Genomic DNA, 60948 nt, shown 5'->3' with positions numbered 1-60948 from the left:
ACACTTCTGATGAAGATTCGATGTTTGATTGAGATTCCTACTTTGACATCTTGTAATTTCTAACGCATGCAGATTCTGGACTTAAAATATGTATTTTCTTTCTTCACTCGAAGCACACTATACACTGATATATATAAATAATATATACAGCATATGGCCCAATTCGGGACACAGTTCTTTAAGCTATTATCTTATCCACATCTTATCAGTCGTCGTGGACGCAAAGGGACGCCAAGTTGTGTCAACCCTAATAATTGCTTGGAGCAATGCTAAGCCGAGCGGAGCAGAGTTTGGCCGAAGTCAGGAGTTTCGTACCCCTGCTTACTGACTCCGCTGTCCCTCCGTCTGTCACCAGGCTGTAACTCATGAACCGTGATACCTAAGTCATAGATGATTAAATTGCCGTTTTGTGCGTATAAATGGTACGGAACTCTTCGTGCACTTGGCCGGTTTTTTGATAATTGCCGGCATTGGCTTAGAGTATTTCTCAGTATGTATAACATTCATTTTGAATAGAGTTGTTTTGATTTTGTTTAATATTTTATAAATACATATATAGTTAGGTTTCCCTTGTATTGGTGTGGTGAAAATTCTGTTTTTCACTCGGTGGCAAAACTCGTGCCTTGAAACCCTCGTAACGCTTAAGATTCCATTTTTCGAACCATTTGCTACGCTCGTGGTTCAATTTTGGGATATTTCGCTTCCTCGCGTATCAATATTATTATTAACACGAGAGGTTAAACAATTGTGCCCCCTTGTAAAACAAATATTATAACTATGTACTGGGGGAGGAGAAGGATATTACCTATATAGTTGGTCAAGCAGATCTTGTCAGTAGAAAAAGGCGGCAATTTGTAAAATGTAGGCGCGAAGGGATATAGTGTCATAGAAAATTTGAATTTCGCGCTTTTTTCTGCTGACAAGATTTGCTTGACCATCTATAGTTAGGAATTATGTTTGAGATGAGCGATATTACGTTCGAAGGAGTAGACGGTAAGTAAGTAAGTACGAGAGTAGCTCTAGGTAAAATGTACTTAATCTGAAATGCGTCACCCGGCAACTAATTTCAAATCGATGGATTAAAAAGATTAACAGAATCTAACGTACTTATTAATGTTTATCTATTAATATTTTTAAATTATGATAAGGGAGTAGTACTTCATTAGCCCCTGGGCTTTTCGTTAAGACTTACATATCAGTAGTTGGCGTTTGTTTAATAGCTAAAAATGGATTTAGATTCGAAAAACAAGGTAACCAATAGCTCTTAATTTGGGAGAAAGTCAGTTGTTATCTCTGTACAGAATAATAATCACTTATCAAGTCGTGGATCAATTATGTTGTTAATTTATAGGTGGTTACTACGGCAGAACCAAAAGATCTTAGTGCAGCACTTCAGGCAGTTATCAAAGATGTGGGAGAGATGGGAATTTACCAGCGACTTCTCTTCGTAGGGATGCTGCCCTTCGGGTTTTTATGGGCATTTGTGTACATGAGCCACTTGTTCATCACGGCCACGCCCCACGAGCACTGGTGCCGGGTCCCTGAACTCGATGGCCTAGGATGGGAACTAAGGTAGATACTGATACCTGCCTTCAGCTGCATTATGTATATCACTAATGAATAATATAAATTTACCCTTATATTAATATTGTGAAATATTCAACACGTTCGGTTCGGTGGTTGGTTTTAACAGGTTTCCCAACGGGCTTAAGTAAACACACTTCGCGGTTCGCGTCGTAACGGAAAGTGCAGTTTGTTTGTAAATATTTTCAGCAGTCGCGGCTGAAAAGTATTGTCAGTTCTGCGCTGTGGTGCATGGGTTAGGAACGAACCTACAAATAAATACGAATATCCGTATTCGCCGAATAACTCACCCATCCGAGCGTCATAACTCGTAAACAATATTACCTAACTAATTAGGTATTAGATTTTACAGCGCTTTTTATTCATGTTTGATATCCCTAATATTCCTTAATATTCTTTATATAAATAATTATAAATATGTATCACTAAACCTGACCTTTTTAGGGTTCCGTAGCCAAATAAATGTCAAAAAACGGAACCCTTATGGATTCGTCATATCTGTTTGTCTGTCCGTCCGTATGTCACAGCCACTTTTTTCCGAAACTATAAGCACTATTATACTGTTGAAACTTGGTAAGTAGATGTATTCTGTGAACCGCATTAAGATTTTTACACAAAAATAGAAAAAAACAATACATTTTTAGGGTTCCCCATAATACTTAGAACTGACTCTCAAAAAAATTTTTTTTCATCAAACCCATATATGTGGGTTATCTATGGATAGGTCTTCAAAAATGATATTGAGTTTTCTAATATCATTTTCTTCCAAAGCCCCCTCCAGACTATCCGCGTGAATCGCGGGCGAAGCCGCGAACGCGAGTGTGGAGTCCAGAACGCAGACCTGCGAAATCGACTCCACACTCGCGTTCGCGGCTTCGCCCGCGATTCACGCGCATAGTCTGGAGGGGGCTTAAACTGAATAGTTTGCGCGAGTGACACTTCCAAAGTGGTAAAATGTGTGCCCCCCCCTGTAACTTCTAAAATAAGAGTATGATAATTTTTAAGAAAAAAAAGCGACTTCCATGGGGGCCGATATAGTAGATGGTACACTATGTAGAAAAGGAGGTAAAACCACCCACTTTTCTACTAGCATTTCGATTCTGTATAATGGCTCCTCTAGAGGATGGGCCAACGCCGCCCACTCCAAGGGACGCAGCCATGCGGTAGAATGAGATAGCAATATCACTTGCTCCCTCTAACGCATAAATGCGTCCCTTGGAGTGGCCGGCGTTGGCCCATCGTGAAGAGGAGCCATGAGGGTCGTAGTTCTAGCCTAACCTAACCCACTCCTCAGACAGCCATTTGGTTCTGTGCGGATCGCAGTTCGAACCGGATCCGGGTCCGAACCGGATCCGGGTATGAGTCCGAGTCCGGGTCCCAGTCCAAGTCAAAATCGAAATTCGTAATCACCAAACGTGTACCATGCGTCATTGAAGAGTTATGTTCTGGTCATCATCAGCAGTTCCACTTCATCAAATACGACAGTTTTTAATGTAAATGCTTGATTTTATGATGAAAATACAAAAAAATCTATACGTATGCCTTTAATATTTGAGGAGTTCCCTCGATTCCTTATGGATCCCATCATCAGAACTCGAGCTTGACAAAAATGTGGCTTAAAAACTTAACTTGCTTAACGAACATAACGAAAAGGAAAAATCGCCAAACGTGAACTATGCGTCGTTGAAGAGTTCTGTTCTGATCATCATCAGCAGTTCCACTTCATCAAATGCAACAGTTTTTAATGAAAATGCTTGATTTTCTGATGTAAATACAAAAATCTCTATACGCATGCCTTTAAGATTTGAGGAGTTCCATTGATTCCTCATGGATCCCATCATCAGAACTCGAGCTTGACAAAAATGTGGCTTAAAAACTTAACTTGCTTAACAAACATAACGAAGAGGACAAATCGCCAACCGTGAACTATGCGTCGTTAAAGAGTTCCGTTCTGATCATCATCAGCAGTTCCACTTCATCAAATGTCACTTTTTTGGGTGTATATGCTTGATTTGTTGATAAAAACCCAAAAATCACTTTATGTATGCCTTTAAGATTTGAGGAGTTCCCTCGATTCCTCATGGATCCCATCATCAGAACTGGGTTTTGACAAAAACGGGACCAATCTGTACATTCAATCAAAAAAAGAATTTTCAAAATCGATCTAGTAATGACGGAGATATGGAGTAACAAACATAAAAAAAAATAAAAAAAATAAAAAAAACATACAACCGAATTGATAACCTCCTTCTTTGAGATTTGGAAGTCGGTTAATAAAACTAAAAATAATATATGATGTAGGTACATTACCATGCAAACTTCCACCGAAAATTGATTTGAACGAGATCTAGTAAGTAGTTTTTTTTAATACGTCATAAATCGTAAACCGCAATTTTATTACCTATGTTACTTGCTGCTACGGAACCCTTCATTGGCGAGTCCGACTCGCACTTGGCCGCTTTTTTGATGAATGAATTGAATTTGATAATATTGTTTGTCAAGCAGATCTTGTCAGTAGAAAAGGCGGCAATTTTGAAAAATGTAGGCGCGAAGGGATATTGTCTCAAAGAAAATTTTAATTTCGCGCCTTTTTCTACTGACAAGATTTGCTTGACCATAGATAGACTTTTTGTTGTACATATATAATATTTAAGCCGTTTCAAAAAGTGTGACTAATGTAGCCTGCCTAATGGAAAAGAAAACTCATATATGCAATTTAGCCGTGTTCTTCAAACATTCGAGTCCTTAATATTATAACATTATACAGGGTGTTTGGTACATCGTTTGCCAAATTAAAACCAATTATGCCTAGAAAAACAAAATTGGCTATGTTGTTTTTTACTACTACGCAAGTAAAAATTTGAAATTTACAAAAAACTGTCAAAGAAGTGAAAAAGCTTTTTTGCACCAAATTAAAAATTTCAAATCGGTGGGTATCAGCGGTGGGTAGGTAAATACTTAGGGGTCATCCATTAATTACATCACACGTTTAGGGGGAGGGAGGGGTCAAGAAAATGTGACATAGGGGAGGGGGGAGACACAAACTTTGTGAAGTCACTTTAACTTCGTCAGTAACCGAAAATTTATTTAAATTATTTTATTCGCTGTAGATTTAAATAACATGTTTTTAAAACGATAATCGTTTTTATTCGTTTAATTTTCTTCCCTAAGCAGTTTTGGGTTATAAAATTACTAATATTTATATCGTCAAAAATATTTTGATAAAATATTTATAATAAAAGTAAGTACCTAAACTTAATTCGATTTGGCGATTTCGTAGGAAAAACGTGACGTCACGTTAGGGGGGAGGGGTTTGCCAAATGTGACCAAGTGTGACAAGGAGGGGGGAGGGGTCAAAAAACCTAGAAATTCGTGTGACGTAATTAATGGATGACCCCTTAGGTTCTTATTCGATATTCGGTATATTTTCGATAGAATTTGAGAATTTGGTAGCCCGGAGATTGAAAATAAATAGGTAACTAAGTAGGTAGGTACATCATATTTTTTAATCTGTACATATATATGCCTCCAGAATACGTAAAAGTTAGTAGTGTTGGTCAGGCGAAATCTGTCGATCCCGGCGAGCGCGGCGGGCGTGTTCGAGCGCTGCGTCGTGTTCGTGGCCAACTGGACCGAGGTGCTGGAGACGATGCTGCCGCCCGCGCCCGGCTCGCACACCATCCCCTGCCAGAATGGGTGGGAGTTCCTCTTCGATGACATACCATATTCTACCGTCTCTACTGAGGTATGTCGGTATGTGCCATTCAGATCCTCTTGCTTTTAGTAGGTAGGTATAGGTACTCTCAAGCTAAAGATCTGGGCTCCGTCCGGGGCTAGCAAAAACCAACTGCTCTCTTGTTGCACATTGTGTAATGTAAAGAAGGTATATGTATAGTCGCCATCAGATATATCGGAGCGGCCAAGGCGTTCACAATATCTGAACAAGAGCTCTAACGCCTTGACAACAGAGGCGTGTTCAGATATTTGTGAGCGCATTGGCCGCTCTGATATATCTGATGGTGACTGTACCTACTTAGCTCTAGCTGAGTGAGTAGGGTATGACAGTTAATTACTTAACATTTTTTTTGGTGTCTGGGTTAGGTACTTACTGATTTTCCTGCTTGTAATTTAAGACAAATGAATATCTCGAAAAACATCACTGTTTGATGTACCTTAGTCTATTACAACTGTACAGGTACAGATCGCGCGAGGCTTTTGGCGATCGGAGCCCGGGAAGCTGGTTACTGGCTACATGCCCATCCTTCACTGGTATCTTCCTTCCATCCAATACTGGTACTTTCTTGGATCCGACTTCCCTTAGACTGGCGACTGGTTTGCGACTCAGGGTTCCGGTGTGTACGCCACACATAATGCTCTTGTGGCACGGACGAGGACCGACGTGGGACACCATGGATTTTATCTTTTCAAAAAAGTGCAGGGGGCCGATTTTTGAAATTCGACCGCTCGATTTCATGTATTTCGCTCAATAATATCTCCACTACTAGGCATTTAAATTCTACTAATAGAATTGAAAACGAGTGGTCAATACCACTAGATTCCAAATTTTTATCGCTAGTATTTCAAAAATGTGTATATCGCTGTTTTCCACCGACTTCCGAGTGACGAAATCGAGCGATCGAATTTCAAAAATCGCCCCCCAGGCCGATTTTGAGACATGCCTCGCTTAATGACATAATCCGTCGGTCTCTTGCCACCTCCTATCAATGTGCCTGCTCTTCTTGAGCCGACTGGCATTATCACGGATGATGGCAGGAGGCCCGATGGGGTATCCTTAGTTCCTTGTAATTTGGAGCCGATGTTAGTGTGGGATACTACCTGCGTAGACACCACGTAGACGCACTGGCCCACCCACCCACCTCCAACGGACTAATGTAAAAGCTGGACGAGCGGCGGAAAGCGCCTAAATTTTAAAACGTAACAAATATACCTACTTACGAGACTCGGTAGAGTTTACCATTTTGTACCATTTGGAGTTGAAACTCTAGATCCATGGGGCCCCAGCGCGCACAAGTTGTTCGCAGAAATCGCGAAGCGTCTGGTTGACGTAACTGGCGGCTACCTCGCACAATGTATCAGCATTGCGATACAGCGAGGAAATGCCGCCAGCATTCTTGGTACAGGTACAGCTTTTTTTTAGATTTAAGCTAGTTATAAATGTTTTTTTTTATAATAACTATTAATCTATTGCAAAATACATAGGTACCTATAGCATGTAATAAAACTGTGTTGGTTTCTAATAGGCTACCTTTATGTATGCTATTGCCTAATATTGTTGTTGTCTGTGATGAAAATCATGAATTGTGTTTACAGCGCGAGTGGGTGTGCAGCCGAGCGGCGCTGGTGCCGTGGTCCCAGACCATCAGCATTCTGGGGTCCATGCTGGGCGGAATACTCCTCGGATACTTCGCCGACAGATTCGGACGGATACCAGCGTTGCTCGGTGATTATTTGTAACAATATACCCTTTACGATTAGAAATAGTCTACTTTAAAATTTTACTTTACGGTTAGCTATTTACTATCAGATACTTAAAATGATGCATAGCAGCCAAGGGCACAGTTTAATTAATAAGTATGCCAAGGGTGCTTTGTTCAGATATTTGCAACGCTGTTCCGATCTACGATATATTTGATGGCGACATAATGGTAACCGTCAAGAAAATTTTAGTTATAAATGAAAATGAATCATTTCTAAAGGGATGTATGTAGGTAGGTAAGGATGTAAGATGATTAGTTGATGCACCAACACCTACCTGAAGGCGTGAGGGTGACTTCTACGTGAAGTTGTTGCGAGCGGAGAGCGGAGTCTATATAGTATTTTAGGGTTACGCTCCCTTAAGCTCATTTCCGGCTGTCGGTCAGCTAGTTCCAGACATTTTTATATGTATAGAGAGTAGATGTAGACAGTTGAAATCTCCTCCGAGTGTATTTTATGATTTTTATGTTGTGTTTACTTATGTATTACCTCTTTTGGAGAAGGGAATTCGGGATTTTTTTTTATGATATAGGATGCTGACGAGCAGACGAATCGCCTGATGGAAAGCGATTACCGTCGTCCATAAATACCTGCGACACCAGAGGTGTTGTAAGGGCGTTCCCGGCATTTAAAATGGGCGTACGCTGTTTTCTTGAAGGTTTGAAAGTCGGTTTCTATATAAGTATGTACTTACTTACATTTATTAAATTACGTAGGTTTGTTGCATTATCTTTCCAAATTTCTAATAGAATGTTTACACGTGTTACAGTGTCTAACGTTCTCGGCTGTGTCGGCGGCGTGGCCATGACCTTTACTACCGGTTTCTGGGATTTCTCCGTGTGCCGCTTCCTGGTTGGAATGTCTTGTGACGGCTGTTTTCTATTTATATATATCCTCGGTAAGAAAGGAGAATAAAAGTTGACTCACGCTAGACCGGGCCGGAGCTTCCGGCGCGTCGTTTTCTATGGAAAGCACCACGTGATCACTGATCAGCCGTCATATAAAATGACATGTCGGACGCGTCGGCCCGGTTTAGCGTGAGCAAGCGTGAGTCATCCTTTAAAGTCTTTAAACGAATGTCATTTGCAAGACATGTGAGATATTGGTGCCTATAGGTATACAGGGTGTTACTGACCATGGGGCTTTAAATTCAGGGCTCGATTCTGCTCGCTAAACTGAGCTACTTTTATTATGGCACCAACCCCGAAAGCCCGAAAAAATTTTTTACTTTTTCATACATTTTGGCTGATGAAATGTCGACGTTTTCTATTGAAAAGCCAAAATATTTGGGTTGGTCCCATAGTAAAAGTAACTCAGTTTAGCGAGTAAAATCAAGCCCTAGAATTAAAGCCCCATGGTCAGACACATACTGTAATACTCCTCAGTTTAATTACCATGCCTAATGAATTGTACGATGTACTTATGTAAGTGTACCTATTTAGCATAGGTACCTAATTTTATGAGTACGAGTACGTGTTACGACAGTTTAATGTGCGAGTCGAACCATAAATCTGACACGTTCGTGTACATAGTGAGATCATGGATAAATTGGACAACAAATCTAAATACTTAAATAGTTATTTGTTTTACAAGGGGGCAAAGTTGTTGTTTAACCGCTCGTGCTAATATTGATACCTGAGCAAGCGAAAGATTCCAAAATTGAACCATGAGCGTAGCGAGTGGTTCGAAAAATGGAATCTTGAGCGTTGCGAGGGTTTCAAAGCACGAGGGTTAAACAAAATTTGCCCCGAGTGAAACACAAAATTTTTCACCACACCAACCCGAAGAAAATATTAAATGTAAAATATCAAACAAAATCAAACCAAATCAAATCCAAATGAATGTTATCAAAGATTTTTCATCCAAAATCATCATTTAAAAGTCAATTCTACCAGCAAACATAAGAAAACTACAAAAAAATTGCATTTGATTACTTTGCCTCACATGTGAATAAAACGCAACCCAAGTTTTTTAAGTGCAAAGTAAGGCTTTCCGAGATGGTGTGGTGAAAAAAAAAATAAACACGTTTAGTACTTACTTACACTGCCGGCTTTGCTCCTATCGCTAATCGCGCTATCTTTATCTCAATGTAATACAATCGTGACGTAATACAGAGCTATTCATCAGAGTACCGTGGTACGAAACTTACAAGCTAGTTAATAAATCCATTATGCTCTATACATATACACAAAAACAAAACAGACGGGGCGGGGAACTTTGTTTTATAAGTTGTAGTGATAGTCTGAAATATATAAGTCCTTATATCAAAGAACCGCCCCTCAGCTTAGTGATTTCTAGTGTCCGACCGAAGGTTCGGTTTCGGTTTCGGTTTCGGCCAGTTTCGGCCAAAAAATCATGTTTCGGCCGTAGTTTCGGTTTCGGCCAAAATACGGCCGAACCTTTCGGCCGGGCCGAAACTTACGAAATGGTACTTCGGACAAAGACCAAAAGTTGGGGAATAAGTAGGACAACAATATTAATATCTAGGTACATATACTGATTCATGTATAGGTGGTATGGGTACCTACATAATTTAATTGGTTTATTATAAAACACCATTCCACTAGTGAGGGCGCCACTGGACGGTCGACTCAGTCTTAAGAGGCTGTCAATACCTATAACGCGCACACTGTCTAATTGTATCGGAGTGAATGAGATAGCACTGTCGCACGTAGCCGTTGGCCGAGTATCCGCTCGGCCCGAGTCGAACGATGTCTTTTTCGCTCTTATTCAATCACTTATTCAGTCATTTTCCTATCTACCTCTAATGACAAATTTTAAGCGAGGCTAAAGGTTACGCTCAACTAGTGCTGCAAAGTTGATTTTCTCAATAGTTAATATTTTGCGAGGCTGAACAGCTGACTATTGATTAAAACGAAGAAAAAACCCTTAAAAGTGCCCCCAGTGCAGTTTTTCATACGAATGCTTAGCCTCACTTTTTACCTCAATTTACCATTGGTTTGCGTTCCACATGTCCTCTACTTCAGCTTAGCCTTTGGCCTCGCTGCGCCATGCTCAGCCTGCGGTCTCGCTTTTTAATACAATGGACATTGGTTGGAGTCTGTGCTCAACTACTTATTTTGAAGCCTGAAGCACGGCTTTGACTTCGCATGAAAGTTCGCCTCACTGGGGCACTTCGGACTTTTAGGCCCAGGTGAAGATCGGTACCCGGCCTTGCGATATTATTAACAAAAAATTTCGCGCTCGCTGCGCTCGCGTTTTTGGTTGACACTGTAATCACTGTATCTACATGTTAGCTTGACTGGTGAATGAATAGAGTTACACCAAGAAAATTCTGCAATGTTTTTGATAGCATACGCAGTGCAACTAGTGCAAATGTTATTTATACGTCTTATTTCATAGAAGTTTTGACGTTTAAAATAACACTTGCATTGCGTGTGTTATCAAAATCGTTGCAGAATTATCTTGGTCTAACTGTAGTAATTTTCTTAAAAAACTGCTTAAGTAACATAAATTTCAAGGACATTGGGTGTTGACAGTCCCATAATATGTGTGTAAAAGCGGTTTTATGACATTTTTTCAACGATTCTAACAAGTCTACAAAAGTTTCGGTTTCGGTTTCGGTTTCGGCCGAAACTAGAGCCAAAGCCGAACATTCGGTTTCGGTTTCGGTTTCGGCAAAAAAACATGTTTCGGTCGGACACTAGTGATTTCCTTTTTGTAGGTACCTACCTATCCCAAAAAGTAGGAGCAAGGGTTGGTTAGATATAACTTTTATTATTGATTGATTATGTTTACAGGGCACGTGGAGGGCAAAGATGTATGTATCTAGACTATAATAATATACTCGTAATAATATAAGTTTTTATACTTCGTTAGTTTACTTCTTTGATTAGTCACGATTACAATGATGACTAAAAATAATAACGAGTTAATTTTTTTGATGATTGACCATGATTCACCTTTATTCAGTAGGTATTTAGAGTCATTTTAGAGGTCACAGTTGTGTTGTGTTAATTGTAACTCGAGTACCAATTGCGCTTCTTGTAGGTTTCTTATGTAAGGTTTACTAGGGTAATTCCGAATGTCGAAAACTGTCGGATAATTCCGAAAGAGACTTTTATTATGATGGAATTAAGGGTGATTTTCATCTGAATTTCGGAATTATCCGACATTCGGTATTACCCGAATACACCTTACCACTTATGTACAGTCAGCAGCAATAATTGCTAAGCGGGTGAGGTGTTCAAAATGATCATGCGATCAAGATCTCGATCAAGATCAAGAGCACGACAAGGTAATTTTGAACACCTCGCCCGCATAGTAACTTCTGCTGCTGACTGTACGTACAATAAAGCTAACCCCCATACCCAGACTGTTCTGTAAGAAAACTTAGAAATTACTGATATTGCAGTTGATATAGTTTTGTCTCAGGAAACTGAGACATTTCCGCCATTCGAAACCCATTGGGCATATTTTGCGTACTCTAACTAACCCATTCAGCTCCAGAAAGCCTAGCAATGCTTTGAGCTTGCTTAGTGCTCGTGTAAGTTGCTCGGAGACAGCTAGGTGTTTCACCCTGGCTACTTAATGCTCTTATGCGTACCTTATCCCGAATTTAGTTAGTGGTAAATTGGGAATACCTACAAAGATGTAGGTATCACCGGAATTCTACCGGTGGCTGTGCGTATTACTTTCTCTGCGTCAATAATTCCTATCCTATGTTCTATATTTGCATCGTTTTTGATAGTTTGAAAGTACAGTATGTTGTCCGTTATTTTATTGCAGCGTTGGAGTACGTTGGCGTAAAGCATCGGTCGTGGGTTGCCAACATGTCGATTGCGCTGTACTTCGGCGGCGGCTGCGTGGCGCTGCCCTGGCTGGCGCTGTGGTTCAGCGACTGGAGGACCTTCATCCTGGTCACCTCGCTGCCCATGCTGGTTGCGCTGGTTACACCCTTCCTGGTTCCGGAGAGTGTCGGGTAAGACCGTCTACCATATACAGAGTGGTCACGAGGAACCCGAAAGATTTTAACCATGGGCATTTCCGAGGCCAAAAGAAGTAATTAGATACGCAATACATTCACCCACTATATTTTTTTTCTGTTTTGGCTTCCGAAATTATTTGTAGATAAAAACTAAATATATTAGTAAAACTATCACTAAAATGAATTTGTAAGGTAAGATAAGCTCGACATGCTAATGCCCAAGGGATCATCCATTAATTACGACACACGGATTTCTAGGTTTTTTGACCCTCTTGGCTGCTTGCTCCTTGTCACACTTGGTCACATTTTGCAAATCCCTCCCCACCTGGAGTGACGTCACATTTTAGGCAATTTTGTTTTCAGCGAAATCGGCAATACTAACTCGGCATTATTTTTTTAAGTAAATTTTTTTTTGGTAAAAGACATATTAGTAATTTTATAACACAAAACCAATTAGGAACGAAAATTGCCTACTTCCAAAACCTCATTATTTAAATGTACAGCGAATAAAAAAATATAAATTAATTTTCGGTTACTGAATAGTGATGAAGTGTTAAAATGACGTCACAATGTTTGTGACTCCCCCCTCCCCCATGTCACAACATGTTACATTTTCTTGACCCCCTCCAACCCCCTAAACGTGTGACGTAATTAATATGGATGACCCCAAAGGATGACACCTTGCTGTCACATCTATTGACAATGACTTAAGTTTCAAGATGACATGTAACATGTACAAGATGACATGATGACCGCGTCGAGCACCAGTACGTTTACCTTACTTACTTTTTAGGGTTCCGTACCTCAAAACATAAAATAGGTCTTTACTTATAAATGACAGGAAAATCTATTAGAAATATGTAGTCAAGCGTGAGTGGGACTAATTACTTAGTTTTTGATCCGACCCCTATAGGTTTTTTTAAAGGCAATTCACTCACGTTTCACATATAAAAAATACATTGTTAAAAATTGAGGAATACTTAGAACGCGGGTCCGACTGGCACTTGACCGGTTTTTTATTTAGTAAAGCCTATTAGTTTTTGCACATTTTTATATCTAAGAATCAATAAGTATTTAAACCAGGCGTCATAGTGTTTTTAGTTTTGTCAGAGGTAGATTTTTCTCCCAGCCGCATGGACTAAATAACTAAACCCCAGCCAGCAACATCGCCACCACAAAAGCGTTTAGCACTAAGTACAGGATGTTTTTTTCCAATTGGTTTATATTTACCCTCAAACTAGGCGAATTCTAGAGACAATGAAGTCTTATAATATGATCAAGAATACATACACTTCGGGTTCCCCTCCCCGTGATCACTTTGTATAGGCAGTACCAACAGTAGGTACTTACTTTGAGTATTAGTTACTTTGTTAGTTTAGTTTTCGTAGGTATTTCAATATTCAGCATTATTTTCAGGTGGCTGGTATCCAAAGGGCGAGTTGATGAAGCTGTAAAAGTAGTTCATAAATTTGAAAGGGTCAACAGAACTAAAATTTCCCAAGAGGTTCTCGATGAATTTATAGTAAGTAACTTTTTCGGTAGATATATAGCTACCTACTCATAGCCATTCCTAGACATACTCCCAGTTCCAGTCCCAGACCAAATCCGACAGCCCTGCAGTCTGCAGTCGCTGCCAGTCTCAGTCGGAGCACGCTCAATCAGAGTTGATAAAGAAACCATACTCGTAGTTGGCTGAATGCAACTATCTCCCATTGGTATACTAATTAAAGACCACGCTTTGAAATGCCACTATCATTTCAAAGTTATTTGTAACTACAAACCCATAATCAAAATTATATGTCTGTTATAATTTATTGTAGAGCTACATTGACCAATGATAATGTCTAAATTTTGTTTCAGGCTGCCGCCAAATCATTCACTCAGCAAGATGAAAGTTTGTTAGTGATATTTAAAACCAAAGGTTTGCGAAAAACTGTATTGTTTCTGGTGATCGCATTCATGTCCTGCGCCTTGGTGTTCGATGGCCTGATCAGGATGTCGGAGCATCTTGGGGTGGACTTCTTCATAGCGTTCACGTTGACGGGCGCTACAGAAGTCCCTTCGATTGCTTTAGTGGTTCTGCTAATAGACAGGTTTGTTGGAGAATGGGGACTACGTTTGTATGGCCAAGCGGTCGTCCCTTATATAGGTACTTACCGAAGCATGGCGTTCCTTAGTGTCAGAGGCCAAGATCCACTTCGGGTCGCTGCGCCACGGCAGTAAGTAAGTAAGTAAGGTACTTACCGGGGACTACCAGTAGGTACCACCATAGTGGCCTCCTCTGTTGGTAGTAAGTAAGATTAAAGCTGGCACTGGGACATACCTACTTACGTTACCTTCGTGCATACTTCGTCAGCACTGTAAGGGGTTTTCGTAACTAGTGTGTAAACGGTGTTTTTATTAAATTTCGTTAATTTCGGTCGGGGCATGGCTAAGTACATTTAAGGAAACTAAATGGCATACTTAGTATGTAATTGCTGCACATAGCGTTGTTGTAACACAGCCAGTGTATACGAGTATACTCGTATATTGTGTATATTTAACTCAACCAAACAATTGAAAACTATGACATTAAATATCATTTCGAACATCGATCGTCCGAGGTAGTATGTGTGGGAAGCCAGTGTTGCTCGAAGGAGATACATACATACTTGCGTTTAGGGTGAGACCTTAGTTTTTGAAGGCAGTGTGAGCCGCGGACACAGTTATTCATTTACAATCAATTAATCAGGCGGTCTAGCATAAGTTGCGTTCTCGCTTGCGCGTGCGAGTCCTTAATTGAAGTCGCGCTAGATGTATGGTGTCGCACGCGAAAACGAAACCATGCTAGACCGACTGTTAGTACATTTTCGTATTAGTTGATCTAGCTTTAAATATTAAGGATAAGAATATTCTTAGCGAACTCATGTAACGTATCCTATTATTTACAGGTTTGGACGTCGGAAAATAGTCTCATTGCCCTTGATTATAGGAGGAGTCGTTGCTTTTGTAGGCGCTTTTGTGCCCCGAGGTAGGTGACGTAATAACTTAAGAACATGCACAAAACTATTCTAAAGAAACGTTAATGAATTGTCGTTTTTTATGCTACCAGTTTAACAATGACATCTAATTTGGTTTATACAGGGCGTCCCACGGCGATGCCACATGGAGGGAAAGTACCTTAAATATCATAGATAGCATATTTTGCTGAAAGAAGACTTCATTTTATTTTTAAAACTTAGTAAAGTTGCATTCATACTTTTTTAATTTTTTTTGAAAAAATGTATGGAAAAAAATTATCGCGTCTTTGGAGGAAAAGTACCTTAATTATTGTAAATGAACATCTTACTGAAAGAAGACATTATTTCGATTTAAAAAAACAAGTTGAATTGCATTTTAAATAATTTCATGGTTAAACCGGGAATCGAACCCGCTACACGAGAAAAAAAAATACCTTGTACCAAAAAAATAATTCTCACATTGAAGCCTTTCGATCGGTATGACAAAGCTACAAGGTATTTTTTTTTTCTCGTGTAGCGGGTTCGATTCCCGGTTTAACCATGAAATTATTTAAAATACAATTCAACTTGTTTTTTTAAATCGAAATAATGTCTTCTTTCAGTAAGATGTTTATTTACAATAATTAAGGTACTTTTCCTCCAATGACGCGATAATTTTTTTCCATACATTTTTTTTCGAAAAAAATTAAAAAAGTATGAATGCAATTTAACTAAGTTTTAAAAATAAAATGAGTCTTCTTTCAGCAAAATATGCTATCTATGATATTTAAGGTACTTTCCTTCCATGTGGCATCGCCGTGGGACGCCCTGTATTTGCTAGCTTCCTTTCTTGTACCAATGATGTTTGTGTATGCGCGACAGATTTGGTTATGTTGACTTATTTATATGTCTTATGATGACAACTAGCTACTTAATCCTTAAAAATTTAAGCTCTTTTAAAATTTTCTTATAAGTATCACAAAAATATTGGGTATTCTTATCTACATGTTAATTAGGTATGGCTACAGATATGTTTTGGTATCATAAATAATAATCTAAAACATCATTCATGAAGCAGTTAATATTATTAAGCATAATAACGAAATCTTCTAAGATATTAATATTAATAAATTAATATTAATACTATATATTACTATACCTGACGTCCTAATTTACGAATAGGCTTCTTTGCTATATTTACAACGTTAGTTAACTTCGTGAACAAATGGTAAGACCCCTAGGACGTGTAAAGTTGTGAAAAATATTCGCAATGAGAGCTAAATGGCGAGCAGTTTATTAAGCATGACGATAAAAATGAGCTAAGAACTTTAATAAATATTTTGTGCGGTAGGGGTCGCGTCTGTGGTGATGGCAGTGGGTGCGCGGTTCCTGGGCAACATGGCGTACAGCGCCGTGATCCAGTGGACGCCCGAGCTCATGCCCACCAGCGTGCGCGCCTCGGGCGCCTCCTTCGTGCACGTCAGCGGGTTCGCCGCCGCCATGCTGGCACCCTTCCTCGTTTATTCCGTATGTGATTTAGGCGGTTATCACACCGGTGGTGATAGGGTGTAAAATAAACGCGACCCGTCTCGTTCACAAAACTTCTCAGCGTCCAGTTGCGGTGCCAGGCGCCGGTGAACAATTTTGTGTTTCACTAGGTGGCAAAATTGGTTTAACCCTCAAGCCCTCGTGCCTTGAAACCCTCGCAACGCTCACGATTCCATTTTTGGTACCACTCGCTACGCTCGTGGTTCAATTTTGGAATCTTTCGTTTGGTCGGCATTTGCTATAAAACAAATATACAGGGTGATTTCTGGGTCGTGATCCAGAACCACTTTTTCTGACTCTGTAAATGATCCACATTATCATATGGTAGTATTTAATTAAAAGATAATTACTTTAATTATTCTTATTTTTCAAGTAAAATTAATGTTATCCTAAGTAATTATGGTCACCCTATGACTTTTGACATACGCTGTATGGAAAGCGACAAGACGTCACATTGAGTAGGGTCACCAAATTGTATGCAAAAATGTTTTTTCCTACTTGTTATCTGAAAAAAAATCATCATTATTGGTGATAAACAATAATTAACAACATCATTAGGCTCATCTTTGGATTCTGTATGATATCTGGCTCTCTTGCTCCACGACCCCGAAATCACCCTGTATAGCTGTTTCATAATTGATTTGACGTTTCTTGCTGGGGCAACTTCATACGTGTGCTTGCTACTTAATTCGGTGCAGAGTAAGCTAGCTTAAACTGCAGGGTAGCCCAAAATAATGTTGACAAATATTTTTTTGTAATATTTTTCTTACTTACATGTCTTTTATAAAAAAAATCAAAAATTGAATTACTGTAATTTAACTAAAACCAAACATATTATTTTCCAAACATTCTCCTTTAACGTTTAACAATATTTATGCCTCAGTAAACAAAAATTGTCAACTTATTTTTGGGTCATCCTATATTTATGTTGTAAACAACATCTGCGACCTCATTACACCATCAATTAATTTTAATATTCGTGCGACTCATGAGCAGAACCACACTCGTACTCGTAGCGTGCTTGCTTACCAACTATTATTGACTGCAGTAGGTAAGTCTTGTCATATGCAATGAGTGATTTATCATTCGTATCAAGAATTGGAAGGAATAAACTGTTATATTTATCTGCAATTCGCATAGTCAAGGATTCACCTAATAGTGGTTCGTAATGGATGTTTTGAATGCAGGAGCGCGTGTGGGGGGAACTGCCGCTGGTGCTGGTGGGCGCGACGGCAGTGGCGGGCGGCGCCGTGGCCCTGCTGCTGCCAGAGACCGCGGGCCAGCCGCTGCCGCAGACCCTGGACGACTACGAGCGCATCGCCGACGCACGCCGCCGCCGGTAGCACGCCCGCGCCGCGCCGACCAGCCTCACGCAACTACGAATACATTCAACTGTGGAAATATTTTACTTACTTATTTGTTTTATACAAGTTGTTTCGTAACTAATGGATTATGCGTTCGATACTATACACCCTTCCCAAGAGCGCTTATTCTACAAATTATAATGCTTCCCTCCCAAATCCGAAACAAATATACAGTCGGCATCGTCGGTATTTAAATTGTACAAAATCACATTTTTTACATAGGAACGTAGTCGGTGGACACGATCGTATCCCAGGAACTTGAAGCGCTCAAAGAGGCTAGGGTGGGGAAGAGGGTATGAATAGTGAAAAGGAAAAAGAAACTAGAAACTGCTTTGAAAAGGAAAGATAACGCATGTCTCTACGGCGGCTGATATGTAACCATACAAGTTAATAACGAAGTGACGAATGATAAATATGTTCTGGGAAAACTAAAAATATTTCATAAACAAACGTTTTGTAGACGCTTAATCTTGATGAGAAGTTCCTCATTCGCGACGTCCTCGCAGTCCCGGAGAGGAAGCAGAAGATCACGGTAAGGATGACTTTCGTATTAAACGGAAGGAAAATAGGCCAATGAAAATTGCCAGTCACTTCTTGGCTTATCGATGACTGATCGATGCTACCCGCAGCGTATGTCTGTATATCTGCAGATCGTCTGCATATAAATACCAGAGGTTGAGTGATGATACTGTTGATGAATATAGAGAATAGTAATGGGAATAGCACTCCGCCTTGAGGAATACCGCGCGGTGGCCGTGCTGAAAGTCAGGCTGAAACGTATTGAATAAGTAGTTGGTGTTTGACTGAGGTATGACGTCAGGTAAGTATTGGAGGAATAGGGCGAAATTGAGAGAGAGAGAGAGAGAGAGAGAGATAAGGAGTTATGGGACTTTTAGCACTGGGATAACACGAGTCACCGTTTAAATAATTATTTCGCTTATTATTTAATTTTTTATTAGCAAGTGTGATGAAAAGCATTGTGCTTAACTCCGGGGGTACGAATATTGCAATCTCGAGTCTTTAATTCACTCCAGCCTGCGGCTGTCTTGAATCTACAGGCTCTCGTCTACTATATTTCACTTACCCCATGCACTCGTTGCACAATGTAAGGTAAAAGTACGCTTCACCGAATGCTTAAGACCTAGACTTACGTTTCTTTTTTTAATTAGTTCTGGTATTTGCATACGAATATGTTCAATACTGAAATTGAAACTTAGATAAATTTGTCCTCATTTAAACATAACTATAAATTACTGAAATGATTGGACGTATATTAAAAATATTTTTAAAATAATTTCTTCCAGTTTCCTTGATTGTACCATTTACCGAACTAAGAAACGTGATTTGCACATTATACCGAATAGGGAGGCCGCATTACCGAACTAGGAAATAATTGTATGAAAATATGGTGTTGAGTGGTGCCCAAACTTTAGTAGTTCAGTATTAAATCCCTACTATACTTTGTTTTTTAGCATTAGAAAGGTGGTAAGCGATCTTGACGTGTCTTTTTTATTGAAAAATAAGTCATCCCAAATAGGTAGGTATGCAACAATTATCAAACATGTACGTATATGTATAAAAAAATTTGGCTGTTTTACAATACAATACAAATACAAATACAAATGCGTTTATTTCATTACTTTTTACATAAGTTCTTAGGTATAGTGTATAAGGGTTAGGTAGGTAATTAGTCCATCTTAGGTATAAGGAGTAAGTAGGTAAGTATTAATCTAAACATTGTGCAACAAATTGTGTAAGTAATGAAAAAGGTGCGGGTACAGCTTGCTGAATTTAAACCCGCCCTTGGTCAGCTAATTGGAATGGTATTAAGATTACATAATATTTAAATTATGAAATTCACATAAAAAACAAAACATTAGTATTTGACAATAGTTTCCTTACGGGGTATTTAATACAGAAACAGTATTTAATAGCATATGTTTCGTGTGGTTAGTATTTACCTAAAAGTTAACTTTATGAACGCAACCCTCACGGGACTGGTCACGTGTATATTCTCAAACTCTTTTTGATTATTCATGATGTTTGATGTTTTATCTCTTTTTGATGTTTTATGCATTTTGTCTCGTCCATTTTCTAGGGAAGGTTAAATAACAAAAGTTTGAAGTTTAAAAAGTCAAGTTTAAATCGCCCCATGACGACGAGATGACGACGACGACGAGATGAATCTAAAAAAAATGGTGGACGTCTAGGTTTGGACCATTCTGTATAAAATATTATTGCTTTATTATTTTATTATCAGATTGAGTTTTTTTGTCCACATTCCGAGACTATTATCAGGCGTCCAATAAGTATGTCTAAAGTTTGAGAAGGGCTGGCATTGAAATAATGGTCACAAAAAATAAACATATAAATATAGACCTAGTCGTTATAATAATAAGGATGATATTCTAATGAACGTCGAATAGAAACATGGTCAACGCAAACGTGAGTTCGGTAGCAGAGACCATGGGTACCATTCACCGAACAGCCGTTCGGTGAACGAAACATGGAAAATATGTGGAACCTATTTCGCGAACAGATTTTGAAAATAGTATTTAAATCGTAATCAATATGGTATAACTACAAATCTATCAATTAATTTAATACTTGAATCCATTACTAAACCGTACCTGTATAAAGTTCTCGCTAATACTAGCGTAAAATATCTAAAATTATTGTTTGATAATAGTCTTGCCAAAAACCTTATTTTGATGCCAAAAAGTCGTAAAACATGAACATTTCAAACGCAGTTTTATAATAATCTATATAGGTTATTGTTGTTCGGCAATTGCTCATAAAATTACAAATACATTAATTTATTTGTGAAATTAGGTAGTTAATCTAAATAGTTCGTAATCAACCACTAGAAAAATAATTTCAAAAACATACGCTTTTCCTGATTCCGGACGCTGTTCGATAATACCTTCCAATCAAATTGTCGGTGTACTCATCACCGAACTCACATTAAGCTTAATTTCTGATAATATGACTGCACTAAATTAATTAAATTTACTAAAATACACAAACTAATTAGGTAATCACACTGTAAAATCATACTTTGAAACACAGAAATAAATTTAAAAGGTTTTATGGCCTTAAGAAATATACGCAACTTCTTAACGATTTCTTTAAGGTTGCCCATACAAAGTGGCAATCGGCAGCGACGACCTGTTTCGATCAATTGCCACGTCCCAACTGCGGCACAAATTGGCTGACTCTGAGGCCTAATGGAAGGGACAGGTATTTAACTCGTGAAAAAAAAATACGCAAGTAAATATCAGCTGTATGTAATCGACTTATAGCCTAAAATAGAAGAAATTCGGTGATACGGACGGATTCAGAGCGTTCGGTGAAGCGTACTTTTACCTTACTACGAGCATTTCCGTCACCAGCGCCGATGCAAAGAGGAAAGTTCCAATTAAGTACATGAAAGATCACATTCAAGTTTCTTTTGGTGAAATGTTTTAGGTACACAATTTTCAATCGTGGCTGAAGGCTAGATGGGCAGACACGTTGCTTAGGCAACCTGTCTAAAAATGACTTCATAACTAGGTACATATACGAATATATAAATACGCAAAATGTTACAAGTCAATTTTATTAGAACTTCAAAACAACCTAAGTATACCCTAGACGCGTCATTAATTTTTTGTGCATTAATTATAAACCTAGTAAGAAACAAACTTCTTTACTACACCCTACTTATTATGCTGATATAATTATTTTATTTCTATACCTTCATGAATACTTTGTGTTGTGTGAGTTTTATTGCAAAAAAATAAATTGAACAAAGTTGCATAAAGCAATTTTGTCCTTGAATGAGGCGATTGGTCGATAACTTGGCGAGCTCATCGCCCATTGGTTGATTTACCGCCGTTTTGCCGCACTGCGCTGTGTTCAGGAGCTGGGCACGGCAAACTGAAACTGTAACCCGACCGGCTGTGCGAACTACTAGGTACTGCAACCCGACTAGTATTAATAACACTACTCGGTATAAGTACCTTGATCAATGATTTGTGATAGACTATCTTGAAAAAGAAACTTGTGATTTTAAAGTATTGTTAACAACGAAAAGCATGGTAGGTAGAAACATAAGTATGAACATTTGTCGCAACGTCCGGCAGTAGACTCAGCCGATAGCATCGGGCGGTCGCGTCGTCCACACTGAACTTTTAATTTTGGAATATACACACACATGTGCATACACTTGAAATATCAACCGAAGTGTTTACATAGAGTTGTTTTAGCGTTCTTCTGTGTGTTTTTACGTCCGTTTAATACATAGTGTATCAGTAAGTTTTTTTATGAACTGGACGACACATAACGATGACGATGAATATGGTAAGTCGTTTGTAGCTACATTATGTGAAGTTACTTGACACCGTGCCAAATTCCAAACATTCGTTTTATGTACCTACCACCTGAATAAAAAATATTTCGTATACAAAAAAATTAACTATTTACTTACCAACGCTATCTACCTACTAAAATTGTTGAAACGCTTTTTTGCAGTCATAGCCAGTGTGCTAAGAAATGTTCTATAAATAAAACCGGCCAAATTCGTGCCAGACCACGAGGGTTGTGTGTACAGTGTACGTTTACCTTCATACGATGCGATAAAGAAATGAACCGAACAAGCAGAAGGGCGTATCTTCCCGATGCTTAAGTCCTTTTTATATGAAGGGGTGTTTTTGGAAGTAAATTCAATAACTGCCAAAGATATTATTTTTACTATAGTTTTCATGACAGGTATAAAAGTAAAAGGTATATTGTAATAGAGGGGTATTCTATGAAATAATTTTACAGCTGAACCATATGGCGCTGTTCTGCGGTCACTGAGTTGCCAAACGTCTTTTGTTGACCAGGGTTACAGAGCCGTACAGCGCCATCTGTCAAATTTGAGACAGGAATTTGTTTTAGTTTACCTACGCTACACTAGCACAACTAAGGCCCAGTTGCAACAACCATTAATTTAACAGACTGATTAACGTCAGACCACAGGGAAGTATGGAATACAAATAAATTTAGCGAACACTTTAACGGTGACAGATGGTTTAGTGCAACCGCCTTAGGCTATTGATTACATACATACCTATATGATTCAGAAAAAAATCTTTGCTACAAGTTAAAAGTTATTATTGATTATATTTAGCTTAATCTAAAATAGGCCTTTGAGGCATTAGGTACCAAGGATGCTGGCGGATTCCTACTCGTTGTATCGTAATGCTGAATTGCTCATAGGTATGTTGTGCGAGGAAGCCGTCAGCTCGTAGTGAATTAAAATATTGAAGTAAAAAGTGGCCATTGTACTGAGATTTGATTATTATATCGAGTTCTTTATATAATGCTAAAAAACGAAATAGGTAAGTACTTAACTGCACAATTTGGTCTGGTCGGATACACCACAAAAGCCTATTCGTTTATCCAGCCCAGCTACTTAAATATTATACCTACCGGTCCGGCCAGACTATTGGTTTCGGCTCTGCGTTGATGAGTCAGTTAGTCAGGTCAGGACATACGCATTTATACCATGTAGATAAAAAGACATTCGAATGAATTAATATAACGTTGAATTTAAATACCTATTGTGTATTATTAAACAATGGTACGAACAATGCCCTTTTATATATAATAACCATAAATAATAATGTTTACAATATTTTGTAAGCTTGATTCACTGAGTATTTTAGGTATTTTATATTTGACACCAAGTTGTTTGCTTGTTTAAAAATAATAGCTGTTCATTCATTACGCACAATATCTTGTACTTACATATAAATATTATTACCGATTTCACACCTCACAAAATGCTTCGTATTGGAAATGTGCGAGGGCTTTTCTACGAGGATCGTCACAGTAAAAAGACCCCGACTACCGAGCAATGTTGGCGCAACTGCTCAAAAGACGATAGTGTGGGGTTTTTTTTAGTGTGGGGTAGTATAGGTGGACCTGATTGTGAATATTATAGGACTGCTATCGAACGGGCGTTTCACCTCGCCGGCTGTAGGTACATAATTGCGTGGAGAAACTTGCACATGCGATGGCTTGACCCAGAGTTAAGGTCACACCAAATACTTAGCATAAACGATTTGTGGTTTATGCCTAACTTTAACAATACGAGTTCGTTAAGAAAATCAAATTCGATGGAGCAGCACATAGTAAAAAGTGTTTGCCCATAACGTCGTTTTGTTTTAAAAGTACCTAATTATATAATTTAAAAACTTTTTTAACGCAAGAGGAGGCAGGTTTGTAAAAATCGGTTTAGCCCTTGAATTGATTGTTTACAACAAAAAAGGAATCGTAGCCCAGAATACGTAATGAAGTACCTAACGAAAAACATGCGGTCAGGTTTAATACTTCGGCTACTTTATTAATCTAGACTAGTCTAGCTAGACGCAGAAAATTTAAGTACCGATTAGAGAATGACCCGGCAACCCTCTGGACCAAACAAAACCGCTAAAATTAGTTATGTAAGTATAAGTATGTCTATTTTTTAATATATATAAAACTATTTATTAATATAAATTACTAAAATATATAAACAGGAATATAAAACGAAAACTACCTACAATTAAATATTTAATATATTATACTAAATATATGCTTTGAACATATACATAGGTACATGTTACTTACCTATGCAAACATATATACCTATTTCGATAACCTATGAAATCAAATCAACTAATAAAAAATGGGTACTTACGTAAAATCAAATAGATAATGTATTTACCTATAGATAATAAAAAAGGTCAGATAAGAGGAAAGATATATCTTTGATAAGTTGTTATCAATATTTATCATATTACACGTATGGATCGGATTCGCTAAGCATACATCCAAAATATGTTTTAAAATGATTTATCATGACTAGAATCCAACGGTGACAATATAAAGGTTATTTTTATATATATAGTAGCGTTGTACAAAGGTCGTATTTGTCCAAAACTGTTAGGTGTATAGATCAGATATGGCTTATACTGGGCTTTTATACTACCTACACGATTTATCGACACGACAAATCTACCTATTTAAATGTATGCAGTCGCTAGTCGCTATATTATACAGTGAAACCTGGTTAAGTGGGACCTGGATAAGTGAGAAACCCCTATAACTGGGACTCAGGGTGCGGTCCCAACAGTTTAGCACTGAATTACCTCTGTTAGTGAGATAAAACGAACCTCTATAACTGAGATAAGTTGTTGTGATTTTATAGTCACATTTACCTCTATAATTGAGACAGAGAGTGTATTTTACCTCTTTTACTGAGACTATATTTATAAGATTACATTTTGCTAATTGTTTTTTTTAGAATATTATACGAATTACCTCTGTATCTGAGATAACGTCAATCTATGACCTCTATAACATGGACTTTATTGATCTATTTCCGTATTCTTACTTACTCTTAGTCTATCCACAAATTCCGCATTTACTTAATTGTGTCTAAACGACTTCAAGTTTCATTTAATTACTTTATGTAGTTAAAACTATCGAAACGAAAGCTGAAATCTTGATTAGTAACAAGGATAAACAAACTTTCATTTAATAAATTTCTAAGACACAATGAAGTCCGTATCAAATTTAATTGAAAAAGTCTATCATTTGGAAAATCATTCAAAATAAATTCAAAGAAATATTTAAACAGACTTAAAAAATATTTAGGGACAAGGATTATTTTACCTCAACATTTAAAGATAATTACAAAATACCTTATTAAACACCTCTATAACTGAGATATATCCTCTATTCTTACCTCTATTAATGGGACCCTCTATAAATGAGACAGAAATGTATTTGTACCTGGTTAACTAAGAGCCTGGGTAAGTGAAAAACCTCTTTAAGTGAGACAAATCTGCTCGTCCCTTGAAGTTTCACTTATCCAGGTTTCACTGTATATAGTTTATCGTTGACGATACCTAACATCTCACACATTACTCAACCACTTCACTCATGCTGGAGTGGTTCACTTGCTTATTTGAGATCGAGACAATAAATTGTGCAGTCGTGTCGTCGAGTAATTGTTTACTTATTAGAAACATTGTATCTACTAACACCAAGTTACCTAGATTTCAAATCACAACTGTCACTAACAAAATGGTCCAAGTTGTCGTGAATTTAACTATTTAAATTCAACTGTTTGGAAAGACAAGAGCGTGGTTTATGTATGGGAACCAAAACATTCTACGACTCTTCTCTTTCCGCACAGACTCTATCATTCAATGTACTGGTGACAGCAAGGTGTCATCTATTGGGCATTAGCATGTCGAGCACTAGTACTACGTTTACCTTAGTAGCTATTTTCTATTTTCCCTCGCGTTGATGGTGACATGTGCGCAGATTGCGAAATCATCGGCGTCGGCGTTCGATGAATTTATAAAAGGTGGCGGCGGCGTTATGTCGGAAAATACCTACCTTCCAGCAACACAACACTCAAAATAAGTTTATGGCCATAATTTAATTTTTGCTACCTATACAAGCTCTTATTGTGACTGTGGTTTTCTTTCGGCATGCAACTAAATAAAATACAACTACCTAGGTAATAATTTATAATTGTTTATATTCTGACAAATATATCAAAGGTATAATGTACTTTTTAACTAGGTAATACCAGAGATATATATAACTCCGTATAAGATAAATAAAGTCTAAGAAAAAAACGTGCCTCGGATATCAAGAAAAAGTCATTCTCGAATAGATGGCGCCATTATAATTTATACCTTTGGCCTATTCTCGGCTAGATGGTGTTGGCGACACCGTTTGATATTTAACAATTTTAACACATATCAGTGAAAGAACATGGGTCAGTAGGGAACAATAAAAATTAAGAATCATTTATCCGTAAACATATTTTGATTATTTTATACATTTTCAATTTTATTTTAAGTTTTAATCGTGTGTCGATAGATGGCAGTAAATGTACCGTGACTACAAAATTGACAATGACAGGACCCCTCTATACTATCTATTCTTTTTGGTAATACTCATGGAGACAATTCTAAAAAAACCAAACACAATTAGATTGATAAAATTTAATGTATGATGATCTGGGGGCACAGCAGTGCCCCCGCCAAGTCGAGCAAAACTAAGAGGCACGGCCGTACGCCGTACCATCCTTTTCCCGAAGCGATTCAGCCGATTTCGACGTTCTGTAATTTTGTGCTGGTTCTAGTTTTTCGTACTGACCCGTACCTATTTAGTAGCCGGTGAGTGTAGGTATATAACGTTTATAGTAGGTTTATCTCAGTTATACTTACTAAACCTCGTGTGACATGGATAACATGTTAGCCTAGTATTGATAGTGTACCTACATTATGTTGTCCCTGTCACACAATGTTATATAACGTTATATAGTAGGTATAGGAGCACCGTAAAATAAATTAAGCTAAGCTAACACAAAACAGAACTAATCAAAATAAGGTAAATGCACGTTACCTTTATTATAGTTAGTAGAAAGATAAGATTACTATTTTCAAAATAATCCCGCTTTCGAAGTTATATTACCCCAATGCATCTTAAATTTAACAAGTTTATTGTAATTGTAGGTAGTCAATAACCTGAAAGCCAACATTAAGGTTTTTTATATTTTTTTAAGGAAACAAAGGAAGAATTAAACAAAAAGTCAACGAACACCGATCAAGATGTTTTGGAGACAATTCTCACATACATCGGTGAGATTGGGCGCTACCAGAAATTCCTATTCTGCGCCATGCTGCCCTTCGGACTGTTTTTCGCTTACGTGTACTTCGTGCAGATGTTCGTCGCCGCCACTCCGCAGCGCTACTGGTGCCATGTACCAGAGCTCGCGCACTTAGATTTAGACCTGAGGTTGGTACGAGTAATACTACCTACCTACTGGATGACTTCCTCCATTTTAGGTACATACATGCATGACTAAATTCACTGACTAAAAGTTGGTTCAGAATGAACTTTCAAACCGAATGTCGCGGGTTGGAACCCCGCCCGTATGAAAGTCGCAATAAAACCGGAATGCTAGGAAGATGATAATGACCGAACGTAATATTTTTAACTCGTATTTTAGAGATCTTTTTAAATTTCTAAACATTAAACCGTTAATAGTTTTATGGGGCATATTGTAGACGGAATCTTTCGGCACCTGGAGCCATCGATGGCGGGAATTGGGAGCGCTGTGCGACGTTCCAAACCAACTGGAGCCTGGTGCTGGAGACCATGGCGCCGCCCGGCAACGACACGCCCACTGCGCCGTGCGAGCATGGCTACGATTTCGAGCTTACTGACATTCCTTATCACACGGTAGTAAGCGAGGTAAGTATCTTACAAACCTTATTAAATTGCTACATGTAGGTAAAAATGGGATGTTACTACCAAGCGGTCTAGCATAAGTTGCGTTCTGGCGCGCGAGAAGTCGTGCCAGATGCATGAAGTCGCGCGCGAGACGAAACTCATGCTAACAGGTCAGGTTGATACCGGATTTTTTTCCTTACATCTGGAATTTTTTCCTCGGTAGTTACCAGTAAAGGCCCAGTAAGTTCGTGTTCTTCTCTCACTCTCACTGAGCGTAAAGTGTGAGCAAGACTCTAATTATGTTTGGGGTTGTTAGATTTGACTCCATGAGAAAGTTGGCTGTGGAAAGAAAAATGCCGTCAGCGATAAAACCTAGTATCAAAAATGAAATGTTTGACAAAAACTTAATAATCTATGAAATATTTATAAAGTACCTACCTATGTAGTAGTGGATTTAAAGAGTAAAAAGTTGTATGTGCAACACGAAATCAAAAGTTAGTTACAACTCGTATTTTTAGGTCTAAAATTAGATTTCAAATAGGTACCAATGTTTCGCTTGTTCCGATGTCAAAATTAGCACTCGTAGCAATTTCAGAGTTTGCTCTCTTTTACGACAAATCAGCTCATATTTTGTCTTTGTAAGAGCCCGTATAGATTCGTAAGTATTTTTAGTAAAGGCATTGAATTGCTCATGCAACATTAAGGGCATTTCTCAGGAGGGCCGTTTTTACGTGTCCGGGGCAGTAATTGATTGAATTTACTGTTCAATAAATCTGAATTAATTTAGACATGATCTTCAGCTTATATTCTGTCTGGGACACTATCAAATTATTTATTTATTATTTAAATAATACAAGAAAAAGAAATTCAAATGCCAAAAATGATGTTCGGTGGGCGTGTCCCGCACCCAGATTTTATGAGTCAAAAAATTATTACTCAAGATGGGGTATTAGATCGGAGTTATTATGGGTATTCACGCATAGGGTATTAGTTAGCTTATCATATTCTTTATATCACAATAATGTGTTTGCTCAACACATTGAATAAAACGAAATTTACGATGTGTCCCGGGCTAGTGACTGACATCGGTGTAATTTGCAAAACATGTCAGTACTCCTTCAAAGTTGTAGACCAGGAACACAGTGTCTCAAACATAGTATGCTTTAGTTGTGCCTTAACCGTTGAATAAAGTAGAGGTACAGTCACAGTACAATAAAGTGATTTTTTAAACGTTTCTCCGTCCTTCGCTGGGTTTGGTCCTATGTTTTTTTGAGATCGGTGGTGCAATTTACTCCGAAAGTTTTAGTGCAATTATCGTTATGTAAGTGATTAAGAAGTCATCGAAAGTACGTAAATCCACCATTATTACATCTCCTCTGTATCGTTCATGCTATTTCTGTAATTGCTAAAAAGCGATTAATTTTGATATCGCTGGTGTTGATTTCCCTGGTTTCGGTGGATTTTTTGACCACCGATATCAAAAAAGTGATCACTGAATTCAAATCCTGCTTTGTAAACTAGTTTGTTGTACTAATTTATCATGTCTAAAAAGTGAAAGATACGTTGTACAAACGTAAAATTGTGTTTGTAAGTAAATTATGTCATAGTAGGTACACAAAATCACTAGTTCACTATGAGTAGTTTTTTAAACCAGACGTATAGACCCAATGTTTCTTTCTCTGTCTTGATATTCTTTTCCAACCAATTAAGTAAATTATGTTCGTTGTCCTCTGTATCACCGGAGGCCCTACACTTCGATACCTTTAAACATGTCAGCCATGTTAAATAAATGTAGTCAATTAGATCCCACTTCTTTTAAAATAACTTGTGTATGTAAGTACTATGCAAGGTGAACCCAAGGGACAGGATGTACAGAACAAGGGATTAAAAATAAAATAGCATTCTAATGTCGAGATCGCTTCAAAGGCACTGAGCGTACCTACTGATCGATATTTCTAAAGCATAGCCATAGACACAAATTGAACAAATGTTTTAACAATCCTCAATGTCTTATGTCTTTGTCAACAACTTTGTTACAATTTAGTTCAAGTGTTTGAGGGTGCTGGAGATCATAATTAATTGGTAATTGGATCTTCAAGCATTACTCGACTACTTCAAATATTATAGTTTTAAATTGACGGAGTTCACGCTTTTAAACTCTTTTATTTAAAAAATACTTGTTTTCCGTATTGCATCACATTGCTTTATAAGTACATTAAATATTTAATGAGCATTGAACACCACTCAAGAGTGTATTGTTTATCGGGTGCAGGTAACATAAGTTTTTTTTAGATGCGTGTGCGGTCGGATTGCGTGAAACAAACATCTTCTCCTTCATGGATATAGTAATGCAATGAATAAATGATTATAATGTGCAAATTTGTGGTCGACAATGTCGACATGTCTAAAACTCGTTTCAGGACCACACATCACCCTATTATATGAGGCCAGTCATATAGTGTGGGATATCTTCTAGAGATGTTGATTTACAAGCCGTAATTTGGTTATTTTAAAATCTTGAGTCTATATCTATTAAATTTATGTAAGCTTTCGAGATCATTAGCCTTGTTACATCGCTTATCAACAAATAAGATTGAAAAATATGATTAAGATAATTATACAGGGTGAAATTTAATTCACTGGCCAAATTCATTCCCGGCACTAGGTTACACTTAAGGAACCTATTTAGCGAAAAAAAAGAGTACACTTTTTTTTTATTTTCATTTTTCAATTTTTAAATATTTTCCATGAGTCGTGGTCACCCTATTACCACAAATGTAAACAAACCTAATAGTAGGTTTTAACAACAACATCAGCAAAACCCTTATCTGACCTTCACTAAACCTTATAATCGTTGCAATAGAGTCCACCCCGTTAGTGTTGGCGATGGTAGGCAGGTTTATCAATTTCGAGGGTAGTCTAAACTAAACCATTCCGCGCTAGCGGTAAACATAACGGTAAGCATAAATGATTAGTCACTCGTCACTCGCCAACCTTAAAACATCGCGCGCGTACTAAGGTTAAAAAAAATGTTTTCGAACCGGGAATATTACGAAGTGGTACGGTGTGTTATTTATTAAGTGTTGAGTGTTTACGTGGTGCACAAATGGAATCCGTTCCACGCCTTCGCAGACAAGGATTGAATCCAAGAGTACCATCTCGTGGGACTTTCGTTAATTGCGTCGATTGTTAATCAAATGTACGTAAGTCGATTCAATTTTTTAAATACGCCTGAATGCAAAGATTCCTGACCTAGTTTTTGCTCATTGTTTTTAAGCCACGGACGTTTTGTTAATAATCATTCATTAGTCAGAAATAACATTTTAGATTAAAAATAACATTTTAGATTAAAAGCCCGTTAATATGAAAGGAAAAATTAGCAACTTATGTAGGTAATCTCGCTGCAATAGGGTTCATAATTGGTGACGCGATTGCAAACAGCGGGAGGGGCGGGTGTCAATGACCTTAACTGATAAGATAAAAGCGAGTGTAGTGGGTAGTTGTCGGTTCACCATAACGTACGAGGTTTTTAGGACAACTTGATGATGAGTTATTTCGAAAAAAATGTACTGAGCGGTATTAAAAGAAAAAACACGTGTTTAATATTTTTTCGAGCTCTTTCGGTTGTTTCAATTTGGCCAGTGAATTAAATTTCACCCTGTATAATTGAGATATAAAACCTAAATGTGATTTTGGTGTAAGCATTACTGAATTCGGTGACGCAAATTGATTTCAGTGCCTGCACATGATTTCGGTGTTTTTTAAATCTCAAATATCTTGAAAACTATAAGGTTCTAATGGAGGCCTCCACTACCAATATTTTTTATATTAAGGGTAGATTTTAGGAAATAAACTCGCATATTATATAAGTTAAAAAAAAATTTTGGCACCGAAGTCAGGCACCGAATGTCATCTCTGAGAATCGCCCTTAAATTACTTAAGTAAAATGCCAAAGATAATGCGAGCATTGAACATAAACAATGGAATAGGGTATTATTATGAGAGTCGAACACAACACAAGGCTTAGGTATTGAGCTGACTTGGACTAGGTCGATCTGTGTTAAGATTGGGGAATTATTGATTTAATCAATCATTTATTTATTTATTTTGCAATTTGACTACGATTGCAGTAACCTGCCTATTACAGTATATACTTATCAGGTCATCTAACTTCTAACTTTCAGCGAGGTTGGGTGTGCGATAAATCAAGCTATGCTCCAATGGCACAGTCGATATTTTTTGCGGGTTCATTAGTGGGGGGGCTGCTGTTTGGGTGGTTAGCAGACCGATTTGGAAGAATACCCGCTTTAGTTGGCAAGTATTACGAAAATATATAATATCTAATTTGGGAGACAAGAAACTTTTCTCAAGAACTTTACTTAGCATTACTAAAAACGACCTAAATATTGTTTTAGGATCCACTATGATCGGGTTTGTAGGCGGAGTCGCAACTATATACACCACTGGAATAATAGACTTCACCATCGCGAGGTTTCTGGTCGGCATGGCATACGACAGTTGTTTTATGATGATATATATTTTAGGTAAGTAGATTAGGTTTATGGTATTGCTATTAACATATAACTATGCACATCTGAAGAAAATGATTTATATATTCTTGATAATTTTGTATGGCAGTTCTTGAATACATTGGCCCTCGGTACCGCACGCTGGCGGCGAACCTGTCGATCGCACTGTTCTTCGGCGCGGGCTGCATGTCGCTGCCGTGGCTGGCTCTCTGGCTGGCCGACTGGCGCTCGCTGCTGTGGGCCACCTCCGCTCCCATGCTCATCGTCCTCGCCATTCCTTTCACGGTTCCAGAAAGTGTCCGGTATTTATCTCCATTCGAATATCACTAACGTTTGACGACGCCAAACTTATCAATACTTTTATTTATTAATACAGATGGCTCGTCTCTAGAGGACGCACCAATCAAGCAGTTCGGGTGTTCAAAACCTTTGAAAAAATTAACCGCACCCAGATTCCGCAGGAAGTGGTGGACGATTTTGTTGTAAGTGGAAATAAAAAGAATGTTACCTCCTCGTATGTACCTACCTGGCTCGAACTTATATATGTTGCCGTAACACACCGAATTTATATATAAGAGTTTGACAATAATTTATTTTGCGTAGGTACTTGACGATTGTACTATTACTATAAACGATTGATCTGTGTCATGTCAAATATGTGAATAATTCTGTTTTGGTACGTACATACTTGTAAATTTCTGAAGACTGGATAGAAACAGTAAGTAAAGTAAATTGGACTAAATTATACTTATACTCCCCCCATCCACCCCCATCAAGGGGGAGGCCTATGTTCAGCAGTGGACGTCTTATGGCTGAGATGATGATGATGATACTTATACTACATTTTAATTTAGTACCTAAGTGCTGAAAAATGTTACGGCAACATACGAGGTAATACTTATCTGGACTTGATCTTAACCTAGGAACCAATATATGCGTTTTAGATAGCATCCCGTCAAACCCAAAATCAGAAGCATTCAGTGAGTGCCTTGTTTAGAAGCGCGCCGCTGCGGACGATGCTCGCGTACATGGTGGCGGTGTACATGTGCTGCGCGCTCGTGTTCGACGGGCTGGTGCGGCTCTCCGAGTCGCTGGGGCTCGACTTCTTCCTCACCTTCACGCTCGCATCCGCCACCGAAATCCCCTCCGTCACGTTGCTGGCTCTTGTCATGGACAGGTATTACTCGCATCCATGCAATCGCATTTTTATACATAAATATTCCTTTTTTTTACGTAGAAAGTTTATTTTGCAGATGGGGTCGGCGAAAGCTTACAGTGGTGCCCATGGGATTATCGGGCATATTGATAGGCATTGCAGCATTTTTACCTAAAGGTAATTAATTTCTTATAATTTAAGTTAGATACAGAATCCAAAATTGAAATAATTGGTACCTTGCGCCACAGAATAAATAATAGTACTAGGTACAGAAAGAAGACTCACTCTCTAACAAAACGCGTCTGTTATGATCAGGACAGATATGGCCGCTGGCGACAGCGCCACGCGCGGCTTATGGCAAACCCCAAAATTAGGGTCGAGCGGATGTACTTTTAGCTACCTGTAAAAACCTACCTACCACCTGTACCTGTGTGTGGTGTGTGTGTGTAGCTGTGTGTGTGTTTTAGCAAAGCGACGAAATCGCGGAGTGAGACACGCCTGCCTTGGCTTGGTAGAGTCTTGGCTATAACTACTATAGGTACTGAGTATGAGCGTGTGTGTGCAGGAGTCCCGCAGACGACGGCCGCGGTGATGGCGCGGTTCTTCATCAACATGTCGTACACGGCCGCCATCCAGTGGGCCACCGAGACGCTGCCCACGGGCGTGCGCGCCTCCGGCTCCTCGCTAGTGCACGTCAGCGGCTACGTGGCCACCGTCTTGTCGCCTTTCATCGTCTACTCGGTAACGTGCACAACGTACTCTCAAGAACCTACTTTAATTCTACCTATAAAAGAGATTAAAAATCGATTAAAAATTGTCAATTTAAAAGAACCTAGGGACGTAGTACGACCAATTGACTGTCACACTGATGATGACTAAAATGCATGATGCATAAATAAAGCACTCTAGTGGTAGATTTTAAAAAGTAAAATGTAGCCCAAAGGCAAAAAGTTACAAAGAGAAATTTAACTATGCTGACCAAGATGATGGTGAATGGTCATCAGACTAACCGTCTGCCTGCACCATTAACACGTGCGCTAAATTTTATTGTAAGTACGAGAAGTTTCATAGTTCACTGCTGGTTGACGTTGATTAGTCAATCAATTGTGGTTGGTACAACTGGGTCTAATTGCCTACTCAAGCAGTTGACTAGCCACTAACCTAGCAATCAATTACACAGCGGACAGAGCGGAACACAGTCTTAACCTTAACTATAGGGACTGTTGTATATATATCTGTGTTGTACTTTAGAACAGAATTAGTGCATTTACAAAGGTATCCGATTACACAAAAACAACATACGAATACCATAAGCGCAGGGGCAAAGAGTAGTATAATATAAAATATTATGCGCTGGGGCCAAGGCCTTGTCAAGTAGGTATTTACCTGCCCATATGGTGAAAATGCAGGAACGTTACTGGAGCTCGCTGCCACTGCTGATCATGAGCGGGCTGACCGTGCTGGCCGTGGGATGCGGGCTGATGCTGCCCGAGACCATGGGCCGCCCCATGCCGCAGACCATCGCCGACGGCGAGGCGCTCGTCAGGAACTACACCTTGTGCGGGTAACTAACTAAACGGCATCTATTCTTATGACTTTCATTCATTGCGTGTTCTAATTGCATCCTCTTGGAATTATAAAGCCTGACATAGAAACTGTCTGTCACAGTACTTTTCATCAGTAATGTTACGGATTCTTATAACTTATAACAGCACATTTTCCTGTTGTTAATCGATTTAAAAAAAGGAGGAGGTTAACAATACGACCGTTTCTTGTATGTTTGTTATCTCAGAAATATGTATGTCTTTTGAGAACCGAAATGAAAAAATATTTTCTCGTTCAAAAATAAATTATTTACTAATTCCATGTTGGTGCCATTTTTGTCAAATCTATAGTTCTGATGACGGGACCAATGAGGAATTAAATGAGTCAAGTCTTCAAATCTTGATGGATTCCGATCCAGGCCTTAAAACCTAAAACCTTAAAAAATGGATTTAAAAAAAGATATACCTAATAAAATATTATCTCTTTTATATGTGCTACAAAGAAACTGAAAAACTCTGAATATTTCATATATAGGTACGAGTGATAGGTACCTACGTAGATGGGCTGGATAATTTGGTCAACGTAAAACGAAATTTGCAATAAGAAATAAATACTTACACAAAGCCGGTTTAGCATAGTGAAATCCCAAGCGAAATCGAATGAAGTTTGTTGACCCTGCATGTGCTTATTGCCTCCGTCGATATGGAGAATACAAATCCTCAACGCAGTAGGTCAACAAGAAGTTTTCTACTCGGCGACAATAATTTCACTCCGTACTACAGTTCGTTTTTTTTAGCATTAGAAATTAGGTAAACAATCTTGATGTGTCTTTTAATTGAAAAACACATTTTAAAAATAAGTTACGGCAAATATACAACAATTATGAATCTAATACAATCATTTATATTCTTCTGCTTTCATAAGTAATCGTTTTTGAATTTTAAAAAGCGTTTTTCAATTAAAAGACATGTCAAGATCGCTTACCTTCTTGCAAGTTCTTTCTAATGCTAAAAAAAACGAACTATACATGATATGAAGTAACGTCTTACTTAATATTTTGTTTTATCCCATTTAAAGTTGTGTTTTTTAAGGTAAATTTTTTATGTCATATTCTACGAACTATTTTGATAGCACACACAGGTCTATCATTATTTCATAGAAGTTTGACGTTTTAAATAACTACAAAATAACACTTGCGCAGCGTGTGCTATCAAAATCGTTGCAAACTTACCTTGGACTAACTTCTATTATATCTATTGATTGATGTTTTTTATAACATTTATTACTTGTTTTACAGAAAAATAGAAGAAATCGAAGAAGACGAATTAAAGGAGATGAACAAAACGAAGGAGCCCATTATGTAGCGACTTTGTGTATATACATATGTATATAGGTATCTACAAAATAAGTAAAAGGATGGGTACAGTACGGTTACCATCAGTTTCTCGCTGACATAAACGCCGTCGAGAACGTAATTTACTTTCTATACATCTCGCTCGCACTCGCATATTAGTACAAACGGGATGTATAGAAAGTAAATTACGTTCTCGACGGCGTTTATGTCAGTGACAAACTGATGGTAACCGTACAGGGTATACTCCGCGGAAGTGTTACGCTATTAATATCGTGTAGTGCGGAGTGAAATGTTTGTCGCGGAAGTGTAAAGCTATGAGCTATGGGCATTATGACAAAAGTACGTGTAAGTACCTACAGAAACCTACTCATTCAGAAATAAATATGTACCTAAATAATACTGTGTTATCGACTTATCGGGCATAAGAATAGTTATGCTTTGTGCTGGATTCGTATTATGTAGGTAATCTATTTACTATTTAATATGTGCGCAATAAATGTTTTGACTTCGTCCGATGTTAAAAAAAATAATACAAGGTACGATACAATATCAACATCAGCAGGCGCTACCTATAGGTACTACGCCTAAGCCGCCTTAAGTAGGTGTCGCTTTAATAGATTAAGTACCTAGGTAGTGTTACTAGTGTTCATTCTTATTTAGAGGTACCCTACTTTAAAAATACCAATCATCTAAGAACAAAGTTATATTTACTTTCCATTAAAATATTTTCATTTGTATTATTTCAAGTGTCTACCTACTTTAAGTGTGTTACAGTAGGTACTAATATATTGACGCTGAAGGCCTTGGTCATTTTTTACGTCGTACGGTCAGCCAATAAAGTGGTCTACCACTTTTAGACTCTATCAATCAGATGATAGAGTCGAAAAGTGGTAAAGCACTTTCTTGGCTGACTGTACATACCTACATGACATTTATTTCGGTTTGTAATACCAATCATGTCATGACATAGTGGCAACAGCGACTAAAATATTCGATTTACAGAGTCCAGAGTTCGAGTACAGTCGCTATCACGCAGATATATTGGAGCTTTGTTGTCAAGGCGTTAGGTTAGAGTGCGTGTTCGGATATTTTTGAGCACCTTGGCCGCTCCGATATATATGATGGCGACTGTACACATAAGTACATATGTATTGTCTTGGAGAATTCTATCTCTGGCTAAAAGTGATCGTCAACCAACTTTCTGGCTTCAAGACCAAGCCATTATGATAGGCTAGATACTATAGTACAGGCTACATGAGTAGGTATGTAATGTATAAGGTACATAGGTACTTATTTGCCTATAGTAATTTTATGTAATTTATGAATTACTTTATGTAAGTAGGTAAACAGACAATGGGTTATTTACTTATTATTTAACTAACTAAGGATGTCACAATCGGTTCCTACAGCTTATGTATTCGAGATAGACAATAAAATAAACTATGTATTTATTTTTTATTTGGAACGCGTTGCTCAAATTTGCACAATACGTATATTATAAATTATAATGTTATGATTCGACAGGTACCTGTATTCCTCATTTGTAATTGCAAGGGTGTTCTTTATGTAGGTACTACGTTAGAAATAAGTACCTAATATAATTAAAACTCAAGGACTGCATAAATAATGAATTGTTACAATCGAGTTCATAAATATTAACCCTTCTTTGCATGATTTTTTATTTTTGCCCGTAATTAATATATGTGTCACGTAAATTGTTTACTGATTCTGGGAAAAATAGTAAAAAAAAATACATGATCGATTTTCACTTCGAAATCAGTGTCAGAAGTTGCATAGGCTAAATCATATTTTTGTAAATATATAACTATTAGTAAGGGGTATCAGAAAATTTTTACTGCCATCAGAAAGGTACACTACATATAGGTATTTGTGATATTCCTATAATATAGTTTGTAAATATAAAATAATTACAAACCCTGAAAAATCTGCCCAAAATCACATACCTACTTACTAAAAATCATCAACTTCCAGGTTTTTCCAAGTTTTCCAAAATTTCGTCTTGTATTTATTATAAATGTGTAATAAACAAATGTATTTTTTATAAATTAAAATACTGCGTAAATTTATGTCAAAAATCAGAAAATGGATTAGTGATGAAAGTTGACAGTGTTAAAAATAAATATCAATCACCTCCGAAAGCATCTTTATTTCATAGGACAATGTTATGATGGAAATTTCCATCACCATGCAAAGAAGGGTTAAATATGTATGTACCTACATTCCTTCACCAGCTTCACCTTATCCATTGCAATAAGGTTAAAAAATGTATACATATTTATGTACTCGACTTTACCTACTTAAATTATGTACATAAGTACCTAAATTAATTATTTATTTTTTTGAAAGAAAAGGAGTCATAGACAGACTTACTTAATTGCATAAACATTTCGTATCGTGATCTTCAGCAGCAGTTCCATTCCACCAATGTAGCTTTCCGAGAGCTAGCGCAGAAGTAAGGTACTATAATAAATACTTAGGTAGTCATAATTAAATCGAAATGTGTTATTGTTTTACTAGAGGATTTTTAATATAGGCTGTGGTGAAGTGCCTTGTTGAATGACGGATAATGGACTGGTAGAGGTTGTTTGGTTGCCAGGAGCGGGCTACATCGGGCAGTGCGTTTCATCTGCTGGGCACCCCGACAGAGGTCGCACTTTGTACACCAAAGGCCCTCCCGCGAAAAATGGAAATTTAAATTTAGTTATCTATCCCTATCCCTATAGGGTATAGGGTGTGCCAATCGCGCGCTCTTGCATATTCGATCTATAGAGAGGAAGATAATGAAATTCGTGTTTCGCAGTAGGGCCTCAGACTCTGATGCAGGTCCTGCGCATTTTCTAAAGAAGTCCATTTATACCAAGGTCAAGGTATCACAAAATTTTCATTAATATGACGTTAATGTCTAACTTGGTTGAGTCTAAGTAGTCGCCTTGGAGTGGAGAGATATGAATGCCAGCCTGTGCCCGGCAGACCATCAGATAATTTACTCGACGGTTGTTTAATACGACCCTGCTCAAATGTTCTGCCGACTAAATTGAAACTGCATTAAATGTTTAATTTTATTTGCATATTTTTAGATAGATAGGCGTACTAATTATAGTAATTATATTATTAAAATAATAATTATTGTTCTTCCATTTATTTAATATGTTGTACCTACATACTTTGTGCAAATCCAACCGACGTTTAATAATAATGTTAAGTCTGAATAAAACCATATTTTTGTCAAACGCAAACAATAAGTTTATTTACAAAAATAAACGTCTCAAGATCGGAACAACCTCTTTTATTTCATATCATTTTAAGAAATACCTCAGGACCACTTGCACGTTTCACTAACCCAGGGTTAGCCGGTTAAACCTGGAGTTACCATGGTTACCAGTACAATTTGACACTGGGTTAACGGTTTAACCGGTTAAAACCCCGGGTTAGTATGATGGTGCAAGGGGCGCTTAACTCCATTAAAGTTTATAGGTACAATTAATACCTACCTAGTTATTTTTGTAACAAAAGAGCAGTTTTTTTCGGTTCGAGGACTACCTACCTAATTTAGAGGCCCGAGCAATGTAAATATTAATCAAATACTATAATAAAAAGAATCCTGAGCGTATCGAGGGACTATAAAAATAATTTAACCCACTTGGGGAGCCATTTTGTTTGGAATAAATACCAAACTTACAAGACAGAGATTAATGAATGAATGATGACAAATGAAAGAAAAAATGATGATAATACAAAGGAAAAGAATAAAAAAATACTATAATTGTTTTACGCTAAAAATAATTAATATCGGGTAATGTCAGGGTAAAGTACAAACAGTAAGGGCCCCCCCACATCTGGCGTCTTTCGAGCGTCGGCGTCTACAATTCTATGGCCGCTGCTCGACGCAACGTCGACGCAGCGTCGGCGCAACTGCGCAGCGACGTCATTTTCCATAGCGCTGACCAGACGCCGACAGATGCCGATGCTCGAAAGACGCTAGATGTGGGGGGGGGGGGGCTAATACTCCTAACTATACTTCGATAGACCTTATTACAAAAGGTATAAGGTTCACCTATGTACAATTGACAGCGTGGAAAATTAATTTTTGGACACATTTGAAAGTAATTACACGTTACAAATAATTGGCAAAGTTGGCTTCGATTTGTGCAGTATTTGGTCCAAAAAGCTACGCTATTTCACTATTTTTTTAAGTTTTATATTTATTTTCTCATGCCTCATATCTTAATATGTAGTTTTTATTCTTATTTCCCTGTTTGCTATTTTCAAATTCAATCCTTACATGTGACTGTCACCCGCCTATATACCTTATACATATTCAGTGGTGTATGATATATATACACATTCAGAAGTTATGGTTGAATAAATAGAGAAACTCACATACATACCAACATTAACCATGCAAATAATAGGTACCTACACTTATTTTATTCGGCAGTTGTGTGATAATATAGTCATGAAAATGCCCCAGCCGCCATTGACGAGCGGGTACCACCAACCATCATTCAGTAATACTAGTATGGCCGAAATAAAACAATGTAATAAACGTTGTAATAAATACATGTATTTGAAAATATCAATTACTTAGATCAATAATTTAGGACACATGCACTATGGTTATCCAATTCCGTCGTTAGCCAACAATAATGGAGGTGTAAAGTCCAAGATAAATTGATTCACTTTCTTTGTCAATCAAAATTGACCCTAATCACAGAGAAGATCCTATGGTCACTAAGCTTAGATAGGAGCGGCAGTATCTCGCCCGCACGATCGACTTCCCGTCCCACTCTAAGAAATACAGTTAGAAAATGACGAGTAATCTACCTCACGCGAGAGATACTGTCGCGGTGTTCGCTGAAACGGTACTCGTTTGCTATAGCATGCAGTTCAATTTTAATGAAGAGGTTCATTAACGAGCCGCTGTGTTTGAATGCCAGTGACCATTACTTTTATTACTTACTATCTATCTTGGCTAAATGATCCAAAGATAATCTTGGCGTCACTTTATTACTTACTACAACATATTTTTTACGCAGTTTTGTTTGTTTATTTTGTATTACTACATACTCATTGAAGTTAGTCTCATCCCTGGCGAGCTAGCCCGGCTACACCGTGGTTACAATACTATATGGAGAGCACTCATAATGGTCACTGTGTTGAAATTACCAGTTCCGAGGCCTGTATCGGATCCTTTCAGTGCTATGAGTGTTCCTCGAGTCTCTCGAACCATCAATTACATACTAACTTAATACTATATAAAAATAAACCGTATGTACATGATGACTACAAAACTGACGGCTTTTAATTTTATATGTATACATACAAGACGTCTATTGACGTGCTGACTTGTAGTTCAAATTAAAAAGCCAAATAAATATCTAATTTTCGGTGATAATTAGATCCATCCCAAACTAGCGTCTTTTGAGCGTCGGCGTCTAGTCAGCGCGATGGAAAATGGTGTCGCTGCGCAGTTACACCAACGTTGCGTCTACCTGCAGCCATACAGTAGACTAGCTAGACGCCAACGCACGGGGGACGCTAGCGAGAGGTGGCCCTAACTAAAGGGGCCCGCTGATTACCAGTCCGTCGGACGATATCAACCTGTTAGGTAAACGCCAAATTTGAGCTCCGAACGACTGTTCGAAATGCTCTGTGGCGAACTAGTAATCAGTGGGCCTCTTAACAGTTACTAGATGGCGCTGATACTGCTCCACATTTGAAAATTCTGCGAGTGGCATCCAGACGCAACCACGAGCGCAATCATTCTTACATTTACTATGAGTCATTAGCAAGTTAGTTGTTTTTGATACTTAAATACATCTTGCCGTTGATGTTCTGCTTGACCGGGTTGATGCGCTTGAGGATCTGCGTCATGGTCTCGAGCAGGCGCTCGGAGCTGACGCCGGTGAGCTTGGACTTGAACTTGGTGAGCAGCTCCGTGGTGGTCATGGGCTTGCGCGCCAGGTAGCGCCGCACCGCCTCCTCCGTCACGCCGCACTCGCTGACAACAAACTCACTAGTCACTCTCTACTCCTCTCTCACATACTTTCAGTACAATGCCGTATTAGCGAACAGGATTGTAAGGAGCACAGTTAAGTACCGTTAAAATTGGAACTGTCTAAACGCTGCCAAGGACACTAAAGGGAATCAATGACTTGGCAAAGTCATTGATCGCTCTTTAGTGGTGAGACCGGTATGTTGACTACCTCAATCTTTATCGATAGTTATTTCTGAAGCTGTATTTTTATTGTGCAATAAAGAGATGTGTGCAAAAAAGAGTACCGACAGTGTACTCGGTAGAAAATGTCATCATCATCATCTCAGCCTATATACGTCCCACTGCTGGGCACAGGCCTCCTCTCGAGCGCGAGAGGGCTTGGGCTATAGTCCCCACGCTAGCCCAATGCGGATTGGGGACTTCACATACACCTTTGCATTTCTTCGCAGATGTATGCAGGTTTCCTCACGATGTTTTCCTTCACCGAAAAGCGACTGGTAAATATCAAATGATATTTCGTACATAAGCTCCGAAAAACTCATTGGTACGAGCCGGGGTTTGAACCCGCGACCTCCGGATTGCAAGTCGCACGCTCTTACTGCTAGGCCACCAGCGCTCAAGTAGCGCTCAGTAGAAAATGTGAGTAACAAAAATTCAATTCCTCTTCTTTTATAAAAGTATACAGTTTTGGTTAATATATTTGAATTTTTTACGAAACTCTGCCAATGGACACCCTGCATAAGTTTCATGCTTAAAACAAGACACTCACATCTTCCTGTTGAGCCTGAGACCGCGATCAGATAAAACGAATTTTATTTAGTGCGGTTATAAATAACAACAATAACTAAGGTGAATGTTTTCATAAAACAAAACTAAATAATGTGGGACGCGGCGTTGTAACAAGGTTAGCAGTTTTCTTTATTAATATGATTTTGATTTTGGCAAAGTATACTCACGTGTAGGAAGGGTCGATCTTGGGCCGCTTGGCGGGCGGTGCGGCGGCGGCGGCGGCCGCAGCAGCCGCGGCCGCGGGCGCCGGCGAGCCCGAGCGAGACGTGCTGGCGCTGCCCGGCGCGCTCGCTGCCAGGGACACACAACTATGCTTTATGTAACTGTACTTCATGCCTTAAAAAATCACGTCAAAAACTATTTGACACAAAGTAATAATCTTCTGTTTATCACAAACGCTGTAAAGGGCTGCGTTCTTGCTGCTCATTGTTGCTGCATTTAGGGGCAGATAAAAAGAAAAGAGAAAGCAATGATATGCGGTCACCTGAGTGTGTTGTCGCGGCGGAGGCGGGCTCCTTGCGTTTCTTGGTCTTCTTGGGCGCGCCCTCCGCGTCGGTGTCCGAGTCGGAGCTGAACTCGCTGCTGGAGTCCTTCCTCTCGTCGGGCCTGGCGGGCTTCTTCTTGGTGAGCTTGCTGGCGCGCTCCTCGCCCTCGCGCGTCGGCTCGTCTTCCGGCTCCGACGCCTCCTTCTGCTCTTGCTCCTCCTCGCTGTCCTCGTCAGATGTCAGCAGCTTCCTGCACCGCATTATGCACATCAGACAACACCTACCTACTACCACACCGCGATATCTACGCGATCACTCGCCGGTTACCCATATCACACATAGGGACTAATCCACTCCGTTTTACAAATAAGGATAAGCCAACATTTTATGGACAGTCATAGGCAATGGAAAGCATCTACTTAATTCTCTTTGGTGCAGTCAACTGTAAAAATATGGGTGCACAAATCAACTTAAAAATATGTCTAAAGTGTCATTCTATGGAACCTGCTAAATATGTAAACAAATCGCCATACTGAAATCATTATTCAGTGACAGTTTCAATATGCCGCCATATTCAATATGGCGGTTTGTTTACATAGTTAGCAAGTTCTATAGAATGCCATTTTAAAAGCTCTTATGCCATCGAATTAAGAACTATGGTACATATTCTTGAGTAAGTTATCTACACCCATATTTTTACACTTGACTGTACGAGAAAAGGAAGACGGGTGGAACATAAATAGGCACCTTTAAAAGCTTTGTGAAAAATGTAGTCTTTCAGCAAAATACTGGCCCAAGTGAGGGATAAAATATAAAAAGCGTCTTGCCTGAGCGCGTCTTCTTCTGCGACGCCCTTGAGTTCTTTGTTCGCCTTCGCCTCGTGGTCTGTTTCACTGCAGATAATCAAATAAAACAGTATGTCCATAAGTAAATTCAGTAATCAGATATAGTCTGAATATCTCGTGTAAGTGAAAGGATACAATTTAACGACCTCCTAGCTTAGTCGGTAGTGACCGCGTCTACGAAGCTAGAGGTCTCGGGTCCGTTTAGAGTAATTAACTGGCGTGTTAACCATGTATGTATGTATATGCACCTGTCGGAGGAGTCGGAGATGTAGTCGCGCTCGCGGCCCTCCTCGTCGCCGTCGTCGCTCTCCTCGAACGCTTCGTCGTCCACCTTCTTCTTCTTCTTCACCGGTCCTGTTCAAATCATTCATTCACAATCACATTTATAGACCGACCGCTTAAATGAGTCCTCGCCTGCGCGGTACGTGGGCGACGGGGTAGGGCGATTAAAGGCCCATTTACATGGTGCGATTTTCTCGGCTCGAACGCACGATTATCGTAGCACGAGAAAAAATATAGTATCATGTAAACTAAACATACGATATCGTACTAGAAGGAGCGATAATCGCCTCGCCTTTGCTGATTGGATGTCTCCGTGTAAACAAAATTTTAATGCGAGAATCGCATTTCGGGATTTTCGGGTTCATATTTGTTGGTGTCCCAATTTTATGCGTTTTTTGGGACATTTAAAATGTTTTATTAATAGCCAAAACGCACATCAATATTTTCTTTTCATACAGTGTATTTTGTGATGTTTGACCATAGGTACTCTGAGGGGTGAATTATGTAGGTCATACTGAACAGCTTTTACTGTGGAGTGTGGAGCCAACCCCGAAATTGCGGAAACAAATTTGCTTGTTCCATAGAAAACATTGACGTATTATGACTCTTCGAAATTTATGACAACCTACCTACCTACCATGGAGTAGGTAAAAGTTCTTTTGTATGACCTACATATGTATTCACCCCTCAGAGTCTAGTCAGATATCAGATATCACAGAAACACCGTGTAGGTATAAATTATATGTTGTCGTTTCCCGGCACCTTATTTTTTCTTAAAAGCAACGTCACGTTACTTCAGCTAAGAGCCAATATTAAAATACTCGTAAATGCAACTTAAAATATATTAAAATTAAAAATAATGAGAGAAACAAGAAATGTTTACTAAGAATATTGACAGTATAGTGAAAAGATTAGTAACTAATCACGTAAGTTGACAGGTAAAACTCGTACGAAACGTGCGTGAAAATATGTCATACGAGAACCAGTTTAGACAAGTCGAGAAATCGTATACAAATATCTCCCTAGAACGCAGCTCCCCGTGTAAACTATTTCGCCTAGCGATAATCGCCATTCGAGTATCGCATGACATAATCGTAGGCGAGTTTTTATTTCCCGCATGAGTGTAAACATTTTTATTCGATAATCGCCTGACGATTATTGCATACGATAATGTCATACGATTTCTCGCCCCAAAACGTGCGAGAAACTCGCACCATGTAAATGGGCCTTAAGGGTGGCGGGGAAGGCAGGCGTGCGGCTCATTTAAGCGGTCGGTCTATAGAAATCAAGTGATCATTTAGAGCGGAACAAATTAGATCGTTAGAGGACCAAAATGTAATTCAATTTGTCATTATCATTTCTGTGAACTCACTCCTGATAAATTAACTATGGAACATATTAGGTTAAAGTTTTGAGCGCCATGGACATCTAACAATTATGTCATTATGTGGGTTAATATGGTCTTCTGTCTTATTTTAGTTTATAGTATAGTTCGCGATGTCGGCATGAAGAAAGAGACCTATACATTATACCTAGAGCGACAGGGTTAGGGTGAGAAATGCACACTGGTATCGCGTTTACCTTTTTTATTTGGTTTCTTCTTGGTGCCAGAGTCACTGTCATTGTCTTTTTCTGCAGCCTCAGAGCCGGAGGAATCATCGTCGGAATCGATCCATTCATCCATATCGGATATTTTTAACTCTGAAACGATTTAAAATTATATATGAGTTGGTGTACCCAGAAAATCCTTGCAGAAGACGCAATTGTTAGACAAAATGCGAGCTTTTGAAAAAATAAAGCCGCCTATTTCACACCCATAAAACGAAGTAAAACGGATCCCAGTAGCTATTGCAACAACCAGCTGCATAATCAATTATTATTATCAATCAATAGATTTTGGTTTGTTTACTTATGTCCTAAGCGGTACGGCAACATTCTGTAAATCTCTGGAATCATCCGCAATAACGACATTGGCGATGAAAATTTTATAGCTCGCTAGGTTGCACCGAAGATGTTCGCGACTATAGTTCCTTTTTTTAGCATTAGAGATTTAGAAATAAGGTAAACAATATTGATTTGATTTTTAATTGAAAAACACATATGAAAAATAAATTATGGCAAATATGTAACAATTATGAATCTAATACGATCATTTATATTATTCTGCTTTCATAATAGATACATTTTAAAAGACATGTCAAGATCGCTTACCTTCTTTCAAGTTCTTTCTAATGCAAAAAAACGAGCTATAGCAGGGTGGATAAGCTTAGACCAGATGTTATCATAATAGGTAGATAATCTGTAGCAATCGTAGCAGGTGAGTGTAGGCAGCTTAGCTCCATGGAGCTAGTGTCGCAGGCTGAGCGCACTCTGCTGCGCTTGTGCCGTAGTGTACACACCTTTCTTGGCCTTGGCGCCTTTAGTCTTCTTGTCGTCGGGGTCGTCGCCGTCGTCGGCCGCGTCGTCGCCGCGCATGCGCTTGCGGAACATTAGTGAAAAGTAGTTTATCACTTTGTTGCGTCTGAAATATACATTAAGTATTTCAACTATTTCATAACGCGGCTGTACAGAGATCATACAACAAAATTACGAGGCAACTGCCCTCAAGGTAGGTATCCCCAGGGTAGTCGAGGCAGAGGCAGACCGAGAAAGAGATGGCGGTACGATCTGGATTATTTCCAGTGGGATTGGCGGGATTTTGCTCAGCACAGGGAGGATTGGAAAGGGAGAGGGGAGGCCTTTGCCCAGGAGTGGGACACAAACATAGGCTAATAAAAATAAATGTCCTCAAGATTCTGTTCCGAAGGATAGCCTCGCGTACGAATGCAAAATAAATTTTCAATGCCTAAAAAATTATTACGCAATATTTACTCATGATTACTTTTTAATTATATGTAGAAGAAACATTTTTATTGTACGAAGTACTGTATAATCTGTGTAAATTTACTGTCACATTCAATTTGAGAAAGTTTCATCTGAAGCCTTAGCTGTTTATCATGTGTCTGCCTGTTTGTCCTGCTCCTCAGTACTCACCTTCCAAATTCCTGTTCGGCTTCTTCCGCTGACAAGGCTTTGTATCTTTGAATAGGTTGAAAGTTATACCTGTTAAAAAAACACAGGTTTTTTTTTAATCAAACATCCGTTCACATAAACCCTTAGGGAAATAAAAGTTGTCAAAGAAGGCATACCTTTTGAGAGGAAAAATAACTTTATCTTCAAGCATATTATTTAAAAGCGGGTTGGGGAATGGGGAATGCGCACTCACCACTCCTGCAACGGGTAGGCGTCGATGGCGGAGTCTGCGGCGTGCGTGAACACGTAGTAGGCGGCGTTCTCCGACACGCCACCCTCGCGGATGCCCTTGAACCTGCGCACACATCACACGACCAACCATTAGGACAGTGACGAGGCTCTATCATATTTTGGTTTATGACTTCGGGGTCAAAATAGACCCCCGAGGGGTTAAAGGCTTGAGCCGTGCATAGGTCATTTTAGTGCTTTCGACCTTAAATATAAACATTTGGACAAGAACCTTAAGAACTCTGAAATTTGAAATCACTGATATTTTCATGTGCTTATTGTGTAACGGACTTTTTTCCTGTTTTTCCTCCCACTTTCAGTATCCATGGTTGATCTTCAGGCTTGTATTTTCGAGAGATGATCCCGAACTTCTTACGGCGAGCTTCTTCACGAATGTCTCGCCCATACTCGGAGCCCGCGCCGAATCTGCAGATAAACATTTCAGCTAATGATATTGATTTTGTGATTATGAGTGTAAAATAGTCTATTAACCACAAATACAGACAGCTTCCAATAGGAATTACATTATCCCTTCTTTGCATGATTTTTTCCCCAATTCAACAGGTTGAAAGTTTTAAATATTTAGGCAGCTTAATTACCAGGGACTCCAGGTGCACACCAGACTTCGTTGCAAGGATTGCTATGGCAAAAAAAGCTTACAGCCAAAAGAAACAACTACTGAAATCCCGTTTGTCATGTAGAAGCAAGAAGCTACTGATTATGGTGTACATCTGGAGTATAGCCCTATATGGAAGTGAAACGTGGACAATGACCCTAAGAGATAGAAAGAGAATGGAAGCATGATTGAAATGTGGTGCTGGAGGCGTATGGAAGGCATTAGTTGGAGAGACAAGATAACGAATGAGGAGGTGCTAAGAAGAGTGAATGATAGGAGAGCTATCCTGAACACCATCGAAAATAGACGCGGAAAAATGATTGGACACTTAATACGACACGACCACTTCTTTAAAACTATCCTGGAGGGGCGGATAAGACACAAGCGGGGACGAGGAAAACCCAGACGCAGCTTTTTGGAGCAAGTGAAAGAAAAAGTGGGGGTCGTGTCGTACCAAAAAGTCAAAGAGCTGGCGCAGGATAGGGAAAGCTGGAAGATACTCCACCGACAAGAGAATACCTCTTAAGTTAATGATGATGATGCATGATTTTTTATTTATTTTTGAAATAAATCAGGATAATATTAGTTGACCTCCACATTACAGTAAAAATGTTAAAAAAAAACATGTAAGGTAAGATTTACGAAATATGTGTATTTTTTAATATGATGGAAATTTCCATCACTATGCAAACTCTGACCTTAAGCGTAGTACGTAGGTACTAAATAAAATAAACAGTTTTGATGTAATTATTTTTATTTATTTTATACGAGAGTTACAAAATATTTATTCTATGTGATATTTCAGGAAACAGTTATTATTTTTTTAAGACAACGATACTTATTGCACGAAACTGTAGTATAACCCTTGTATGAAGCGTATTAGCATTCGCCATACTTTACGAGTGAAGTTGTTGCATAATGATGAAAATTTCCATCACATATTTTCGAGTTACTTTATGTTCCAATTTCGAAAATGTATGCACACAAAGTAACATAATATTAATTTACATACCTGATACACATTAATTATTCCGCAAATATCAATATTTTCGCAGTACTATCGTTCAAAATACAGAATACAAGGTCAACAGTTTTCGTAAATGGCGCGAAACGGCGACCCCGCGAATAAAAAATTGAAATGTAAAAATTCGGTTTATTTATTTTATTACCACTACGTTCAATTTCACGCTGTAATGTTGTTGAAACATGACAGTCTTAAAAATAAATATCAATCACCTCCGAAAGCACCTTTATTTCATAGGACAATGTTATGATGGAAATATCCATCACCATGCAAAGAAGGGTTATATCAGAACTTGGCTGGCTGGCTTGGCTTGGTATTTACGAATGTTGCTATGTATTTTTTATATCACTATATGATGTCACTGTGAATGTTTGTAAGGTCAATATAGCTAATTCCGTCATAGGGGCTATAACGTCCACAAGCGTATATTCAATTGTAGGAAAAAATCCATTTGCTTTCGATTGCTGAAACTAGAACCTTTAAAGTTAGAGTTGGTGAAACCAAGTCACGGCAACGAGAGATACACAGTGGAGTACCACAGGGTTCAGTTTTGGGCCCCGTGCTTTACATACTATATACAGTTGACCTGCCGCGTCGCCTAAAATGCAGTATTAGTACTTTTGCGGATGACACCAAGTTATTTGCTAACCCACTCGTAGATTACAGCCATCTACAAGATGATCTGAATGCATTAGCAAGCTGGTCTAAAGAATGGCTAATCAATCTGAATTCTGCCAAATGTACTATACTTCACATAGGAAATCGGAACCCCCGCCTAACTTACAACTTGGATGGCACTCCACTAACGGCTGTAAAAACACAAACTGACCTAGGCGTTAAGATCTCAGAGGATCTAAAGTGGGAAGAGCACATCTCTACAATGGTAAAGAAAGCCAGAAGCCTGATTTACCTCATTAGAAAAGCTTTCAAAACCTTGACACCAGAAATGATGTTAAAAATTTACAAAACCTATGTCAGACCCATACTGGAATATGCTTTTCAAGCCTGGAGTCCTTACTTTGCCAAGGACATAGATATGCTGGAGAAGGTTCAACGGAGTTTCACAAAACTACCAAGGCAACTTAAGAACAAGCCGTATGAGGAGAGACTGAAGGAACTGAAGCTCACTACTCTTAAGCACCGCAGAGAACGTGGAGACCTAATAGAAACATACAAAATACTGTCTGGGCACTATGACCTCAAGGATTTTCATGAGATGTTCAAGCGCAACAACAACACCCGTCTGAGAGGTCATCACTTAAAGTTAGAAAGGCATAGGTCCCACAGTAACCCATACAAACACTTTCTGAGCAACCGAGTAGTGAGGGCTTGGAACAAACTCCCCGAAGATGTGGTTTCAGCACAAAATGTGAACCAATTTAAAAATAAATTAGACAGACACATCAATACATCTACTTGTCAACGATAACTATTAATGATTACTGGATACAGGCAATATCAGTTGTCACAACTGCCTGCCTGCTTACCAGAGGCGTAACTAGGGGGGGGTTGGAGGGGGCACGTGCCCCGGGCGCCGTCCAAGGGGGGGGCGCCAAAATGGGCAAAATACCTCGCTTAGAAAATGGACCAGCCAAAATGTAGGACACAGCCAAATTTTTTTTTCGCGACTTGCTCAGTAGGTGTAATCCCAAAATCTCCCTGGCAAGGAAAATGCAGTTATTTTTTAGCCAACCTGTATACAGGATGGTCCAAACCTTGATGTCCAAAAATTTTTTTTAGTATCGTCGTCGTGGGTTATCAGAATATATATACCCCATGATTAGCCGATTTTTCGTAGTTTACGAGTTTAACTTTTAACTTTTGTTAAGAAATTCCGGGGTGAAGCTTTGCTTTGCTTTTATGTCTTCTAATACATGTTCGTGGTATTTTAGACTGGTCATATTTTTCATAAAAACGATTTCGACTGGCAAAGCATATTACTTTTTGGCAACCGGGTTTTTTAACCTAATTAGACCCCGCTGAATCCGAATTTGCCGGTTGCTTGATCGAATTCTTGACCGGAAGTGAGATATTTGACATTAAAGGTCCCTTTTTTTCGTTTTTCGTAAATAACTCTTAAACGGTGGCGCATAGCAAAAAATGTTCTATTACATAAGTAATCTGCATAAAATTACCTACAAGAAACATTCAGTATAATTTTTCGCTAGGATCAATATTCAAAGAGATTTCAACGCGGGAAATTTAATTATAATCACTTCTAAGGTCCCGTTTTTTAGGTTTTCGTAAATAACTCATAAACGGTGGCCAATATCAAAAAATGTTGTTAGACTTTAATAATCTACACAAAATTTTGAATAAAAAAGATTCAGTACACTTTTCGCAGGGATCAATATTTAAAAAGATAATAAAGAGGGAAAGTTAATTATAATAAATTCTAAGGTTCCTTGTTTTTATTTTTTCGTCAATAATTTGAAAAGTATGACTCATAGCAAAAAAAATCTTATACATAAATAATAAACGTAAAATTTTCTACAAGAAACATGTAGAACACTTTTCGCTGGGATCAATATTTAAAAAGACAAAGCAGCGGGTAAGTTAATTATAATCAATTTTAAAGTCCCTTTTTAGTTTTTTGTAAATAACTCGTAAATGGTGTCCCATAGCAAAATAGGTTTTTAATAACAAATTATCAACATAAAATTTCCTCCAAAAAACATCTGGAACACTTTTCTCTAGGATCAATATTTCAAGCGATATTAAAGGAAGAAAGTTAATTACAATCAGTTCACAGGTCACTTGTTTTTAGAGTTTCGTAAATAACTTGTAAACGGTGGCCCGTTGCAAAACAATATTCTACATAAATACTAAACATAAAATTGTCCACAAAAAAGGTTCTGTACACTTTTTTGCTACGATCGATATTCAAAGAGGTATTAAAGGGGGGTAAGTTAATTATAATCAATTTTCAGGTCCCTATTTTTAGGTTTTCGTAAATGACTCGTAAAATAAGGCTCATAGCAAAATAAGGTCTTATAGGTCAAGAAATGAATGCTCAAAAAACGTTGTAGAGGGAAATGCTAGGAACACAATTTTTGACTCCGTAACTTTGTTTGGACTAGTTAGGAGGTGAACATATCAAAAGTCCCCGGCTTTAGCCCCGCTGCTGGGGGGTAGAGGGGGGTAAGAAGGTCGAATTTTTCGGTTTTTCATTGATATCTTGGAAACTTTGCGTCTTAGCGACATGACTACTAAGACAAACCGAAAGCTGATAAAATTAGTTACAAGTTTTATCCTGTCAAGTTTTTCGATATCATGAATAGTTTTTGAGATACCCGCTCTTGAAAGTTTATTTAGGGATTTTAATTTTATCTTGATATCTACGTCAGTGAAGCTGTTAGGCCATGTTTGGTATCATTTTCGTATAAATCGGGGGTGCTGAATTCATTTATGGTATCACATTGACAAAATTACGAAGTAAAACCAAAATTTAAAAATAAATATTTTTTTAAATCCCTCTTCACGCTTAAACCGCTGAACCAATTTCGTTGAAATTTGGTATAGAAATAGTTTAAATCTCGACACATGACATAGGATAGTTTTTATAACCAAAAGCATCTTTTGAGGGTGTGAAAAGTGGGGTGGAAGTTTGTATGGGGAGTCAATAACCGCTGAACCGGTTTAGATGAAATTTAGGACGGAATACATCTGTGATTTAGATGAAAGTGATACCAAACATGACTTCAAACCTTACCTTGAGCAGTATTAACCTCAGGAATTCAGTTTCGTCGACGAAGTTGAATTCCCCCCATACTCCATTTCACAACTTTAAAGGATGATTATTGAGATAAAAAGTATCTTATGTCCTGTCTTGGGACTCGAAATATCTGTATACCAAATTTCAATTAAATCGGTTGAGCGGTTTAAGCGTGAAGAGGAATTAAAAAAAAAAAGGTATTTGTTTAAAGTTTATATGTTTTTTCTTAGGAATGGTGTCAATGTGATACCAAAACTGAATTCAGCACTCCCGATTTATACGAAAATGATACCAAACACGGTCTAGCAGCGTCACTAATGTAGATATCAAGATAAAATTTAAAGCCCTAAATAAACTTTCAAGAGCGGATATCTCAAAAACTATTCAAGATATCGAAAAACTTGTCTGAATAAAACTTGTAACAAATTTTATCAGCTTTTGGTTTGTCTTAGTAGTCATGTCGCTAAGATGCAAAATTTCCAAGATATAAGTGAAAAGCCGAAAAATGAGACCTTCTTTCCCCCCTCTACCCCCCAGCACCCGGGCTACGGCCGGGGACTTTTGATATGTTCACCTCCTAACTAGTCCAAACAAAGTTACGTAGTCAAAAATTGTGTTCCTAGCATTTCCCTCTATAACTTCTTATTGCTTGGCCTATTAATGTTCTTGTAAATAAATAATCGATATAAAATTTTCTACGAAAAACATATGGAACACTTTTCTCTTTTTAGGGTTCCGTACCTCAAAATGAAAATAAACCGGCCAAGCGCGAGTCGGACTCGCGTTGCAAGGGTTCCGTACATTACCCAATTTTTAACAATGTATTTTGTATATGTGAAACGCGAGTTTAAAAAACCTGTCGGGATTGGTTCAAACACTAAGTAATGCCCGACTCGCGCTTGACTGCATAATTCTAAAATTTTAGACCCAATCGTTTCGGAGATAAAGCCCCTCCCCCCAAAATAAAACATTAAAATACAAAAAATTACCATCGGGGGCATGGTCTGGCCTTTATCTCCGAAACTACTGGGTCTACATTTTTAAAATAAAATAAAATAAAATAGTTCCTTACCTATATAGACGAAAACCTAAAAATAGGGACCTGGAAATTGAATATAATTAACTTACCCCCTTTAATACCTCTTTAAATATTGATCGTAGCGAAAAAGTGTACAGAACCTTTTTTGTGGACAATTTTATGTTTAGTATTTATGTAGAATATTGTTTTGCAACGGGCCACCGTTTACGAGTTATTTACGAAAAACTAAAAAAAAGTGACCTGTGAACTGATTGTAATTAACTTTCTTCTCTTAATATCGCTTGAAATATTGATCCTAGAGAAAAGTGTTCTAGATGTTTTTTGGAGGAAATTTTATGTTGATAATTTGTTATTAAAAACCTATTTTGCTATGGGACACCATTTACGAGTTATTTACAAAAAACTAAAAAGGGACTTTAAAATTGATTATAATTAACTTACCCGCTGCTTTGTCTTTTTAAATATTGATCCTAGCGAAAAGTGTTCTTAATGTTTCTTGTAGAAAATTTTACGTTTATTATTTATGTATAAGATTTTTTTTGCTATGAGTCATCCATTTCAAATTATTAACGAAAAAATAAAAACAAGGAACCTTAGAATTTATTATAATTAACTTTCCCTCTTTATTATCTTTTTAAATATTGATCCCTGCGAAAAGTGTACTGAATCTTTTTTATTCAAAATTTTGTGTAGATTATTAAAGTCTAACAACATTTTTTGATATTGGCCACCGTTTATGAGTTATTTACGAAAACCTAAAAAACGGGACCTTAGAAGTGATTATAATTAAATTTCCCGCGTTGAAATCTCTTTGAATATTGATCCTAGCGAAAAATTGTACTGAATCTTTCTTGTAGGCAATTTTATGTAAATTACTTATGTAATAGAACATTTTTTGCTATGCGCCAACGTTTAAGAGTTATTTACGAAAAACGAAAAAAAGGGACCTTTAATGTCAAATATCTCACTTCCGGTCAAGATTTCGATCGAGCAACCGGCAAATTCGGATTCAGCAGGGTCTAATTAGGTTAAAAAACCCGGTTGCCAAAAAGTAATATGATTTGCCAGTCGCATCAAGAAGGAGAGCGATTTTGAATATTTTTGTCTAGTCTATTTGCACATATAACATGAAATAGCGATGGGGAAGTGACACCATAAAATAATAGTAGAAATAACAAAAGAGGACTTTTTTAATGAATTACTAATTTGGAAGCTTTCCACCTCAGTTCCTTTGACCGGCGACTCTGAAAAATTAGGACTATTAAGTATCACTTTTTTGACCTTTTAAAAAAACTTAGGGTCTAGCAGTTTCTAAAATAACAAAAAGTCCTTGAAATCGCTTGTATTTTATCATTATTTATTTTTTATTTATTTAGGTAAGGGCAACATCTAAGCTTGAACTCAGCTCAACTCAGCCAAGTGAGGATGCTGTTGTTTTAGCAACTGCGCCGTTGGTCAAGGATTATGTTACAAAAAGAAACAATAAAGTTCAATAGTTTTTTTTTAAATTAAATCTTCACCCCAGAATTTCTTAACAAACGTTAAAAGTAATAAAAATCATAATTCGAAAACTACGAAACGTCGGCTAACGTACATATTCTGATAGCCCACAGCGTGAGAAATTTAAAAAAAATATGGACGTCAAGGTTTGGACCACCCTGTATAAGACATGCCGTGATAACATCGCTCGTTCTGTGATACTAGAATGTCGTGAAAAACCTGTGTCAGGTTTCGATGTGGGATCGGGACAATCTAGTCCAATTCAATCCCACCAAGACTCAATTTTGCGCGTTTAGGGCTAAGAAAACCTCATTTTTCAAGGCACAAGCCTTCCCATGTCAGGGAGTATTGGGAGCCTCGGTGTTGAGATCTCCATCAGTGACGTCCAATAATTTCGTAGCCACCTTGCTGGGTAGGCTGCGCTCGTATCCAAAAAAAAACTCGGTGTGCTCAATAAAGGGAGGCGATACTTTACTCTGGGGTAGACAGATCCCATTTATTGAGTACTGCTGTCACCTTTGGGCAGGAGCATCTGGATGCCACCTTGGACCCTTCAAATCAGTCCAAAGGCGCGCTGTACCTGTGAATAGTCTACGATCCCAAACTCACAAGCGATATTGAACCTTTAAGTTTGTCTCTCCGCAACCCTTTTCCTGCTCCACATTAACGACATGCTGCAACCCAGCATTGTAGGTTATGCAGATGACAGTACGGTTGTTGAGAGATATTTGGCTAGTGCAGGGGACAGCAGGGAGGATATACGTTCACAGAGAGAGGCCATGGTTGAGCGAATGAACTTGACCCTTAGTCTCGTTTCCCAGTGGGGTGATGACAATCTGGTCACGTTCAATGCCTCCAAAACGCAGGCGTGTCTATTTTCCGCAAAACGGAGTCCATTCGACCTGACTCCTTCTTTCCGGGGTGCATCTGTACCTATTACCGACAGCCTGGAACTCCTCGGCATGGAGCTGAGTTCAGTCCTCGGCTTCGGCAGCTTCATTGAGTCTAAAGCACAAACTGCGGCCAGAAAGCTGGGCGTCCTAAATAAGGTGAAGCGATACTTCACACCTGGACAGCTTCTAACACTTTACAAAGCTCAAGTCCGGTCGTGTATGGAGTATTGCAGCCACCTGTGGGATGGCTCAGCTAAATACCAACTCGCCGCTTTGGACTCAGTGGAGCGCAGAGCCAGGAGGATGATTGGCGACAAGAAGCTAACGGCTAAGCTTCAGACTTTGGCCCATCGGCGGAAAGTCGCCAGCCTGTCGGTATTCTACAGGTTGCACTTCGGGGAATGTGCCCAAGAGCTACACGAGCTCATTCCACCGTCCCCATTTTACCATCGGACTTTTAGACGCACGGCCGGTTTCCATCCTTACTTGGTAGATATTCCGCCAATTCGCACGAAGCGCTTTGCTTCTACTTTCCTTATGCGCACTGCCAAGGAGTGGAATTCCTTGCCGGCGTCTATATTTCCGTGCTCTTATAACCCGGCAACCTTCAAATCAAGAGTGAACAGGCACCTTCTGGGCGAGCTCGCTCCATCGTAGGCCACGTCTACGCCTCGGCTAGTCTGTGGCCATGAGTAAACCCATGCATAATAAAAAAAAAAAAATAATAAGTCTAAGGAGATCTCCAAAAAATAAGTGTATAAGTTTTAAAATGGTCGGCAACGCGCATGTGACCGCGGACCATCAGGTGGGTCGTAAGCTTGTTAGCCACTGATGTACTAAAAACACTTTTTTGTCTCAATTAAAAGTAAACTGTAAGTAATAAGTAAAAAAGTAACTCTTTCGTTAGTTCATTTCGTTTGGGGGGGAGGGGGGGGCGCAAATTTGGTGCCTGCCCCGGGCGCCATATCCTCTAGCTACGCCTCTGCTGCTTACACAATAATAATAATAATAAACGCAATCACTGCTTTGTCTACGAAATTACCAATGTCCTTAGTTGTTTAAGAAAAACGCTAGGGGATAGAATAGTCCCTATGATGGAATTAGCCTCATTGATCTTGTTTACTTGTGTAATATTTTGAATTTCTGAGAACACATACATGGAACATGTACAAACCAATGAATGAAAAAGACAATGTTTATATGGAGAAAAATATAATTTTATGTTGTGTTAACATGGTACATAATACAAAAAAAACATACAACCGAATTGATACCCTCCTCCTTTTGAGATTTGGAAGTCGGTTAAAAAGGGTTAATCTTTAAGCTACAGTTCAACCTGAGACTAAAGGAGATATGTCACAATGAACCATGAACTTACTTGGGCATATCTTCATCTAATCCTTTGAACTCCTTGATGTTGTTCTCCCTCTCCATCTTGACTTGAGTCCATTTCGCAAAGTCTACATTCAGTGTGGCGTTAAAACGCATCACATGATGTTTCTTTTTCACATTCTTTGGGACTCGAATTTTAAACTCTTGCACAGCTGGTGACGCCTGCTGAAAATTAATACTCTCATTCTGTCTCTTTCTGTTGCAGTAAAACCCAGCTGTGTTTTAGGTTGCTTCTAATTTTACAATTAAACTACCACAACATACAATATTTAATTTGGTTTTATTCAATACACCATAGCCAAGAATGGTACATGTTATTCATAGCCGAGGTTGTTGACGCTATGAGAATTTGCCACACAAAGGGATAAACTGATACACAAGCTTGCATGAAAAAATACCACCAGATTCACTGCCTAATAAAAATTGCACATTTCTTTTTTAATGGCTTTCCTCTCTTGTTTTGGCAGGAGGGATTTTGCCAATGACAAATTGCACATTGTAGTTAAAGTAAAAAATACAATACAAGAACTATTTATTGTTTTTACAACAGACAATAATTCACCTTTTATTGATAAAGAAAACAATTCAAACATACACTGTTTGAACATGCGTGATGCAGTAGACTGCATACACTACAATACTAGTTTTGTTGGACTATCCACAACCTTTGGGTTAAATTAATATATCCAAATGGTTATTTCCGTACACGGCGGGAAGAAGTTGATATCTGTCGGGAAAAAATTTAAGAAATTTGAACCTTATGTGATTTAATTTTAAGTTCAAATTTCTTCGGTAGAATATCTCGAGTTATCAACTTTATCCCGCCGTGTACGGATTTATTTTATGTGAACTAGCGCAATCAAAGGTGATTTAAAATGTTCGTGGCAGGTACACATTGGAGGTACGAGTACATCAGGATTAAATACAATTATTACCTCACTTATACTAATTATACTCTTACCGAGGTTCCTGGTGTAGTCATTTTGCAGTACAATTATTTTATATCATCAAAATAATATAATAATCTGTGAAGTGTCTTGTCATAGGAATTTTTGAGGCGCCGATTACTGTTAATCTAAATTCACGACGCTGACCGACTAATGTAACAGAGTAGTTCTGTAATATTAGTATATTTTATTAGAATAAGAAATAGTTACTCAAGGGTTGAGAAGGAATATTAAATATGAAATACAACATGACGCGGTACCAACGAGGCACCAGCCCATCGACACCCCATACTTTGATAATTTAAGAACGTACTTGTTACCAACATTGAGGCATAGAAATAATCTTATCGAATTAAAATGACTGCTGTTGCATTTTGGTGGCACATACCATACTTGCTTTTAACATAGACGTATTATACTTACTTTTCTTTAGGTTGGTATGATTGGTAGTAAAACGTCAAACGTCATTTGAATTGTCGTGAACGTGTTAATACGTGGTTATTTTTTATTGTAATTTTGGTAAAATTACTTTAGCTGTTATTTAAATGGGAACCAAATCTTTAAGGAAATGTGAAGTTTGTAGTGGGTGTGTAAGAAGCCTAACTACTGGCGTATTTTTGGCCAGATTTCCGCTTGATCCGAACAGGTCGGTAAACTGATGTTTGTGTGCAATATTTTAATTTTTTACTTTGAGTCGTTAACAGTTACTTATTTAATTAGTTTGAATTAGTTTTATTCGTGTACAATCCATGATTAAAACGAAAATATTTTGTGCATAAAGTATTTTTAAGTAAAAAACTAAGTAACCTATGACACGAATAGTGTACGACCAATTTATCGATAATCTCTTTATTTCAGATGTCGATTATGGGCAAAGCTGAGGAAAAGGAAATGAGGATTTGGCGTATTTATTTACCTATTCAAAAGCTGAATGGAAGCAAGTTTATTTGTGGAAATCATTCTCCATCCAGTGCCTTTAATAAAAAGGGACCAGATTAAAAAGGAATGCGCGCGAATTCAGCATATTGTCATATGCCTACTTGAATAATAAACTATGTTATTTTTATCATGTAAAATAAAATTGTTTATATAATGTTCTTTTATTTTATTAATCCACGTGATTCTCAAAATGTACTGTTACAGTAGTACAGTAGGTAAATACAGCAGCACGTATCGCACATTTATCGATATCGATAAACAGTAGGTACTGGAAGTGTCGAGCCCTAGCGTTGTTTTTTTTTGTGTTGGTAGTATTGTGTGTGGTTTTTTTTTAACAATTATGGACTGGATGCGAGATCTTTAAGCCTGTATTTGGTGTGTTAGCATATGTACGT

The 60948-nt window shown here is 38.3% G+C and overlaps 3 protein-coding genes across 3 annotated transcripts; 2 read left to right on the top strand and 1 right to left on the bottom strand.

Annotated features, from left to right (window-relative positions):
• The first annotated feature begins 1226 nt into the window (after window positions 1-1226).
• LOC134678089 (solute carrier family 22 member 3-like) lies at window positions 1227-17897 on the top strand. Its single transcript, XM_063536537.1, has 11 exons — window positions 1227-1250; window positions 1352-1572; window positions 5146-5329; window positions 6916-7045; window positions 7850-7978; window positions 11830-12022; window positions 13445-13550; window positions 13889-14121; window positions 14959-15038; window positions 16358-16533; window positions 17742-17897. Exons 1-11 carry the CDS (start codon window positions 1227-1229, stop codon window positions 17895-17897), a joined length of 1632 nt encoding a protein of 543 aa, XP_063392607.1.
• Window positions 17898-21849: 3952 nt separating this feature from the next.
• On the top strand, window positions 21850-38737 carry LOC134678184 (beta-alanine transporter-like). Its single transcript, XM_063536639.1, has 13 exons — window positions 21850-22259; window positions 27514-27746; window positions 28019-28205; window positions 32369-32498; window positions 32600-32728; window positions 32823-33015; window positions 33090-33195; window positions 33658-33890; window positions 33967-34046; window positions 34435-34610; window positions 35279-35433; window positions 36712-36839; window positions 37006-38737. The coding sequence occupies exons 1-12, from the start codon at window positions 22245-22247 to the stop codon at window positions 36776-36778; spliced, it is 1704 nt and encodes a 567-aa protein (XP_063392709.1). The 5' UTR covers window positions 21850-22244; the 3' UTR covers window positions 36779-36839; window positions 37006-38737.
• Window positions 38738-41333: 2596 nt separating this feature from the next.
• On the bottom strand, window positions 41334-59879 carry LOC134678271 (general transcription factor IIF subunit 1). The gene is made up of 12 exons (XM_063536754.1): window positions 59629-59879; window positions 58654-58832; window positions 48780-48914; window positions 48454-48555; window positions 48222-48290; window positions 47588-47709; window positions 46770-46889; window positions 45155-45260; window positions 44889-44954; window positions 44061-44311; window positions 43744-43867; window positions 41334-42790 (listed from the first exon to the last, which is right to left on the bottom strand). Exons 1-12 carry the CDS (start codon window positions 59647-59649, stop codon window positions 42583-42585), a joined length of 1503 nt encoding a protein of 500 aa, XP_063392824.1. The 5' UTR covers window positions 59650-59879; the 3' UTR covers window positions 41334-42582.
• Between the last annotated feature and the right edge of the window lie 1069 nt (window positions 59880-60948).

Source organism: Cydia fagiglandana, chromosome Z (assembly GCF_963556715.1).
Source record: "Cydia fagiglandana chromosome Z, ilCydFagi1.1, whole genome shotgun sequence".
NCBI classification, from domain to species: Eukaryota; Metazoa; Arthropoda; class Insecta; order Lepidoptera; family Tortricidae; genus Cydia; species Cydia fagiglandana.
This window is presented reverse-complemented; position numbering and strand designations above follow the sequence as displayed.

Bases quoted from the DNA above. Each gene is read 5' to 3' on its own strand.
- LOC134678271 (XM_063536754.1), bottom strand. From the start codon at position 59,649: ATGACTACACCAGGAACCTCG. The intron at 48,915-58,653 runs GTAAGTTCATGG...GTTTATCTGCAG, and splicing joins TTAGATGAAGATATGCCCAA to ATTCGGCGCGGGCTCCGAGT. The intron at 44,955-45,154 runs GTGCATATACAT...GATTATCTGCAG, and splicing joins ATCTCCGACTCCTCCGACAG to TGAAACAGACCACGAGGCGA.
- LOC134678089 (XM_063536537.1), top strand. From the start codon at position 1,227: ATGGATTTAGATTCGAAAAACAAG. The intron at 13,551-13,888 runs GTAAGTAACTTT...ATTTTGTTTCAG, and splicing joins AGGTTCTCGATGAATTTATA to GCTGCCGCCAAATCATTCAC. The intron at 14,122-14,958 runs GTTTGTTGGAGA...TATTATTTACAG, and splicing joins GTGGTTCTGCTAATAGACAG to GTTTGGACGTCGGAAAATAG.
- LOC134678184 (XM_063536639.1), top strand. The intron at 27,747-28,018 runs GTTGGTACGAGT...GGCATATTGTAG, and splicing joins CACTTAGATTTAGACCTGAG to ACGGAATCTTTCGGCACCTG. The intron at 35,434-36,711 runs GTAACTAACTAA...CTTGTTTTACAG, and splicing joins AGGAACTACACCTTGTGCGG to AAAAATAGAAGAAATCGAAG.